The following is a 72,089-nucleotide window of genomic DNA, read 5'->3' on the forward strand; positions in this document are numbered from 1 at the left end:
AGATGCATCACTTTGTAAATAGGGCGCAACAGGGGGCATGTTTTATGCTACCGATGCATCACAAAAATTGATGCAATGGAAGCGCTAAACTGTCGCAATGCCTCATAAATGAGGCCCTAACGTTTTGCAATCAAAATCCTGGGGAGCGAAATATTTCTTATAAACAATAGGATTCTACACTTCAAAAATATTTTTTTTATTTTTTATTTCCTAGTGATTCTGACTCCAGCTATGACTCCGCCCATAAATACCCCTGTACAGCTCAGTGGAAGTGAATAAAATTAGTTTTTTTCCACTAGTCAGGGAATTTTTATACTTCACCCCATATCTTTCACTCACTCCCACACTACACATAGCCTATTTTCACCAAAAAGTGCTCCCACGTATTTGTAGGTTGCAGTGGGGGGACGAGAAGACCCCTATGATGAAGCATGACACTAAGGGATTCCTAGTGTGTAAGGGGTGTTTTAAAAACACCTAGTGCTTTCTCATGACATTTCATGGATCACTTTTACACCTTTTTTTCAGAATCACTAGAAAATAAAAATGTCTTTTTGAAGGGGAGAATCCTATTGTTTATAAGAAAGTTGAATAGGAGGTAGATTCTATATGTCCCCATGGATATGTTCCAAATTGTGAGGAACATCTCTGCACCTAAAAGTGTTTGGGAAAAAAAATAATACCCAAGAGCTTGCAGTTAAGACACTCAACTTATATGAAAATAAAATTTCAGTCATTTCAAATTCTCTTGCCTCTCTTCTGATTTTGCGCCCTGAGATAGGGACTAATCCAGCTGTTGCAGGGTTTTGGAGGAAAGGATGGATAAGAGGCTTTTAACGTAACAGGTATCCATTTCCATTTTTAAATCTTTATTCAGCATAAAAATGCCACTAAAGTACAATAAGACAATTTAAAAAATGCACAGTCATTAAGAAAACATACCGGATTCAGAAGTGTGACCAGGCAATAAATAAGATTTTTTTTCTCAAGTTTTAGGAAAGCAATCAATTAATCATAGTGAGTTAAGAGCAAATTTGTTTACATGTCTTGTCCCTTTTTCACCAACAATTGATCACATGTGATACCCAGCTTGCAGGATTCCATTATTTCGATAGCTTGTGGGATTGCAAACAAGTACAATATTGTAAAACCTCGCACTCATTAACTTAGAGCAAGCACCAGCACCCACACTCCGGTCCTGTATGTCATCATTAAAATCCTTAGAGAGAATACAACCAAAGTTAATAAGCATGGCTATAAGGCATTATTACAAAGTATAATTTTATCAGTTATGTTATTGGGCAAACCTCTTTAAAAATCCTTCTTTGGTTCAAACTAACTACCAATATTTTCTACCAATATATTCGATAGCCCAGGAGGAAGCCCCTCAGGCAGGTTAGCTACAGAAGTTAACAAAGCTTAATCATTATACAAAAACCTCTTTATGGGTTTGCTGTGTAAAAATTTAGAGTTTTACACCAGTGTAGAAAATTAGCGCGAGAAATACATATCGATAATGTAGGAAGCTGGCTCTGTGTTTACTATACATAAGCAAAGTATAGTGTGCCCAGAGTCCAGTGGATCCACAGTGGCATAAGAAGATTATACTGAAAGTTCTATTTGTGGTAGTGTGGTCGAGCAGTTAGGCTTATTAGAGGGCTGTGTTAAGCCTTTGCTGTACACACACAGGCAAAGAATGATTGCACACACTCAAAGACTGAATCCAATTGTTTTGAACAAAAACGTTATTATTTTATTATTTAGGAACCAAAAGGAACTCAGTTGCAGGTAAGTATCCATTTTAAGAGTAGTAATATGTTAGACCTGGCATCATTGGCCTGAGTCTCCCTTCCTTTTTTACTGATTGCCTCCTCTGTTTTTGATATGTTTTGCTGGTTATATGCTTTGGGCACTGTACCACTGCTATTCAGTGCCACAGTGCAAGTGCTCCCTATGTTAAATTGATGAACTGACTAGTGATTCCATGATTGGGTTATTTGATTTACGTGTCAGACCCTAGTTCAGTGCACCATGTGTGCCCTGGGCTTGTAAATCAAATGCTGCTGGTGGGCTTGCAGCACTGGTTGTGCCACCCACAAAAGCAGCTTGTAAAGTGTGTCTCAGGCCTGCCAATGCAGAGCCAGTGTGCAGTCTAGTACCACCATGTTGACTTGGCCAGTGCACTCACTTGCCAGTCCCTAAACCTTCCCTTTGCTTCATATCAGACACCCCTATGGCAGGCCCAAGGCTAGGGTGGATTGTAAGTATAAGGTAGGACATGCCCTGGTGTGTGCGGCATGGTCTAATAGTGAATAACAGCCATTTTCGTTTTTCACTATTGCAAGGCTACCTGTTCTCCATAGGCCAGAATGGGCAGTTAGATTATTACATCCTATAATCCCAACTGACTCAGGGAACATGGTAGAAATTCGAATTTATTATGCCTGAACTCAGAATGATAAAATACATCTTTTAGTAAAGTTGGTTTTAACATTCTGTGTTTGAAAATACCACTTTTAGAAAGTAGGTATTTTCTTGCCTAACTGTCGAGGCTTGCCTCTGCTAGGTTGTGTGTTCCTTGTCTGGAGTTGTGAGTGACAGGGCTGGGGGATTCCAGGAGAAAGGATGGGGCAGCCCTGTGGTGAATAGAGAGATCTGCAACTAGATGGGAGGGAGGAGTTGCACCTGGGACCTGAATAGGGCTGGGCCTTCCCTCTACAATGCTGGCTCCACCTCCTGTGGTGTGTCTGATGACTCTGCCCTGCACTGTGAAAGGAGAGAAGGAATCATGAAAGGAAGGAAGGAGTCCTGTTAACAAAGTGCTCAGGAACTGGTATGGACTAGGCAAAGGCCTCTCTGCCTTCGGAGAACAAAGGATGTTATGGTATAAATATTGGGACCCAGTCCCAAGAACTTTAGATCACTTCTGGAACAAGAAACCTTTTACCAAGGAGAAGAACCAAGGAATCTGCAGGAGTTTGAACTGCCCCTCTGCCAGTGTGCTGTTTGCTGGGTTGGCCTGCAGTGGTTGCTACATTGCCAAGGAAAGGAGAAGGAACTTTTTAAGGACTTTCATCATCTTACAGAATGTTCTCCAAGGGCTTGAACTTGTGCTTGCCTCCTGCTGAAGTCTCAGGGACAAACGACTTCACCTCCAGCTCCCCTCAGAGTTTCCTTGCTGGGAATTCTGGTTGCCAAAGCCTGCGTATCGCTGGGAGCTGGAAGCGCAACGCATCGAGAAGAAGCGTGAAGTCGCCGCAGCTGAAATCGTCGCATTGCCGGAGAAGCATACCGCCGCAGAATCTCCCAGGAAGCGTGTCGTCGTCAAAGCTGCCAGCTGTCGCATCACCAGAGAAGTGTGACACCATCGAGAGAGTCACCATCGCATCACCAGAGAAGCGTGTCGCAGGGCCTGTCGCGGCTTTAAAGTACAGAGTCGTCGCAAGCCTGCCAGGGCGTCTACGCATCGTTATCACCTCGTCGCATCAAGGACACCATCTTCTTGCATCGCACCAGGATCATCGCATCGTATCAAGGCGCCATCTTGCGCAACACAGCGGGACCGCAAACCGTGAACCTACGCATCATCCCCGTGTTGTAATTTGACAATGATTGGGTTAGCGTTAAGCTTTGCTACACGTATTTTCCCTCTATCTTGACTATAGTTGTCGGACGCCATTTTTTATGTATCGGCTGCCATTTTAGTGAATGCGTTGCCTCGTGGTCAGCATGCCCTTTTGTCCTTCCTCTGTACCACTGACCACTCGAGTTTGCCCAGCAACAGGCTATTTTTAGTATTGGTCAAGCTCACACATGCGCAGGTTAGATTGATCAGTCATCACTTAGGAATGTTCTTCAAACTGACCACTGGTGTTGTAGCCCCTCCCATGAGTTGGCTGTGTTCCAAAAATGACCATATATGTGCCTGAAACTCTGTAATAGTGTACCGCCTATGTTTTTATTGCTGTAAAACTGTATAAAAGAAGTATTTGCACCGATGTTCGGTGTGATACTTCTTGCATTACCGAAGGGTGCTGTAGGAATGTACCACCACCCCATGGGTTCTTAATAAACTTGTCTTTTGCATTTTCTAGTTTCCGTGCCAACATCTTTTATGGTGTAGAGGGTATTCTGCGGAGTATGTAGGCCTGGAGAACCCAATACCACAAATTGGCGACCACGAAGGGACTCATCGGAGACTCGGATGCCCGAAGGAGAGGTCGTGACGAAGGATTGGAAACCCGCCATGGACACGTACGCTGCCACTGAGTGACCCGAGTCTTGGCACCCACGGTGTTTCTTCCGTTCCTTCTGATCTGACCTTCCAGGTGGCGCCGGTCCTCGACTGAGATCCTGCTCGTTTGAGTTGTCGTACAGTGCCGATTTGGCTGATTTGATCCAAGACCTTGGCAGGTGGAACCTGGATATCTGAGATTTTGGTAAGCTTGTGATTGGTAAGGTAGTCTGCGGACGCTTACTGTGGTTCTATGAATATGTTTTGAGTTAGCTAACATTTGATCCTATGATTTGAACTATATGTGCAGTGCACTTCACATAGGCAGGCATGTAGAGATATTTCTCTGAATTTGTTTGTGTTTGAACGGCACATTTGTGTGAAGTATATTAAGTGCCATTTTTGTGGTATCACGTTTATCGTGATACTTTTTTAACATGCCTGTTTTAAGCACACTCCGAGGTATGTGCTGTCTTGGAAATGGTACCACTTATAGATTAAATGAATGTCAGCCGGCTCCCCCAGAGGGGACTCCCAATCGGGAGATGTATGTAAAATTTGGCCTTTCCCCTATATTATATAGTAAATTATGGAATAAATACACAAGATCTGATCCCGAGTTGCAATGGCCACTACATGGGTCGTTTGATTTATGAAAGGTTCAGTTTGTGGAGCAATGTTTGTTTCAGCGCAGGTCTAGACAAGATATGTTTGATTGTGTACGAATGTGGGAGAAAGCAGTGCGTGAACGAATGAAGCGTGAAATAGCCTTGGCGGAAAAAGAGCAGCGTAAGGCTGCTCGAGATAAGGCTTTACAGCTGGAGGAGAAGGAGTTACAGGAGAAGAAAGAGAGGGAGGCATAGGAATGTAATTTGCAAACGAATGGTCAATTTCCTATTCGGCGTCCACTTTATCCTGTCCTTACTAATGAAGTTGATGATTTTTCATTATTAGATCGGTGCCCGCCTCCGTATGTTTCGCCTACGGCCCCGGACGAGGATTCGGACATTGAGGAGTACGGGAGTAAGAGTATGAGGTTAAGTGCTAGTGTAGCTGCAGAGTTGCGCAGTTTCGCTCGCAAACTTAATTTGAATAAAATAACTATGTCAGAGATTAAAAGTGAAATGAATAAATGGTCAGAGCGAGAACAGTTGTATTTTTTAAGCGCTCTCGGAGGTGAAGTTGTGGAACGATTTAGGAAATATTCGACCGATTTAGAGCCTAAGGATATATCAGTTCATCGTGAGAATATGAGTAAAGGTTTATTTGTTATTGCAGATGCGGATGAATTTTTCCGACGGTTGGTCCACCTACGGGATGAGGCGTCCAGATTACGGGAAGCACAAAAAGTAGCAGACGTGCCTATGCCGGGGTCGACAGAGCAATCCGAACAGTGTTCTATGTTTGGAACAGATAAGCGTTCTACTGTTCATGTTATGCCTATGCGTGAAGCCGCACCCTTGTATGTTCCCCCTAAAGGGCAAGGTACAAGTGATGATAAATCATCGGGGGATGCAAAGGGGTATTTCATATATAATTGGGTATATACGCCTTGGAATAGAGCAGATGTTATGGCATTGAAAACTGCTTTACCTGATCCCCGTAAAAATCCGGCAGCTTTCTATGAAGGAGTGGAGGGGGCTATTTCTTCATGTGTTATGACGCTAGTTGATATCGATCTTTTCTTTGGGTTAATACTGCCCCCTGATATGTGGAGAGCGATTCGTAAGTTTGATGACCAATTGATTTTGGGAGCGGATTGGAAAGTTATAGCCCAAGCTGATTTAGATAGGGAGCCTGCATGTAAGCCTTGCCAATTAATTTTAAATCTCCCGGCAGCTATTTTGAATAAATTAAAAACGCTTGTTCCCCCTAAAAAGATTGATTGGACTATGTTAGCTTCCTGCAAACAGAAACTGGATGAGTCGGTGTCTGACTTCTTTTCGCGTTTTGAAGAAGCGTTTCATGATTACAGTGGGCAATTATTAACGGATGATACGGGTAGGCATTTGTTCGTCGATAAGTATGTGGCTAATCTCCTGCCGGAGATTGCAAAACGTTTGAAAACTAGTGAAAGTTCCTGGACCACGGCGACCCCTGCGTCCTTGTTAACTATGGCTCAGTATTATGAGGGACAGGAATTAGAGGCTAAAGAAAGTACTGATAAGAAAGCGAAGGAGTTAAAGACGAAGGTGATGTTGGCTCAGGTTCGTGCTACGCAGCCGAGAGGGAACGATAGAGGCAGGCGAGGAGGGTATGGTACGTCTTATGGTCGTACCGACATTGCTGAGGATCAATGTGCATACTGTATAGAGTTTGGGCATTGGGCTTCAGATTGTCCGGTGATTCATGAACAACGAAATCAGCGTGGTCGGGGAGGTGGAAGGACATGGAATAGTTATTCAGGAGCGAGAGGTGGAGCAAGTGATCGTGGTAGGTTTGAAGCGAGGGGTCGTGGTCAGGATGATCACAATACTTTCGATCGACGGAATCAGTACCAGATATTGGAGGGTGAGCACGTGGAGTCTCAGGACTATGTGCATGCATAGGATTGCGTAGGATGGGGTGTGGAATCGGTTGAAGTGCCAGTAGATCAAAGAGGTCCATATGTATCAGCGGGCGTTTTGGGTTCTACTGATCAGTTTTTGGTTGATACAGGAGCTACTCGCAGTGCCCTGTCTAAAAACTTGGTTCCAAGGGCTCCCCTGTCTGGCGAAACGATTACATCCATAGGGTTTGATGGAACACCCTCTCTTAGCCCATTGTCACGACCTCTTACGTTTTACATTGACAGATTCTTTGGCCCGTGCCCATTCTTATTGTCGCCCAATACCCAGGACAATATTATGGGCATAGATTTGCTTAAATATTTTCGAGCAACAATACGCTGCGCTCCTGAAGGAGTGCGGGTTATTTTGAATGACAATTACCCGGATGTAGGAAGACTATGTACTATGCAAGAAATTGAAGCATTAGCCTCTCTCCCACACACGTTATGGGCTACATCGGACACGGATGTGGGACAGATGCTCATTCCGCCTATTCGAATAACTGTTAAGGAGGGAGTGTCTTTGCCACGTGTTCCCCAGTATAAAATATCTAGGGAAGGTGAAATTGCCCTGATGCATATTGTTCAGGATTTGATTATTGCAGGAGTAATGGAGGAAGTTCCTTACAATGTCTGCAACAGCCCGATTCTTCTGATCCTAAAAAAAGACACAGATGACAAAGTCTATCGATTTATTATTGATTTGAGGGAAATTAACAAAATTGTAGTGCCCCAGTACCCGGTGGTGTCTGATATCACCACCTTACTTACTTTGGTTCCACCCACTGCTACCACGTTCTCTGTAATTGATCTTAAAAACGCTTTCTTTTCCATTCCCATCCATCCCGACAGCAGATATTTATTTGGTTTCACGTTAAATAAAAGATCGTATAGATTTTGTCGAGTTCCTCAAGGTTATACAGAAAGTCCTAGCATCTATAGCCAGGCGTTAAAAAGACAGCTCGATTCCTTTGATTTACAGTCTGGAGTAGCTCTCATCCAGTATGTTGACAATATTTTGCTAGCTGCAGACACATATGCACAGTGTGAGGAGAGTACTCTTGCTTTGCTCTCTTTTCTTGCTCAGAATAATCACAAAGTGTCTAGGAAAAAGTTACAATATTGTAGACCAAAGGTGACCTACCTCGGTCATCTTTTGTCTAAGGAGGGACGTGCATTAACATCTGATCGAATTCAAGCAATTTTAGATATGCCAGTCCCCCGTACTCAGAGAGATGTGCGTGCCTTCATAGGTTTAACGTCCTTTTGTAGACAGTGGATAATGGGGTTTTCGCACATTATAAAACCTTTGTTAGCATTACTGTCCAAAACTACACCAATGCCCCTTGAATGGACAGATGAATGTCAGACTGCTTTTGAACAATTGAGACAAGCCCTTTGTTCTGCACCAGTGTTAGGTACACCAGATTACACGAAAATGTTCACGTTGTATGTACATGAGAAAGATGGGTGTGCAATGTCAGTGTTAGTGCAGACACACGAGGATAAGCAGAGGCCCTGCGCATACTTTTCGGCAATACTTGACCCTGTAGCACGAGCATTACCTGGGTGTTTTCGAGCAGTCGCAGCAACAGCAGTGGCTATACGGCAGAGTGAGGGAATAGTTTTGTCACACAAATTGTTAGTGTTAGTTCCCCACACGGTAGATGCCCTGTTAAACCAAACAAAGACCCAGTATCTTACGAGTGCACGCTTAACAGGATATGAGCTCACACTGTTGGCACTACATATCACATTAAAGAGATGTGCTACCCTGAACCCTGCCACTTTATTGCCGTATCCGGTTGCTGAGGGCCAAGAGGAAGAACACCATGATTGTGTTTTCCTGACCGAAGAACAAACAAAGGGTCGTGTCGACTTACAGGATATGCCCCTTCCAGATGTGGATGGGGAACTGTGGGTTGAAGGATCGTGTTTAAGGCTGCCAGATGGCACAACTTCTGCAGCATATGCGATCACGACACTTAAGACAGTGGTAGAAGCAGCACGAATACCACAGAAATCGGCCCAAGCAGCGGAGTTAATAGTTCTGACAAGAGCCTGCGAATTGAGTGCTGGCTTATGTGTGAATATCTACACAGACAGCAGGTACGCCTTCGGAGTAGCGCATGATTTTGGCTTACTCTGGAGAGAGCGTGGGTTTTTGACTTCGCATGGAGTACACATCATGCACGGAGAACTAGTGCGTGATCTTTTGAATGCGTTACTTTGTCCAAAGAGAGTGGCGATAATCAAATGCAGTGCACATAAAAAGGTCACTTACAAAGTGGGACAAGGTAACGCTTTTGCTGATAGCATAGCAAGAGAAACGGCTATGTTACGAACTGCCTCGCCAATGTATATAGTGAAATCACAGGCTGAGCGATGGCACGATGCTAGAGAGGAGATACTAGATATCCAGAAATCAGCGTCTGAAGCAGAACTCGCATCCTGGGCAGCAGAGGGAGTGCTGGATGACGAGGGTTGTTGGCGAAGCAAAGATATGGAAAGATGGAAATTGCCTGCAGCTTACTTGCAAGCGATGGTTCAAATGACACATGGATTGGCACATGTTGGGGCTCTTGCAATTATTCGATTGCTGACGCGAGTTTGGGAGCATCCTGAGATTGCCAATACGGCCAAAAGAGTAGTGCAGACCTGTCTGATATGTTTACAGCACAATCCTGCAAAAGGGACGCATACTCCGAAAGGAGGATTTGTTCCACCTACTTCACCGTTTGAAGTACTGCAAATGGATTACATCCAGCTTGAGCGTTGTAATAACCTTAAGTATGTTTTAGTGGTGGTGTGTGCTTTCAGTAAATGGATTGAGGCCTTCCCCATGAAGGATAATACAGCGCTGACAACAGCTAAGGTTTTGCTCAAAGAGTACTTCCCTCGATACGGCGTTTGTAAATTTTTGTGGAGCAATAATGGTCCTCATTTTGTTGGGAAGATTGTGGAACATGTGATGAAGGGATTGGGAATTCAGCAGAAGTTTCATGCTGTGTTCCATCCTCAGTCAGCAGGTCTTGTTGAACGGTATAATGCTACTCTGAAATTAAAGCTAGCAAAGATCGTGGCATCCACGTCTTTGAAATGGCCGGATGCCCTGCCATTGGCATTACTATCTATCAGATCAGTGCCCCATTCCCGAACTGGCCTCACACCTTATGAAGTGGTGTTTGGAAGGCCTATGAATATATGGGGAGTTCCTAAGCCTCGATTGTTACATGATGTGCCTTGTATAATGATGAACGATTATTTGGCACGATTAACAAATGATTTACTTTCTATTCATCAACAGGTTCGAGAAGCGCTCCCCGACAATTCCATTGGAGAGGCTCACAATCTTCGTCCTGGGGACCATGTCATGATCCGATCCTTTGAGAGAACAAGCAGCTTGGAGCCGAGGTGGCGTGGCCCCGAGCAGGTGTTGCTTGCAACTCGAACGGCTGTGCGAGTCACCAACAGGAAGCGGTGGGTGCACTCCACTTACTGCCGCCGTGTCTCTCCGGATCTGGTGAGCCCAACCGTACTGTCGGATTATCGAGACATCTTGGACGAGGAGAAGAGCCCAGCTGTAACGTCTGTTGAATCGGAGGGAGCCTTTCCGGACCACACTTTCTGGGAAAGAGAGATACAACCTACGACCACGATAAGCAGTTTTTTTTGTGCGAGACTGGTTGAGTTACCGCTCTGGGGTTTGTGAAACGGAAGCCGGGAATATCAAGGGGGGGGGATCTGTTCTGCCAAGTGTAGCGACACCCGTCTTGAATCTCGGAGAAGAAACCAACGGCTACCTCGGAGCTCAGCACTCATATTTTTATTTTTTAGTTGTTTTTTGAGACATTTTTGGACTTTGAAGTATGGCATCCTCTGCAGTGCGAGACAAGAGAATTCTTGGTGCAGTATTATTTGTTTTGACAATTGTTGTGATAGCTGTGATAGCTTGGGTAGTAGAACTTGTGGTGCCAGTACGAGAACATTTACTGCCAACTACCCCGATTCCATCTGAACATTTCTATTTTACTCTGCCCTATCATGAAGAATTCAGACACTCTGTTCATCACCACCCCCTTTTGTAAATCGATTTTGGCCACTATAGGTGTGGCAGGGTATACTCAGACATGAGTCCCTTTCTCACTGCTCCATCAGGATTCAAGCAAGCCGGGCCGAAGAGGCTGAAATGCCAGAAACCGGTTCCCGGTAGCTTGTCTCCTTTCTGGTAAAGAATTGGCTTGGTAGTTTAGTCTGCCCTGTTCCCATGATGCACTGGGCCAGGGAAAGACTGATTTGCATATAGCCAGGTTCTGAGCTGGGATGGGGCAGTGAGATAAATAACGGTGATGGATCAAGCCCTGATCTTTGGACTGGGTAAGAGTGGTCTGCTCAATTCAGACACTCTGTTCATCACCACCCCCTTTTGTAAATCTATCATGAAGAACGGCACCGACAGACTTATTTGAACAACAGTTTTATTCAGATTTTGCATCACACCCACAATATGACTAACACTTCGAATTGCTGGGTATGTGGGATGTTGCCTGGACGGTGTGTATCACTTACAACGCAACTTTTACGTCGTAATGCTGTTACAACGCAGCTATTACAACGCAGGATCCATTACATCGGATGCCATTACAACGCATGGCATTACAAAGCATACTATTACATCGTAAGTATTGGTAAGTATATAATTTTTTTAAATTTTATTTAATATTATATAATTGATTTAATTATTATTAATTATAAATAAAAATAAATAAAAATATATTTTTTTTTTAAATATTATAAATTAAATATATTAATTTAAGTAATTTTTAAAATAAGTATGAGTATAGGAGTATAGGTATTGGGTTTTGGGGTACAGGGGTGTTTTTAGGTTTTAGGGCAGGGTTTGGGTTTGGGGGTACAGGGGGGTTTTTAGGTTTTAGGGCAGGGTTTGGGTTTTGGGGTACAGGGGTGTTTTTAGGTTTTAGGGCAGGGTTTGGGTTTTGCGGTGCAGGGGTGTTTTTAGGTTTTAGGGCAAGGTTTGGGTTTTGGGGTACAGGGGTGTTTTTAGGTTTTAGGGGTAGGTTTGTGTTTTGGGTTAATTAAATTATATTTACCTTTTTTAAATTAATTAAAATATATTTAATAAATAAAATTAATTTTATTACATTAATTACATTTTTAAATTAAATTAATTAAATTAAATAATTTATTTCATTTAATTTAATGTCATTTCAATTATAAAAATATGTACATTAAGTTAATTTTATTATTTTAATTAAAAAAAATTATTTCCATTTTTTATTAAAATTACATTTATTAAATAGATATTATTTTATTAAATTAAATTAATGGCTATTTTAAAATGTATTTTAATTAAATTATTTATATTAAATTAATTAAATTAACTTAATAACATTTTTTAAAAAAAGGTATACTTACCTATATTTACGATGTAATGCCATGCGTTGTAATACCATCTGCTATGTAATGCCATGCGTTGTAATGGCATCCGATGTAATGGATCCTGCGTTGTAAAAATTCCGTTGTAACGGAATACGTTGTAAAAATCCGCGTTGTACTGACACCAATCCTGCCTGGACATCAAAAGAAAGGGGGCACACCACTTATTCCACTCCCGTTTTCCCATAATTGCTCTTGCAAGGCCTGGTACACACTCCTATTCACTTTGCGATGGCCAACGAAAGGTGGGCTGCTTTTTCGACTCAACAAAATATGCTTCAATGATCGAGATGGTTATCCGCAAGCTGAAGGAACTAAGTTTGAATGGGAGGAGTACCGCCCCGACAACGTGTCAGCACCACGAGTTTATAGTAATCAACGGAATGTAAATATGTCCAGTTCACATGTGATTACTGTTATTGATACAAAAGCTGATCTTTGTGTTCGTAATAAAGGTACAATCCCAGTAGGCAAAAGTGAATGTAATACCACTCTTGCCTTTGACACTCCAAATGGCATTTCATTTGTGGCATCCCGAAATACGTATTTTATATGTGGAAATAAAGGCTATCATCGTCTCCCTATAGGATGGTTAGGAACATGTTATATATCCTTTGTATTACCCCCAGTGTTTATTGCCCCACCTATTTATCATAATAATTATATTCTTTACCATGATTTCATATTGAATAGGGTGAAGAGAGCATTAGTCCTTGAAGACATTGATCAGACTGATACTGCATTGCAGCAATATGTTGATTTTAATTTAGGCCTATTTTCATTTGTTGGAGCTGCTTTAAACAGTCGAAAGATAAGACGGTTAACTCGTATTGTAGAAGCTGTTGCTAATGAGACATCTTTTGCTTTAGGCAACTTAACGGAGGAACTCCAGATTACCAGAATTGTAACGCTCCAAAACAGAATGGTATTAGACGTTGTATTAGCTGATCTTGGAGGAGCATGCCGCATCATCGGAAGTAGTTGTTGTGTATACGTGCCAGATAATTCACCTTCTGTGTATGATGCAATATCCAAATTACATAAAATTGCAGCTGAGATACATCCTGATAATGGTACATGGACATTTTCGGGGTGGTTTTGGTCGATACTCAGTACTTGGGGTTGGAAGTTGCTGATGATTCTGTGTGTAATAATTGGGATATTATTCTTTTTATGCCTTTGTATCCAGTGTTGCCCTGTATTATGTTCCATGTGCCTTTCTGCTTGTATTCCATCCAAACGAGCATTTGCTAAACATGAACAGATGATTCCTAAAGAAGTAGCACAAATTATGTCTATTGATATCGAAGATGAGTACCCTGATTATGTCCACTATGGGGTAGCTTCAGCTAAACGCTAAAAGGGTCGTCTGTTGTAATTTGACAATGATCGGGTTAGCGTTAAGCTTTGCTACATATATTTTCCCTCTATCTTGACTATAGTTGTCGGACGCCATTTTGTATGTATTGGCGGCCATTTTAGTGAATGCGTTGCCTCGTGGTCAGCATGCCCTTTTGTCCTTCCTCTGTACCACTGACCACTCGAGTTTGCCCAGCAACAGGCTATTTTTAGTATTGGTCAAGCTCACACATGCGCAGGTTAGATTGATCAGTCATCACTTAGGAATCTTCTTCAAACTGACCACTGGTGTTGTAGCCCCTCCCATGAGTTGGCTGTGTTCCAAAAATTACCATATATGTACCTGAAACTCTGTAATAGTGTACCGCCTATGTTTTTATTGCTGTAAAACTGTATAAAAGAAGGATTTGCACCGATGTTCGGTGTGATACTTCTTGCATTACCGAAGGGTGCTGTAGGAATGTACCACCACCCCATGGGGTCTTAATAAACTTGTCTTTTGCATTTTCTAGTTTCCGTGCCAACATCTTTTATGGTGTAGAGGGTATTCTGCGGAGTATGTAGGCCTGGAGAACCCAATACCACACCCGCAACGCTAAGGATCATAATGCATCCCCTACTCTGCGCAAGCATTGAGGCACGACGCATCATTTCCCCCGAATCACGGAACCAACTCATCTCCCCTTTTGCAAGGCTTTACTTCACTTTGCGTTACGCAAACAGGTACTTTGTGGAGAGCTTTGTTGCATTTATCATCAACTTGAACTAAGCAACTTTAATCATCTTTAAGTCAACTTTAAGTATAGTATTGTGGATGTTTGTCGTTTGTGGTCTTGTGTTAAGTCTATATAAAGAAAACTTATTTTTATAAAACCTGTGTTGTGACCGTCTGTAGTGTTTCCACTGTATTACTGTGTATATTCACAAATGCTTAACACACTGCCTCTGAGATAAGCCTATCTGCTCTTGCCAAGCTACCAAGGGGGTTAGCAGGGGTTATTTGGGAGTGTAATCCCCTTATCCTGACTTAGAAGTAAGGGTCCCTATTTGGACAAAGGTGAATACCATTGCCCACTAGAGACTCCCAGATCTAACATAATACTTTCAAAATACCGTGGGAATTGTTTTGCAAAGGCAAAAGAAATGCTTTACAGTGATGCTGAAAATACAATGAAGGTAGGTACTGCACCACCAAAAGCACAGGGGTGGCTGGGTGCAGAGGTCACTGGGTTCAATGTTAGTTAATGGGGACTGGGGGCAAGCACAAGAGTTGTGGTTTGCAGGTAAGTTCCCATGGTTTCAGGGCACAGGTCCCGGGGCTTAAAGCAAGCATGGGGGCCCAAGGCAGCACCAACCATATACCATAGTGGCACAGGGGTGGCCGAGTGCAGGGTGCAAATCCGCATCAGGCACCCAATGCAAACAAATGGGGAATCTCAGTCACACGAAGAGTCTACTGGCTCGGACAAAAAGGCTTTAACATGAAAGTACGAGGGCTCCCACTTCAGGGGGTCAGAAACATGTCTGAGTTGGCAGGCTGGTGCAGGCCAGTCAGATGCACACCAGATACTTGGTTGTTTTTCAGTGGACATCTTTAAAATGCGCTCTGAGTGCATTTTGTAATAAATCCAGCACAGACATCAGTTTGGATTTATTATGCTGAGAAGTTTGATACCAAACTTAACATTCTTGGCATTCAGTGAATACATCATGGAGCTGTGGAGTCCGTAATGACAAACTCACAGCCTATGCACTCAATATGGCTTCTCTGCACTTACAATGTCTGAGAATGGACTATGGACTCAGACACTGTTGGGGAATATTGCTTTTGCAGCTATGCCATCACCTGTGGTGTGGTGCACCCTGCCTTAGGGCCGCAAGGGGTATCTTACCAATGCTACAGGCAGTGGCTTGTGTGCATGGCACACAGGGAGCCATGTTTACTCTTTAGTTTCAGCTGCACCAGAACACAGAGTCTGCAATGCCAATGTGTTTGGTGAGGGCTCTCCGATGGTAGCACAATACATGTTACAGCCCTAATAGACCCTCTCTGGTCACAAGGCCCATGGTACAACTAGTACCGTTTATAAGGGTCTTACGTTTGGGCCAGCGCACATTCAGTCAAAGTTGCATCAGAGTCAGGCAAAACGTGTAGGGGTACTGCAATAGAAACCCACTTTCCAACAGATAATTTTAATTCCTTCCTTCCTTAAGGAAAGAACATAATGGGTTAAGTTCTAAATTTGAAGATGGACCATCAAGGCATTTCTATTCCACAGCCATCCCAGAAATGTAGCTACTGCACACGCCTAGAGTGGCCTAGGTAAGTTCTTAGTATTCTTAGGGCTACATCTGGGTGCATACTGGTTTGATCCAAGTGTGCCTAGGTAAAGTGTAGGCTGCAAAGACAAACAGGATGTGAGCTAGAGACTCAGTGAAGGAATTACAAACAGGGTATAAATGGGATAGAGTCATTAAAGTATACCACTTACCTTTGAAAGTCTTAGGTGGCAAAGATCTATATCTAAATTGGATATATTGTTTTCTGTCTAGCTGGCCAATAAGTAGGTCGTGATATTTTTCAAAGGTACAGTTGAACTTAAATTCAGAAAATCCTGTTTACAGATTACCCCCACTTGTAGTCAGAGAGTCATTCTGTACTACCTAAATCCAGTATAATTCTTTAAATCTCTGTTTATATAGTAGGCTCCCAGTGGGAGAGATTTCCCAAAAATCCTGCAGACCCAGAAAGCTCTATAGTTTTTAAATCGTGTTGAGTCAGTCTATTTCTTGGAAAGCTTCTGCTAGGGAGCTTATTTGGGTGAAGCTCTCAGCCTCCCCCATTACAGGAGTGGTCTAAGTCTTTCTTTCTCAGTATTCCGTTTCCTCCCAATTTCAAGTTTTAATTGATATAATGGGTTGCTAGGGGGGACTGCAACCAAATATTTTAGAGTTCTATCTCACGTTTGGCCATGTCTATATTCTTTTGAAAGCCCCAGACCTCCGCACCATAGAGGGCAGCACCCTTGAGTCATAGATCGATAAAACTGGTGAAATGGCTTGCTCTGTGTATCACTATGTTCTTCGAGTGAGGCACCCACAACGTGTATACGCTTTAGGGAGCTTTTGTCAACGCGCATATTTCATGTCATTTTGGATTATTGCTTGATAAAAAGATAATCAAAGGAGTCTACTTTTTCTATGGCTACCTCCCCATCCTCATCTTCCCTTAATACGTTTTATGTTGATTGATTATAACAAAGTTGGTTTTAGCTCTATTAACTACTAACAAATGCATGGTATGACATTTCTCAAATCAATTTAGTAGACATTGCAATTCACAGGTAATTTGAGACACGAATAGGGGGACATCTGTGAAAAGTAAAGTAGAGTAGGGATTTTATCAAGGACTGCACATCATTAACATGGAGAGATAGAAAGAGGACTACATTATTCAAGTACCAGGAGAACAGTCAATACCATCTCCCAATGCAAGATCCTAACCTGAAGACCTGATCTATTGTGCTGGTTTGCTCGTAAATCCAGATTGGAGAGTACATTATTGTCTTCAATCTACTTGTGTATCTTTCTCAGGACCTCAAATCAGAAGACTTTTTGTAGTGTGTCAATCAGGCTTATGGTCCTCTAGTTTGTAGGCAAACTCCTGTCTCCCTTTTTGTTGCCTGGTACAACCAACCCCAGGTCCTTTTCTGGACCTGAGAATGGGGGCTTCCCTCCAAAGTCAACCAATGGGGAGGCCCCTACATTTTTAATGTACCCTTTTTTTGTAGACCACCATCCTATTCAAATCCGAAGCCCTGATGAGAGCCCCTGGAGTTGACAAGGGTCTCAAAACGCATTGGCACATTGGAAATATATTGAAGATGAGCTATATGGTGGTTATTCTCAGGTAGAGGGAATTATAAAGTTGAATTAACCCTGGCTGTTTTCATTCTTGTTCCCAATTTTGGGCATCCTCCTTCTATGTAAAAAGGAATGTAATTTGAAGGGTTTGCTCCCTTTTCGTGAATTAAGATTTATGTAAATGGAATGTACCTGTGTATACATGTTGTTGTTTGTATTTGTTTTGTATACTTACTCTTGAATGAATACGTTTTTGTCTTGTATCAGACTATTTGAAAAAAAATATATATATATAAAATGAGATATTAGAAGGTTAAATGAATAACCAGATCGTGTTGGACTGGCTCCAGTGATAATTCCTTTAACTGGCAATCAGTTAGATTAAGAAGTACCCGGGTATACTGTTATACACCTCTTTTAGAACAATGCCATTGTCATGTCCTGAGTCCTTTGTGCCTGCAGCCTCTCTTGGGTCACATGACTGGGTGTAGCTGACAGTTAGAGATTGTGAATTTCTCCCTAATAGCCAGACAATAGAGGGATTAGGTGTGCCTGAATGGAATACCACTGGCAGGATGGGGGCAGAGCTGAGCACAGCCCCACTTACACCACAATAGCCTATGCTCTGCCTACCCGGAAAGAGACATTTTCACTGCAGCCAGCTTGGAGCCAAGGCAGGGGAGTCAGGAAATTTCAAGGAACCTTTTCCAGAAACTATTTGAAACAAAGGGCCCCAGGGTGTAAAAATAGGAACGTCAGACCCCATTTTCCCTGCAGTATTGGACCAGTGGAAGGACTCTCAGAGGACTGCCTGCTGATGTGACCTGCTGTGCACTCTGCCAGACTTCTGCTATACTTGGAAGAACTGCTGTGCTGTCTTTGCTGTCTAGAGCCGGCCTTGAGCTCTCAGAGGCCAGCTCTGCAGGGAGGACCTGGCCTGGTTGTTCGGGCTGGACTGTTCCCATGAGGAACTAGGCCAAGACTGATTTGCATCTGGCTGGGTTCAAACTGGGGTGGCGAAGTGAGCAAAAGCACAATGGAATAAACCCAGATGTGTGACTGGTGGTGACTGGTTGAAAAGTTTCAGCAGTCTGCCCATTCATTGTTGTGTTTGCAGTGAACACTAATTTTCATAAAATGTGTTGAAATGTTATGTGCGGTTTTAGTTTTAGAGGAATCTGTTGCCTTAGTTTGAGCTGAGAAGACTCTTGTTCTTGTCTCTGTGGATTTCCTTTGCCTGAATGATAAGGCTTCACATTCTTATTCTCTCATTTGAGGCCTATATTTGGTCCTCTAAAGTTGACGGTTTTCTTTTGTTTTCCATCTGCAAATCCTATTATGATTTACCTCTGCATATTCGATTTTAGGTGATCCCTTTATGGAATGCGTTTGTTGCAAACCATACTTAATCAAAGTGCCTGTTATGTTCTAGTTATTTTGTACTTTCAGTTGACTGAGCATTTGAATCTGAAAAGATGATACTTGGGATTGGCGTATTAATTAACCTAACTTGACTAAATTAGTTCAATAAAACTTTAAACCATCCTTGTCCTTCATGTGTTACCTAAATGGCCTTCCCTGTTTATGCTAATGCATGCAGATGTTTGCTCCTGTTCAACTCTAAACTAAAAGAGCTTCTTACGACCAAAGGCTGGGCTTGTTATGTTATGTTATGTTATGTTATTTTTATTTGTACAGCGCACAGCTGCCCCAGCGAAGGGGCGTCCTGGCGCTCTGAGAAGGTAGACACAACACAACACTGATAAAAAGGAGAAAGGAAGAAGCCTACAATTAAACAAACAGAAAAGTTTTAATGGCACGCCTAAACTGAAGTAGATCAACAATTGCCCGAATCTGAGCAGGAAGGAAGTTGCACCACTTTGCGGCTAACACTCGGAAGGAGCGGCCGCCAGTTCTACTCAGCTTGTATGATGATGACACTGAGCGTTGGAGATTCAGGGACCCTTGCTTCCCCGTTAGAATTGCCATAGCATGCCACACTGTTGTGACACGTTGATGCCAGTGAAAGGGGACGTAGGGCTTGCTGTGACGGAATACCCTAAAGGCCAGATTCCTAAGCCTTGCATTGCTCTTGTACCTCACAAGGTGGCGCAAGGCAAAGCAAGGGATAATGGAGATGTAGTAAGCTACGCAAAGGCACCTTGCGTAGCTCTGCATGGCTTAGAAAATCCAAAGTACCGCAAGGAAGCCCAAAACCCTACCTTGCGTCAGTCTGCACTGGGAAGGAATTCCATAGGTAGAGCATGATGTTCCAATGCACCCAGCCATGGATTTTGACGCAATCTCAAATGTTCTAAGGTTAGTAACCCTAGGGTTCCATCACAATGGTACGCTTTCCAAACAGAACCATAATGAGTAGAAATATCTTTTTTTCTCTTCGCTGTTTCCTCTTTCTCATATCCTTCATTCTGCAGCACACGTAGGAAGAGGAAAAACCATCCTGCCTGTAACGCAGGCGCCCTTGCACCATGGCAGAGAGCAGAGATGAGCCATATCTCAGTAGGTATGTTCATTTCTGCTGTCTCTCTGTCGCACAGCAGGCAAGTTGTGTTGAATGACTGTGAGAAGCCTGGCCCGAAGAGCCTGTGAGAAATGGAAATGGATTTATGTATTTATTTATTGTTAAGACATGAAAATGTGTGGCATATAAAGGAAAACAATCATTGTCATAACTTTGGGAGTACTCTGTAGCCTCTAGTTGCCTAATACTATTCGCCACTATAAACCCTAGTTGAACAGATGACTTATTTGCACATTTTAATTTTATTTTTTTCATTTCACTCACGTGGAGGGGAATTCTTCAGAAATAACTCACTAGCAGTGTGTGAGGGGCTTGTGGCGTGATTAGTCATGCCACAGCACATTGGAAATCCGTGCCTTGCTGCAACATGTAAGAGGGGGGTCATAGTTTGCATTCAAAGAACACCCATCATTTGTAGAAGTGTTTGGGAGAAACATGAATCTGTGTGGGGGGATCTCCCCAGTGGAAAAGAGCAACGGGTATGTATTTTTAAGATTTTAATAACATTTGTGAGTGTGTGGCATATAAAAGGTAAGAATCATGATGGTAGAAGAAGGACTACTGTACTTTCCTTAGCTTAAAAAAACTTGTAGCCACGCCATAAATGATCAAATCAGTTAGTCTGGTGGTGAATACTGATTAGGACTAGGGTTCAACCCCCATTTACAGATATTTGTTTTTAAATTTTTTATTTTTACCAAATGAGAGTAACCTTGTGAATTGTGCACCAGTTATTTCTGTACTTTGGCGTAAATGTAAATGTAAATGTAAATGTATAGGCATTTATATAGCGCACTACTTACCCGTAGGGTCCCAAGGCGCTTCGACCGCTGCAAAACCCTTCCTGGCTTCCCTGAGAGATGGTCCCTTAATGGGTATCTCCAGGGTGAGACCAGGCATCCCCGGCGGTCTGGTGGGGCCGTTAGTGAAGATGAGGCAAGCTAATGCCCAGAGTTGCCGAGTGTGATCGCTGATCAGAGTGCGCACCGAGGCGAGAGAATTATCGAGTCCGCTGACCCTGGTCCAGAAACCTGCCGCGCCGGGAATCGAACCCTGGTCCCGGGCCGTCCTCTGCTCTCGGGTCTGCCGCCTCTAACCAGTGAGCCACACTACTTCACGTGAAACAGTATGCAGGAATGTGTGACATGGGGTGGCACGAGTCCGAGCTGTGACATACGGCAGATGCCAGGGTGACCTGTGTACCTGCCAGAAGTGGCTCTCAGCCTCCACTCTTACATGGGGTCACCCTGCGAGGGGGGGTGGAGGGGGTTAAGGGGGTTCTAGAAGGAGTGGGGGTTATCCCAGTCTGCAGGGGCTGCAGTGTGTTGTGGCACACCCCTTACCGAAGTGGAATACTACATTTAGTGATTAACCTGTCTTTTTATAGCATTTGAAGACTAATTTATGACAATTTTAGTATTCAGTAGTATTATTTTTGGGAAGGCTAGTGTAATATCCTAGTTAAAATGCCTTACTTGCTTTTCACTACGGTGCACGTTGTTACCTTACTTAAGGTGTCTAGTTGGGTTGAATGTTTTATTTTGACTGTGCACGACAGTTGATTTTCTCTTGTTAACACCCAGTACTTTTTATCTTTATTCATTACTCAAATGTTTAAAATGTATGGAGAAGGAGTTTTACATTGTATTTCTCTTTCTCTGTCGCCTTCTTTTCTCCTGATGTGGATTGCTCACTCGCATGCTTTCCTGGCCAGTTGGTGTGCAGTGAGTAATCATTGATGGTTTCTTCCTTATTTCTTTTTCTTCGCCTTGTTTCTTTCTCATAATTATCAGAAAAGAGGATATGTCTATCTGTTTCTTTCTGTTTTTCTTTGTTGCCTTCTTTGTCTCTTCTTTTGCTTTGTTTCTTTCTAGCACTCTTTTCTCTTCTAGCTAATACACCTGAATGCATTTTGTCTTTTCTTTTGTTTTCATTTGGAAGAGAAGAGGATATGTAATATCCTAGTTAAAATGCCTTACTTGCTTTTCACCCTCCACTGTAGAATTCTATAATATTGATGTCACTTAGAATGTTGGGGCATGGAGCAGACAGTTGGAGAAGGGCTGAGAGCCTTGCTGGCTGCTCCTGGTGGGGCTAATTACATCTATACTTCAAAGCTGTAACTATCTTGAATAAATCCTCTTGAAACATCACAACAGCGTGGACCTAATTACTACAGCTAGTGCATGAAGACTACTGATATGTGAGTGGTACTTCTTGAATACTAATAGAATACTAAGCACATACTTATTAAAAAACACTAACAGAATACTACTAAGCGTCAAATACTATTCTTCTAGAATACTACTAGTCTTCTTTTAGCAATCAATTGAAGTGTTCATTATGTATTTGAAGGGTAGTTGAGTAGAACTAGTATTCCCTCATTAGCATATTTCGGCTTGTGGGCATACTACTTAGACTTCATGCTTACTAAATGAATACTATATTTTAATAGTAAATGAATACCACTGTAACCAATGGAATCACACTAAGTGAAGATCTTCCATTTTGGTGAGGGACCCCTGCTTTATACACCATACATGTGCGAAATCAATGCTGCGGCAGCGCCGGCCAGAAAGCCAACGCCTTGCCCAATCACTTTCCCAGCAGCTTGTCCCACCAGACCCGCAAAGGACCCGGCTGCAGCTCCTATCATCCCGCCCACGATTCCCCAGTCCCGAGTTTCTTCTCCAAATACTTCAAAAAAACTTTTACCAACTCGATCTAACAAGGCCCTCTCCACCTCCACGGAAATGTTTTCTAGTTTTTTTATAAACTCATTCTGAATGTTTACCGAGATCCTTGTCGCGTTTTGAACAATTAATTTCATTTTGTTCGTTTTATTCTCCCGCTCCATGGCTTTGTTTTTCTCCTCCAGTATACGTGCTTCTCCTTGTCTGAGCTCTTCTTGGAGCTTTGCCTTGATCTCTGCGTGTTTTTTCTTGAAGGCCTTCTCGGCCTTTTCGTACATGGGATGCTGGTACCACTGCCCTCCGTTCTCTTCCACCATCCTGTCAATCATGTCGATCAGCTCTTTTCGCTGCTCCTCCTTTTCTCCTCCTGATGCAGTCTCAGAGTTGTTGAAAGCGCAGTAGCGGCCTCCACAGGCGTCAATCAACTCGGCCAGTTTACCCTCTGCCTCTCCAACAAAGGATTCAATTGTCTGGTTCTTTAACCCGTCTCCCCGGGTGAACAGCAGCACCATGTACCGTTCCGCTCCTCGCCCGAATACATCTCGAATTATTCCCACCGCCTTCCCCTCTTCCTCCGTGAACCGCCCCGCCTGCAGCACCAGCACTATGGCGTGCGGCCCCGGGGCGCTGAGCACCGCGCACCGGACAATCTCTTTAATGATTTTCAGATTACTGAGGGTGGTGTCGAAGAATCCGGGGGTGTCCACCACCGCCAGGCGTCGCCCCTGGAGGTCACCCATCTCTTTCTGACACCCCTTGGTCACTGACACTGGTGAGGGTCTGGCCTCAAACGCTTCTCTCCCCAGGATGCTGTTACCGACGGCGCTCTTCCCAGCTCCAGTTTTACCCACGAGAATTATCCTCAAAACATCTTTCTTGGAATTTTCAGTCGAGCTGGAAGCACCTGTAACTTAAACAAAAACAAGAGTTTCAAAAGCAAAGCACTTACAAATCATAGCTCTAGTTACTTTTAGCAAAACAATACTGAATGAATATTTCACAACTGATCCTCCTTGTGATAACAGCCTATAGAACGACATCATCGGAGGTCAATATTGTGTCATAAATATAGTTTATGAAAATGCTGTGCTGGTGGTTATACATTATCTATTGTTTCTGCGTAACCGCTTCCTAAACGGACTCCTCCCACTCAGCATAATTCCAATACCCTCAAGACCGCATCAATACCATCCACATAATTCCACGACACACCACGTCACAATATTCTAGACATAAATCCTCTGCACACCACCCAATTCCCCTCCACACAATTACACAACTAACTAATCCAATCCAACCCACATCATTCCACAACACATGCATTCACTCCATAACACATAGGTAACAAGCATTGGCATAGCTAATAGGTCTAGCTTTTGGGACCATATAAGTATTTAGTTATGCAGCACATTATCCTTGGTTCAACAACATCAGCTGTTGCATGGCTAAGCATCTATAAGGTCCCAAAGGCGAGACCTATTGGCTATGCAAATGCTTGTATATTTTTGTTGTATATTCTTGCTATATGAAATGTTTTAAACAAACAAAGTATCTCCGCATCTTGTCAAGCTTAGACCTGTTGACTTTACCATTGCTTCTTTAAAGATCTTGTAGAGTTCCTTTCTTTGGTGGGATCTGCATTTTATTGGCAGTTATATGTGAAAGGGATGTGGTGAGCATCGGTTTAAAGCTAGTACCTTTATGCGAATACTGTTCCTTTGCAACATTTTCTGTTAAATGTGTTGACTTTGCCTGCAGCCATTCTTAGAACACTTCTTCCTGTGCATGCGATTCTAAGAACAGAGCAGTTTCATAATGTTCTATTTTCATAGCCTGAATGAATGACACTCCGCTGGGGAAACACATCTAAGGTGCCTTTAGCTGTGAGAGGGGATGGAGCGTTTGTATTCTGGCCCTTTGGCTGCAGCACAGATGGTCGGGTGGGATGGGGAGCACATCTGGTCTGCAGTCACGTAAGGCAGGGCTCATTTTCCGTGGCTTGCTCATTGTGGTTAAAGAACAGCTACAGTTTTGTGCAGCTGTGAGCAATTAAACAAGGTCTGTAGGTGAGCAACCCAATATACCCTTGCGGGCTCGGGCAATACTTGTTATAAGAAAAGGACCTGCAAGGGATTTTGTTATCTTTCTATTTATCAGCACTAATAGAATCTGTTATAAATAATCAGAATCCCTGATACTGTTTTCAATCAGTGGCTGTGCTATGTTATTGGCTTTAAATATATGAGTCCCAAAGGATCAATACAACGAGTGTTACCACACTAACACAGTACAAAATAGAAACTAATGAATAAATGCAAAAAAACAGGATTTTGTATTGTCTGAAGATTATTATTTGTTTTCAAGACAAAGAAATATATATTTTTGTACAACAGAGATAAACATTCAAAATAGGGTGCATACATAGATATTATTTAGATATTCAAGGTATCAATTGTTTCTTCCTTTGGTATATCTAAATCATAAGTCCAGACTGCTCATAAATAATAATACAGTGATTTCAACTCCAAATCAGAGGAAAATCAAAGATGACAAATTAAATCAGAATGCAGAGTTGGACTAAATAGTCGACGTTTCGGTCTCTTTGGGAGTTTTTCACAAGACCATCATCAGGACAAAATAATCTTATATACAGTAGATGACCCTCTGTAAAAAGAACAACATTATGTTACAATATGTACATGTGTAATCAAAAAAACCTGGTTACAAATCTATACAATCTTTAATTGAAACAATCTATATTTATTTACATTTTTACAGACCTATGTTTCTTAAAAAGTCGGTGTGGCGACTAAAGAACATAGGCAAAATAGATTTTAATCTAGCGTAAAATGTTAAAAGTCCAGAAAATTCACTAAATGATATTATGGACTCACTTTTTCTTAATTAGAGACACGTCACATATATAGTCAAGGCGGCAGCAGCACTTTGAATGTGGCGTTGATGCGAAGCAAAGAGATAAATCTTTGTGCCAAAGTTTACTGTAAAAGATGGGGCCAAACGATAAGTTATTGTCCCACCCTAATTCCAAGCAGTACATTTGCTTTAGATTTTAGGTGGAAAAGTATTATTGATTTACCTCGTATTTTATACAGGAGTGTTGTCAAAGGTTACTGGTAGGATATACAATTTTGATCATTTCCAGAACGCTCGTATATTTCTAGTTGGGTACAAGATATATATGCAGTTTAGATTCACAGCATATTTTTTATCCCACAGAAATGTAAATTGTTATTGTCAATTATAAAGGGATATGCGTTGTGTCAGTTGTAGTTGGAAAGAGCCATTAATTGTTATCGAAAAGCCAGAACAACCAAAGCATAATAGGCTGGTGATTGTCAGTCGTATTGAATGTAAAAACCAGTTGGTCAGTTAACAGTACTGGTTCACATGGGGTATTAGACCTAATATATGCCATTGAATGAAACGTTTATTGCCATAAACATTCACAAAGGCATTAGACATGATCGTGGCAACCAGTTCGAGTGTTAATTAAAATTAGGCATGTGGCGTTTTTAGTAATCGACATCCTTAATATTGAATCATTTAAATTAGTCCTGGGAGACACAGAAGAAAAATTATATCCCTTAACATTTCTAGACGGTATTCTATTCAAGAGGCCAAGGCTTACTAACTATAGAAATGCATCGGCGAAGCATTCCATGTCTCGATAGTTAAAACACGTGCAGGGCGCTTTGACAATAGTCCCGGTGAAAGTCCTTTCCTAAATTCACTTACTTCAAATTTTGATCGTAAGCCCGCCACAGTCCAGATGAATCAAGTCACGGCTTGCAACAATGTATACGTATTGTTGCTTGTTTATAAAGCGATACAGATCTCGAGGTGTTGCGTGATCTCGCGATACTATGCGATAAGGACATATGCTGTGTCTTTGGGTGTAGCTTTGGCGGCCATTATAGCCTATGTAATTAGTATATTACAGATCCTTATTATATCTTAGTTCTGGTTGTTCGAAGAGCAATTTGATTGAATTGTAGTTTTAAGGATTTGAATCAAAAACACTTTAACAATGTTGCATAACTGGGTAAAAAGGTTTTGGGCGACGTTGAATTGCTGCTTGTTTATAAGACGTCAAAGATCTCGGGTATAGCGTGATTACGTGATAACACGCAAGGAAAACATTCACTATGTCTTTAGGTGTAACCATGGCGGCCATTTTAGCCTATGCAGTTTATATATTGCAAATCAGTGTTATATCTAGGTTTTAATTATTCGGTGGACATTTTAAACGAATATTAGTTTCTAGGATTTGAATCAAATACAATTTGCAATGTTACATAACTGGTTTAAAAAGTTTAGAGAAAAACTTAAAAGAATTACAGTCTGTCAATGGCTAATGTTTGGACATGTTTATATCAACGGCATAAGTCCTGTCGCTAAAAAAGCGCTCACAGTCTCTAAATTTTACATCATAGAATAAGGACTCACAGTCTACATAGTTGTTGTAAATATTTAACTAGATCACAGTATAACTAACTGGTTGTTCTTAGGCTTAGTCTGGAGCAAAGTTTCACGGTCATTGTACCATGCGCGTTTCATGGAATTCTTGAGGAGCTTATTGGGGTACCCTCTCTCGTGTAGTTTAGTTTTCAGAATTTTTGCCTCATGAAAATAGTCAGACCGTTTGTAACAATTTCTACGTAACCGTAGAAATTGTCCGAAGGGTAACCCATCACGTAAGGATTTCGGATGGTGACTATTATATTTCAATAGGGTGTTACGTGTGGTTGGTTTCGTATACAGAGTTGTATAGATGGTATTCTCCTCACTGACTTTGATGGTTAAGTCGAGAAAATTCATTTCGTGCGCATGGACCTCTAAAGAGAACTGCAGGTGTGGATTCCTTTTGTTTAACCACTCATGGAATTGTTTCAATAGTTCCTGGTTTCCTTTCCATATAAGGAAGACATCATCTATATATCTTAGCCAGCATGATATGTTGGCCAAGAACGGATTTAGGTTGTCATAGATGAATTCTTTTTCAAAGTTATTCACATAGATGTTGGCTATGTTTGGGGCATAAACTGCCCCCATTGCCACGCCTTTCAGTTGTTGGTAGAACTTTTTCTCAAAGAGGAAAAAGTTTTGGCACATAGAAATCTTGATACATTCCACTATGAATTTGCTGGGAACAGTATGTGGTCTTTCCCGGCTGTCTAAAAGATCTTAAATGAGTGTGAGAACCTCTTCTTGGGGAATGTTTGTATATAGACTAGTGATGTCCATAGTCACTAGGTATTCCTGTTCTGGGTTATAATCATGGTTTTCAAGTTTTGTTATCACAGTGGTCGTATCTCTGATATATGTGTCTGCCTGAGTTACAAATGGTCTAATGAAAAAGTCTGAATATTGGGCAAGTGGCTTAAGAGTGGTTGTCTAGTGTTATGGGACCGTGAAGCATACAGACAAGAAATGCTGAAACAACTATCTGTAGTAGCACCATGTACCGTTCCGCTCCTCGCCCGAATACATCTCGAATTATTCCCACCGCCTTCCCCTCTTCCTCCGTGAACCGCCCCGCCTGCAGCACCAGCACTATGGCGTGCGGCCCCGGGGCGCTGAGCACCGCGCACCGGACAATCTCTTTAATGATTTTCAGATTACTGAGGGTGGTGTCGAAGAATCCGGGGGTGTCCACCACCGCCAGGCGTCGCCCCTGGAGGTCACCCATCTCTTTCTGACACCCCTTGGTCACTGACACTGGTGAGGGTCTGGCCTCAAACGCTTCTCTCCCCAGGATGCTGTTACCGACGGCGCTCTTCCCAGCTCCAGTTTTACCCACGAGAATTATCCTCAAAACATCTTTCTTGGAATTTTCAGTCGAGCTGGAAGCACCTGTAACTTAAACAAAAACAAGAGTTTCAAAAGCAAAGCACTTACAAATCATAGCTCTAGTTACTTTTAGCAAAACAATACTGAATGAATATTTCACAACTGATCCTCCTTGTGATAACAGCCTATAGAACGACATCATCGGAGGTCAATATTGTGTCATAAATATAGTTTATGAAAATGCTGTGCTGGTGGTTATACATTATCTATTGTTTCTGCGTAACCGCTTCCTAAACGGACTCCTCCCACTCAGCATAATTCCAATACCCTCAAGACCGCATCAATACCATCCACATAATTCCACGACACACCACGTCACAATATTCTAGACATAAATCCTCTGCACACCACCCAATTCCCCTCCACACAATTACACAACTAACTAATCCAATCCAACCCACATCATTCCACAACACATGCATTCACTCCATAACACATAGGTAACAAGCATTGGCATAGCTAATAGGTCTAGCTTTTGGGACCATATAAGTATTTAGTTATGCAGCACATTATCCTTGGTTCAACAACATCAGCTGTTGCATGGCTAAGCATCTATAAGGTCCCAAAGGCGAGACCTATTGGCTATGCAAATGCTTGTATATTTTTGTTGTATATTCTTGCTATATGAAATGTTTTAAACAAACAAAGTATCTCCGCATCTTGTCAAGCTTAGACCTGTTGACTTTACCATTGCTTCTTTAAAGATCTTGTAGAGTTCCTTTCTTTGGTGGGATCTGCATTTTATTGGCAGTTATATGTGAAAGGGATGTGGTGAGCATCGGTTTAAAGCTAGTACCTTTATGCGAATACTGTTCCTTTGCAACATTTTCTGTTAAATGTGTTGACTTTGCCTGCAGCCATTCTTAGAACACTTCTTCCTGTGCATGCGATTCTAAGAACAGAGCAGTTTCATAATGTTCTATTTTCATAGCCTGAATGAATGACACTCCGCTGGGGAAACACATCTAAGGTGCCTTTAGCTGTGAGAGGGGATGGAGCGTTTGTATTCTGGCCCTTTGGCTGCAGCACAGATGGTCGGGTGGGATGGGGAGCACATCTGGTCTGCAGTCACGTAAGGCAGGGCTCATTTTCCGTGGCTTGCTCATTGTGGTTAAAGAACAGCTACAGTTTTGTGCAGCTGTGAGCAATTAAACAAGGTCTGTAGGTGAGCAACCCAATATACCCTTGCGGGCTCGGGCAATACTTGTTATAAGAAAAGGACCTGCAAGGGATTTTGTTATCTTTCTATTTATCAGCACTAATAGAATCTGTTATAAATAATCAGAATCCCTGATACTGTTTTCAATCAGTGGCTGTGCTATGTTATTGGCTTTAAATATATGAGTCCCAAAGGATCAATACAACGAGTGTTACCACACTAACACAGTACAAAATAGAAACTAATGAATAAATGCAAAAAAACAGGATTTTGTATTGTCTGAAGATTATTATTTGTTTTCAAGACAAAGAAATATATATTTTTGTACAACAGAGATAAACATTCAAAATAGGGTGCATACATAGATATTATTTAGATATTCAAGGTATCAATTGTTTCTTCCTTTGGTATATCTAAATCATAAGTCCAGACTGCTCATAAATAATAATACAGTGATTTCAACTCCAAATCAGAGGAAAATCAAAGATGACAAATTAAATCAGAATGCAGAGTTGGACTAAATAGTCGACGTTTCGGTCTCTTTGGGAGTTTTTCACAAGACCATCATCAGGACAAAATAATCTTATATACAGTAGATGACCCTCTGTAAAAAGAACAACATTATGTTACAATATGTACATGTGTAATCAAAAAAACCTGGTTACAAATCTATACAATCTTTAATTGAAACAATCTATATTTATTTACATTTTTACAGACCTATGTTTCTTAAAAAGTCGGTGTGGCGACTAAAGAACATAGGCAAAATAGATTTTAATCTAGCGTAAAATGTTAAAAGTCCAGAAAATTCACTAAATGATATTATGGACTCACTTTTTCTTAATTAGAGACACGTCACATATATAGTCAAGGCGGCAGCAGCACTTTGAATGTGGCGTTGATGCGAAGCAAAGAGATAAATCTTTGTGCCAAAGTTTACTGTAAAAGATGGGGCCAAACGATAAGTTATTGTCCCACCCTAATTCCAAGCAGTACATTTGCTTTAGATTTTAGGTGGAAAAGTATTATTGATTTACCTCGTATTTTATACAGGAGTGTTGTCAAAGGTTACTGGTAGGATATACAATTTTGATCATTTCCAGAACGCTCGTATATTTCTAGTTGGGTACAAGATATATATGCAGTTTAGATTCACAGCATATTTTTTATCCCACAGAAATGTAAATTGTTATTGTCAATTATAAAGGGATATGCGTTGTGTCAGTTGTAGTTGGAAAGAGCCATTAATTGTTATCGAAAAGCCAGAACAACCAAAGCATAATAGGCTGGTGATTGTCAGTCGTATTGAATGTAAAAACCAGTTGGTCAGTTAACAGTACTGGTTCACATGGGGTATTAGACCTAATATATGCCATTGAATGAAACGTTTATTGCCATAAACATTCACAAAGGCATTAGACATGATCGTGGCAACCAGTTCGAGTGTTAATTAAAATTAGGCATGTGGCGTTTTTAGTAATCGACATCCTTAATATTGAATCATTTAAATTAGTCCTGGGAGACACAGAAGAAAAATTATATCCCTTAACATTTCTAGACGGTATTCTATTCAAGAGGCCAAGGCTTACTAACTATAGAAATGCATCGGCGAAGCATTCCATGTCTCGATAGTTAAAACACGTGCAGGGCGCTTTGACAATAGTCCCGGTGAAAGTCCTTTCCTAAATTCACTTACTTCAAATTTTGATCGTAAGCCCGCCACAGTCCAGATGAATCAAGTCACGGCTTGCAACAATGTATACGTATTGTTGCTTGTTTATAAAGCGATACAGATCTCGAGGTGTTGCGTGATCTCGCGATACTATGCGATAAGGACATATGCTGTGTCTTTGGGTGTAGCTTTGGCGGCCATTATAGCCTATGTAATTAGTATATTACAGATCCTTATTATATCTTAGTTCTGGTTGTTCGAAGAGCAATTTGATTGAATTGTAGTTTTAAGGATTTGAATCAAAAACACTTTAACAATGTTGCATAACTGGGTAAAAAGGTTTTGGGCGACGTTGAATTGCTGCTTGTTTATAAGACGTCAAAGATCTCGGGTATAGCGTGATTACGTGATAACACGCAAGGAAAACATTCACTATGTCTTTAGGTGTAACCATGGCGGCCATTTTAGCCTATGCAGTTTATATATTGCAAATCAGTGTTATATCTAGGTTTTAATTATTCGGTGGACATTTTAAACGAATATTAGTTTCTAGGATTTGAATCAAATACAATTTGCAATGTTACATAACTGGTTTAAAAAGTTTAGAGAAAAACTTAAAAGAATTACAGTCTGTCAATGGCTAATGTTTGGACATGTTTATATCAACGGCATAAGTCCTGTCGCTAAAAAAGCGCTCACAGTCTCTAAATTTTACATCATAGAATAAGGACTCACAGTCTACATAGTTGTTGTAAATATTTAACTAGATCACAGTATAACTAACTGGTTGTTCTTAGGCTTAGTCTGGAGCAAAGTTTCACGGTCATTGTACCATGCGCGTTTCATGGAATTCTTGAGGAGCTTATTGGGGTACCCTCTCTCGTGTAGTTTAGTTTTCAGAATTTTTGCCTCATGAAAATAGTCAGACCGTTTGTAACAATTTCTACGTAACCGTAGAAATTGTCCGAAGGGTAACCCATCACGTAAGGATTTCGGATGGTGACTATTATATTTCAATAGGGTGTTACGTGTGGTTGGTTTCGTATACAGAGTTGTATAGATGGTATTCTCCTCACTGACTTTGATGGTTAAGTCGAGAAAATTCATTTCGTGCGCATGGACCTCTAAAGAGAACTGCAGGTGTGGATTCCTTTTGTTTAACCACTCATGGAATTGTTTCAATAGTTCCTGGTTTCCTTTCCATATAAGGAAGACATCATCTATATATCTTAGCCAGCATGATATGTTGGCCAAGAACGGATTTAGGTTGTCATAGATGAATTCTTTTTCAAAGTTATTCACATAGATGTTGGCTATGTTTGGGGCATAAACTGCCCCCATTGCCACGCCTTTCAGTTGTTGGTAGAACTTTTTCTCAAAGAGGAAAAAGTTTTGGCACATAGAAATCTTGATACATTCCACTATGAATTTGCTGGGAACAGTATGTGGTCTTTCCCGGCTGTCTAAAAGATCTTAAATGAGTGTGAGAACCTCTTCTTGGGGAATGTTTGTATATAGACTAGTGATGTCCATAGTCACTAGGTATTCCTGTTCTGGGTTATAATCATGGTTTTCAAGTTTTGTTATCACAGTGGTCGTATCTCTGATATATGTGTCTGCCTGAGTTACAAATGGTCTAATGAAAAAGTCTGAATATTGGGCAAGTGGCTTAAGAGTGGTTGTCTAGTGTTATGGGACCGTGAAGCATACAGACAAGAAATGCTGAAACAACTATCTGTAGCAGACAACTATAAACTACTAAGATCAGATCCCTCCCCCCTACTAGAAAAACAAATAAAAACTTTAAGTGATCAAGGACTTGAGGGAGGGTGGCTAAGTACTAAAGAAGCTGCCTTTCTCATAAACAAATCACCAACTGTGCCAGCCATTTACATCCTCCCTAAAATCCATAAGCATGCCACGGAACCACCAGGGAGACCAATTGTTGCTGGTTGCAATTCAATTCTTAAGCCACTTGCCCAATATTCAGACTTTTTCATTAGACCATTTGTAACTCAGGCAGACACATATATCAGAGATACGACCACTGTGATAACAAAACTTGAAAACCATGATTATAACCCAGAACAGGAATACCTAGTGACTATGGACATCACTAGTCTATATACAAACATTCCCCAAAAAGAGGTTCTCACACTCATTAAAGATCTTTTAGACAGCCGGGAAAGACCACATACTGTTCCCAGCGAATTCATAGTGGTCTGAATCAAGATTTCTATGTGCCAAAACTTTTTCCTCTTTGAGAAAAAGTTCTACCAACAACTGAAAGGCGTGGCAATGGGGGCAGTTTATGCCCCAAACATAGCCAACATCTATGTGAATAACTTTGAAAAAGAATTCATCTATGACAACCTAAATCCGTTCTTAGCCAACATATCATGCTGGCTGTTAGACCTGGCACCTTGGCGTGAGTTTCCCTTCCACTTTTTGCTGGTGTGCCTCCGATGTTTTGCTGGTTTTCCGATACTCAGGGCACTGCGCCACGGCCGACCCGTGCCGCAGTGCAAGTGCTCCCTACTGTAAATTGTACATGTGATTGCTGTCCATAATTGGTTCATTGGATTTACTGTTAGTCCCTAGTAAAGTGCACTAGGAGTGCCAGGGCTTGTGAATGCCAATACTGCTAGTGGGCCTGCAGCGCTGGTTGCGCCACCCACAGAAGCAGCCGTAAGATGTGTCTGGGGACTGCCACCGCAGAACCCGCGTGCAGTCTCGTACTGTCATGCCGGCTGGGCAAGTGCACCCACTTGCCAGCCCCTGAACCTTCCCTTGACTGCATATTAGTCACCCCTATGGTAGGCCTGCGGGCAGGGTGCATTGTAGGTGTAAGGTAGGACAAGCCCTGATGTGTGTGGCATGTCCTAGTAGTGAATTACAACTAAATTCGTATTTCACTATTGAAGGCTACCTGCTCCCGTTAGGCCAGAATGGGCTGCTGGAATTATTACACCCTATAATCCCAGCAGGCTCAGGGAGCATGGTAGAGAGTCGTGTTTAGTATGCCTGAACTCAGGATGATAAAATATTTCTTTTAGTAAAGTTTATTTTAGTATCCTGTGTTTGCAAATGCTACTTTTAGAAAGTTAGCATTTGCTTGCCTAACCATTTCAGCCCGCCTCTGCTGGTATGTGTATCTGACTGTCTGGGATGTGTGAGTGACAGGGCTGGGGGATGACAGGTGGTGAATGCGCAGATTACACCTTAGTGAGAGGTAGGAGTGGCTCTTGACTCTGAATCTTGCTGTGCTCTGCCGCCACAATGCTGGCTCCACCCTCCTGGGGAGCGACGGATGACTCAGCCGTCACCTGGCCCAGGAAGGGCGAAGCCCCATCAGCAAGGTACTCTGGCTGCCCCTGTCCGCACAATGCTGGCTCCACCTCCTGTGGGGCGTCTGATGCGCCTGCCCCTCACACTGAAAGCAGAAGCCGGATTACACCCACCAGAGTACTCAAGGACTGAAAGTGGCTATGCAAAGGCCCCCCTGGCCTGCGAGAACAAAAGAAATGCAGTATAAAAGAAGGAGCCTTGCTCCTTGTAAATTAGATCCTGTTTGTGCTACAGAAGGAACTCTGCCCGACGAGAAGGACCTGGAAGGACAAGGAAGGGTGCTGACTCTTGCCTGTGTCTGGTGCCTTGCTGCAGAAGGAGAGGAAAAGGAAAGACTACAAGAAGACTTTTGCTTTGAGAAACTTTGTGCCAAACTCTGCTGAAAGATCTCCAAGGGCTTGCTGTTGAACTTGCCCCCTGACCAGCGCCCCAGGACCAGTGGGCGCTACATCCTGAAGAAAGCGACTGTGGGTGCTGCTTATCGCTGCAGTACTGACAGAGGGGTCTGGTAGCCCTGGGCAAGCCTGCCACGCTCCCCGTAACCAAGGCATTGACATCCCCCCGAGCACCGTGACCGGGGCCCAAAGCAACAGCGAGAGCCACGTGAGGTCCAGCCGCCGCTGGCCCGAGCACCGTGACCGCAACTGCACCGGGAGCCCGAGAGCAAAGTGAAGGAGGACCCGTCCGGTCCAAGCTCCCGAATTGACTACGCTTCGAGCCGTCAATCCACCTGCGAAGACGGACAGCCGCCCTGTGATAACCCCCTCTGGTCGGTAGCCTGCCCGACAGCTCAGCTGTGAGCGCACAGCTGCAACCGGCACTTTGGCTGGGTACGTCCTGCACTTGGGGACCGTACTGCCACTTGCCGCCACCACACAGCCGCCGCCTCCAGGGTCGGAGCGAACGACGAAGGAAGGGCCCTGCCGCCACAGAGCACCGCCGCCCCGGATGACCCGTGACCTGCCCGGCTGAGAGCCGCAGCGAACAGCAACCCCGGAAAAGCAACGCGACGTGGGACAGCTCCCCTGGAAGCCGCCCACTCCACAAGAATTTGAAAGGTACTGTGTTGTATCCTCACGGTGCGAGCATCCTGCAACTCGAGCTCGCACCGCGCTATCTGCTCCCAACGCGAGCCGCCTCTGAAACCGAGGCTCGCACAGCTCCTGGCCCTCGAGGCCCACACAGAGAGCGCATTGAGGTGCTACGATACACTGAACCTTGTTGAACCTGGGCAGAAGGCCCGAAAGATTGCTTATTGCTAAGAGAGAACTGTGGCAACCTGAACTTAAGTAAACTGGAACCGCTATTGAAAGTTTGACAACTGTATTTACAAGCCTGCTTGAAATTTATATAAAGAATATATATTTTTACAAATACAGTTTGGTGTCATTGTGTGGTGGGTTGGTTGTGATGGTGTGATATTGCAAATGTTTAACCCTATGTGCCCCAAAGATTAGCCTAAGACTGCTTAAGCCACACTACCTAGAGGGTAAGCAGAGGTTGTCTGGAAGGTAACCCTCAGCCCTGACGAGGAAGAGAGAGTCCCTGCTTGTCGCTAGTGTTACACTGCGCCAACTAGAGCCTCCCCCTTCCTACATTGGACGCAACGGTGAGGATTTTCGAATTTACATTTGCAGTGTCTATACCTTAACTTCTGACCATTGCACAGTGATTTCAGTCCAGTTACTTGGCCACAGGTTGTGTTGTAATTTTGCCAAGAGAAGATCCCTAGCGAAGAAACCATGCCGGGCACGAAGAGCCTGGATGGAGCGGAGTCCACGACCTCTGAGATGTTGGAGGTGGAGTGGGACGCCGCAAAGCTGGACAAATACTCAAAGAATGAACTGAAGTTTTTCTGCAAGAAACTCAAGGTTCCGCACGCCGGTTGCAAGAACAAGCCAGAGCTCTACAAGGCCCTGAAAGCCTGGATAGAGTCCAGAAAGGCCCCGGAGGATCAAGATGCCCTCGTGGAGCAGGATGCAACTGAGGAGCAGAATGCACCTGTGGATCTGGGGGATCTCGAAAGGCAAAACAGCGTGCACAGCTTTGGTAAAGGCCTGTCGCCAGAGGAGCTGGCAGACAGGAAGGAAACAAGGGATCATGAAAGAAAGCTGGCAGAATTAAAAATCCGACTGGAGCTTGAAACCAAAAGAATGGCGCTGGAAGAGCGAAAGCACCAAATGGATTATGAATTGAAAATGAGGGAGATGAGTCTAAAGGAGAAAAACTTGGATCATCCTCCCTCTGGTGGCAGCACAACGCCGGTGCAGGTAGAGTCAAGAGTGCACATCCCCAAGGATGTAGTTAAAGAGTTCTTTAAAGGGGATGACATAGGACAGTGGTTTAGGGCATACGAGGTAGCCATGTCCTCCCACCGGTACGGGCGTACCCCTGAAATGTATAGACAGAAGTTTAGGGGATGTACTAAGCGGCGTGGGAATACGTATGTGGAGTATGTGACTTATTTTTGCAGAGCACTGGATGGTTGGGTGAAGGGTAGCAAAGTGAATGATTTTCAAGGTCTCTTTGATTTAATTGCATGGGAGCACTTGTCTGATCACTGTTTTCCTGAGTTACGCCAACACCTGATCGATAGCAAGCTGTCCAACCCGAGGAAGCTTGCTGAGGAGGCGGACCGCTGGCTCAGCACCAGGGTCCACAAGGGTCCAGTGGGAGACTCCGCCAAGAGTGGGCAGGGTCCCCAGCAGAAGAGTGGGGGGGACAAGGGAAAACAAAGGGTTCCAAAAAGGCCCCCAAAGTAATCCCCAAGGGGACCAGCAGAAAGGTTCTCAGCCTCCCCCACCCCCAAAGCAGAATGGGGCCCGACAGGTAAACCTGTTCCAAAGGGGCCCTTCAATTGTTTCAAATGTGGTGAGCCGGGGCACATATCCAGTGACCCCAAGTGTCGCCTGTTTGGAAAACCCGCACCCACTGGTGCTCCGCCCCGTCAAGTGACTAGTGTTCACTTAGGAGAAGAAGTGATGGTCCCGGGGGGTGGAGATCCCGTTCACATGACCCTAGTCTTGCTAGGAGACAGTGAGATGATCCCTACAAACTACCTGCCCTCTAACACTAAGAAATATGGGCAGGTGGTGATCATCAATGGTAAGGAAGCTGAGGCTCTTAGAGATACAGGAGCCAGTGTGACTGCAGTGAGGCAGCACATGGTGTCTCAAGAGCAGGTTGTGTCCCATGCCTACTGTAGGGTTATCAACGCTGATAATTCAGAGAGTCAGTGTCCGATGGCTCAAGTTCCCTTCGAGTGGGGGGGTCTCTGGTACTCTGCAGGTCTGTGTGAGGAAAACCATGCCTGTTGACTGTTTGCTAGGGAATGACTTGGAGCACTCCCCTTGGGAAAAGGTGGAGAAGACGACTCACCTGCGGATGGTGGGTCTGCCTGACTGGGCGTGCGTGACCACCCGGTCCATGGCAGCCAGTAGGGGTGATCAAGAGGTCCTGGGGCCTGAGGGAGAGGCCCAGGAACCGGCCTTAGGGAGAAGGCGCAGGGGGCGCGGGAAACCGGCCCCTGAAGTTCCCACGGTCCAGGAGGAAGCAGACCTTGAGGGGGAAGCCCTGGAGCCTACAGGGGAACAGATTGCCGAACTGGGGGACCTGCCTGAGCTGACCCATTGGCAGCAAGAAGGAGGACCCTCCAGGGAGGAATTCTGCAGGGAGCAGAAAGAATGCCCTTCTCTCGTGGGTATGCGGCAGCAGGCTGCAGACCAGGCCAATGGTGTTCAGGCCAAAACACATTATGTGTACTGGGAGAACGACCTCCTGTATTCAGAGCCTAAGGCTGCTGAACCTGGGTCAGCCCGTGTGCTGGTGGTACCCCAGAAGTTCAGAGCTTTCCTACTGGGGCTGGCTCACGATGTGCCTTTAGCAGGACATTTGGGGACGGACAAGACCTATGACAGGCTTGTCACCCACTTTTACTGGCCCCAAATGCACAAGAGCTCAGACGCTCATTGTAGAACCTGTCCGACTTGCCAGGCAAGTGGGAAGAGCGGAGGAAGGAACAAGGCTCCCCTCCAACCCTTCCCTGTGGTCGGTACGCCATTCCAGCGAGTGGGTATTGACATTGTTGGGCCTCTGGACCCCAAGACAGCCATGGGCAACAGGTTCATCCTGGTCTTGGTGGATCATGCCACCCGGTACCCTGAAGCCATCCCTCTGAGGACAGTGACGGCCCCCGTGGTGGGACGTGCACTGATGGGAATTTTCTCACGAGTAGGATTCCCTCTAGAGGTGGTGAGCGACAGGGGGACCAACTTCATATCCAAGTATATGAAGTCCCTTTTGCAAGAGTGTGGTGTAACCTACAAGTTCACCACGCCTTACCATCCCCAAGGAAACGGGTTGGTTGAAAGGTTCAACCGAACCCTGAAAGGCATGATCATGGGCCTGGAAGGTCCAATGAGGCGTAAGTGGGACGTCCTCTTACCATGCCTGCTCTTTGCATATCGCGAGGTACCACAGAAGTCCCTAGGGTTCAGCCCCTTTGAACTGCTGTACGGTCACCCCGTGAGAGGACCACTGAGTTTGGTAACGGAAGGCTGGGAGCAATCTCCCAGGAAACCTCCCCAGAATGTATATAGCTACATGCTGGCCTTCAGAAACCAAACCAGGCGCTTCAGACAACTTGCCGAGGCAAATCTGGAAGCAAGCCAGGAGGAGATGAAGCGGTGGTACGACCAGAATGCCACTCTGGTCGAGCTTCAGCCTGGACAAGAGGTGTATGTCCTGGCCCCAGTGGAACCCTGTGCCCTTCAGGATAAGTGGACAGGTCCATTTGAGGTTGTGGAGCGCAAGAGCCCAGTGACATACTTGGTGGACATGAAGACGCCCAGGAACCCTTTGAGGGTCCTCCATGTCAACCGCCTCAAGTCCCACTTAAGAAGGTCCGAAGTGGGCATGTTGTTGGCAACTGATGATGGAATGGAGGAGGAGTCGGAGCCTCTTCCTGACCTCTTAGTGGCCTGTGAGAAAGACGGGTCAGTGGATGGAGTTAACCTCTCACCCACCCTGACCCCCGAACAACAAGAAGACTGCCGCCAGTTGCTGGGGCAGTTTCCAGATCTGTTCTCCCTGGTTCCCAGTGTCACAGATTGGTGCGTCCATGATGTGGACACTGGAGACAGCTTACCTGTGAAGCATAAGGCTTACAGAGTGACTGACAGGGTCCGGGCCTGCATCAAGGAGGAGGTCTCCAAGATGCTTGCCCTTGGGGTGGTTGAGTCTTCCAGCAGTCCTTGGTCCAGCCCCGTGGTCTTGGTTCCAAAGGCTGCTGCGCCGGGAGCCACACCCAAACTCCGGTTCTGTGTGGACTACAGAGGACTCAATTCAGTCACGAAGACTGACGCGCACCCCATCCCCAGAGCTGATGAGCTCATTGATCGGCTAGGGGCTGCCCGGTTCCTCAGTACGTTTGATTTAACGTCTGGGTACTGGCAGATCGCCTTGACCGATGGGGCAAAGGAGAGGTCAGCATTCTCTACACCAGATGGGCATTTCCAGTTCCGGGTTATGCCATTTGGAATGAAGAATGCCCCTGCCACCTTTCAGAGATTGGTCAACCAGGTGCTGGGTGGGCTGGATGAGTTCAGTGCCGCCCACCTGGATGACATCGCGGTGTTCAGTGGCACCTGGCCAGAACACCTGCGACACCTCTGGGAAGTGTTGATGGCCTTGCGCAGAGCAGGCCTCACAATCAAGGCAAGCAAGTGCCAGATTGGGCAGGGTTCCGTGGTGTACTTGGGACACCAAGTGGGGAGTGGCAAGGTAGCACCCTTGCAACCCAAAATCGAGACCATCCTGGCTTGGGAACCCCCCAAGACCCAGACTGCGGTGAGAGCCTTCCTGGGGCTCACTGGGTATTACAGGAGGTTTGTCAAGGGCTATGGCACGATTGTGACCCCCTTGACAGAGCTGACTTCTAAGAAGCAGCCCAGGAATGTGATTTGGACTGACACCTGTCAGAAGGCTTTTGACACCCTGAAGACTGCCATGTGCACGGCACCCGTGCTCCTGGCTCCTGATTTCTCCAAGGAATTCATAGTACAAACAGATGCTTCAGAGCATGGTGTAGGGGCTGTTCTTTCACAGATGACTGAGGAGAGCTTTGACCAACCCGTAGCCTTCATAAGTAGGAGGTTACTTCCACAGGAAAGTAGGTGGAGTGCAATAGAGCGTGAAGCATTTGCTGTGGTCTGGGCGCTGAAGAAGCTAAGACCCTGCTTGTTTGGGTCTCACTTCCGAGTTCAGACGGACCACAGGCCCCTCAGATGGTTGATGCAAATGAGGGGTGAGAACCCGAAACTATTGAGGTGGTCCATTTCTCTACAGAGTATGGACTTTACGGTGGAACACCGCCCTGGCACAGATCACGCCAACGCTGACGGTCTGTCCAGATTTTTCTGCCTTAGTGATGTGGAACTCCCTGGGGAAGGGTAGTTCCCCCCACATTTCAGCTGGAGGGGACACATGTTAGACCTGGCACCTTGGCGTGAGTTTCCCTTCCACTTTTTGCTGGTGTGCCTCCGATGTTTTGCTGGTTTTCCGATACTCAGGGCACTGCGCCACGGCCGACCCGTGCCGCAGTGCAAGTGCTCCCTACTGTAAATTGTACATGTGATTGATGTCCATAATTGGTTCATTGGATTTACTGTTAGTCCCTAGTAAAGTGCACTAGGAGTGCCAGGGCTTGTGAATGTCAATACTGCTAGTGGGCCTGCAGCGCTGGTTGCGCCACCCACAGAAGCAGCCATAAGATGTGTCTGGGGACTGCCACCGCAGAACCCGCGTGCAGTCTCGTACTGTCATGCCGGCTGGGCAAGTGCACCCACTTGCCAGCCCCTGAACCTTCCCTTGACTGCATATTAGTCACCCCTATGGTAGGCCTGCGGGCAGGGTGCATTGTAGGTGTACGGTAGGACAAGCCCTGATGTGTGTGGCATGTCCTAGTAGTGAATTACAACTAAATTCGTATTTCACTATTGAAGGCTACCTGCTCCCGTTAGGCCAGAATGGGCTGCTGGAATTATTACACCCTATAATCCCAGCAGGCTCAGGGAGCATGGTAGAGAGTCGTGTTTAGTATGCCTGAACTCAGGATGATAAAATATTTCTTTTAGTAAAGTTTATTTTAGTATCCTGTGTTTGCAAATGCTACTTTTAGAAAGTTAGCATTTGCTTGCCTAACCATTTCAGCCCGCCTCTGCTGGTATGTGTATCTGACTGTCTGGGATGTGTGAGTGACAGGGCTGGGGGATGACAGGTGGTGAATGCGCAGATTACACCTTAGTGGGAGGTAGGAGTGGCTCTTGACTCTGAATCTTGCTGTGCTCTGCCGCCACAATGCTGGCTCCACCCTCCTGGGGAGCGACGGATGACTCAGCCGTCACCTGGCCCAGGAAGGGCGAAGCCCCATCAGCAAGGTACTCTGGCTGCCCCTGTCCGCACAATGCTGGCTCCACCTCCTGTGGGGGTCTGATGCGCCTGCCCCTCACACTGAAAGCAGAAGCCGGATTACACCCACCAGAGTACTCAAGGACTGAAAGTGGCTATGCAAAGGCCCCCCTGGCCTGCGAGAACAAAAGAAATGCAGTATAAAAGAAGGAGCCTTGCTCCTTGTAAATTAGATCCTGTTTGTGCTACAGAAGGAACTCTGCCCGACGAGAAGGACCTGGAAGGACAAGGAAGGGTGCTGACTCTTGCCTGTGTCTGGTGCCTTGCTGCAGAAGGAGAGGAAAAGGAAAGACTACAAGAAGACTTTTGCTTTGAGAAACTTTGTGCCAAACTCTGCTGAAAGATCTCCAAGGGCTTGCTGTTGAACTTGCCCCCTGACCAGCGCCCCAGGACCAGTGGGCGCTACATCCTGAAGAAAGCGACTGTGGGTGCTGCTTATCACTGCAGTACTGACAGAGGGGTCTGGGAGCCCTGGGCAAGCCTGCCACGCTCCCCGTAACCAAGGCATCGACATCCCCCCGAGCACCGTGACCGGGGCCCAAAGCAACAGCGAGAGCAACGTGAGGTCCAGCCGCCGCTGGCCCGAGCACCGTGACCGCAACTGCACCGGGAGCCCGAGAGCAAAGTGAAGGAGGACCCGTTCGGTCCAAGCTCCCGAATTGACTACGCTTCGAGCCGTCAATCCACCTGCGAAGACGGACAGCCGCCCTGTGATAACCCCCTCTGGTCGGTAGCCTGCCCGACAGCTCAGCTGTGAGCGCACAGCTGCAACCGGCACTTTGGCTGGTTACGTCCTGCACTTGGGGACCGTACTGCCACTTGCCGCCACCACACAGCCGCCGCCTCCAGGGTCGGAGCGAACGACGAAGGAAGGACCCTGCCGCCACAGAGCACCGCCGCCCCGGATGACCCATGACCTGCCCGGCTGAGAGCCGCAGCGAACAGCGACCCCGGAAAAGCAACGCGACGTGGGACAGCTCCCCTGGAAGCCGCCCGCTCCACAAGAATTTGAAAGGTACTGTGTTGTATCCTCACGGTGCGAGCGTCCTGCAACTCGAGCTCGCACCGCGCTATCTGCTCCCAACGCGAGCCGCCTCTGAAACCGAGGCTCACACAGCTCCTGGCCCTCGAGGCCCACGCAGAGAGCGCATTGAGGCGCTACGAGACACTGAACCTTGTTGAACCTGGGCAGAAGGCCCGAAAGATTGCTTATTGCTAAGAGAGAACTGTGGCAACCTGAACTTAAGTAAACTGGAACCGCTATTGAAAGTTTGACAACTGTATTTACAAGCCTGCTTGAAATTTATATAAAGAATATATATTTTTACAAATACAGTTTGGTGTCATTGTGTGGTGGGTTGGTTGTGATGGTGTGATATTGCAAATGTTTAACCCTATGTGCCCCAAAGATTAGCCTAAGACTGCTTAAGCCACACTACCTAGAGGGTAAGCAGAGGTTGTCTGGAAGGTAACCCTCAGCCCTGACAAGGAAGAGAGAGTCCCTGCTTGTCACTAGTGTTACACTGCGCCAACTAGAGCCTCCCCCTTCCTACACTGGCTAAGATATATAGATGATGTCTTCCTTATATGGAAAGGAAACCAGGAACTATTGAAACAATTCCATGAGTGGTTAAACAAAAGGAATCCACACCTGCAGTTCACTTTAGAGTATCATGCGCATGAAATTAATTTTCTCGACTTAACCATCAAAGTCAGTGAGGAGAATACCATCTATACAACTCTGTATACGAAACCAACCACACGTAACACCCTATTGAAATATAATAGTCACCATCCGAAATCCTTACGTGATGGGTTACCCTTCGGACAATTTCTACGGTTGCGTAGAAATTGTTACAAACGGTCTGACTATTTTCACGAGGCAAAAATTCTGAAAACTAAACTACACGAAAGAGGGTACCCCAATAAACTCCTCAAGAATTCCATGAAACGCGCATGGTACAATGACCGAGAAACTTTGCTCCAGACTAAGCCTAAGAATAACCAGGCAGCACTTGTATGTGTGACGACTTTTGGCACATACAGCCAACAGCTCAAAAAAATTGTAACAAAAAACTGGCCTCTGTTAAAAGATTTACCTGAATTGAGAGAAAAACCAATGTTCTCATTTAAACGCGGGCCCAATTTAAGAGACCGCTTAGTACATGCATACGAACTACAGGATGTAAACACTGTTGACAATATGAAACAGCTATCCCCAGTACAAGGCCATTATAAATGTAATAACTGTATGGCCTGCAAAACCACCAACAACATCAAAACCTTTGATATTAATGAACGTAAATTCACCATTAAACACTTTTCCAACTGCAGGACTAGTAGTGTAATCTACTGCATACAGTGCCCATGTGGTCAACTGTATAACTGTAAAACCACCCAGATGATAAAGCAGAGAATTCTGCAACATCAATCACGGATACGCTGCAAAGTTGAGAATGCTCCATTAGTAGAACATTATTCTTCTGCTAAACATTCCGAAAAAGAAATGACCTGGTGGGTGATTGATGTGGTGAAACCATCCATCAGACAAAAAAACTGTGAGAAAACCCTGACTATCAAAGAAAACCGCTGGATTGAAATTGCCAATAGTGTAAAAAATGGACTAAATTCCTGTACTGAGTGGCATACCCTTGCATGCTTGACCTGAACTCTTCTAAGAAGCATGGTTAAATCTGGGTTAAGTTTGAAATCAGTCATCACACAACATATTTTATAAAAGATATGTGTAGATCATAATGTTGTGTTAACTATACTGTGATCTAGTTAAATATGTACAACAACTATGTAGACTGTGAGTCCTTATTCTATGATGTAAAATTTAGAGACTGTGAGCTCTTTTTTAGTGACAGGACTTATGCAGTTGATATAAACATGTCCAAATATTAGCCATTGACAGACTGTAATTCTTTTAAGTTTTTCTCTAAACTTTTTAAACCAGTTATGTAACATTGCAAATTGTATTTGATTCAAATCCTAGAAACTAATATTCGTTTAAAATTTCCACCGAATAATTAAAACCTAGATATAACACTGATTTGCAATATATAAACTGCATAAGCTAAAATGGCCGCCATGGTTACACCTAAAGACATAGTGAATGTTTTCCTTGCGTGTTATCACGTAATCACGCTATACCCCGAGATCTTTGACGTCTTATGAACAAGCAGCAATTCAACGTCGCCCAAAACCTTTTTACCCAGTTATGCAACATTGTTAAAGTGTATTTGATTCAAATTCTTAAAACTACAATTCAATCAAATTGCTCTTCAAACAACCAGAACTAAGATATAATAAGGATCGGTAATATACTAATTACATAGGCTATAATGGCCGCCATAGCTACACCCAAAAACACAGCATATGTCCTTATCGCATAGTATCGCGAGATCACGCAACACCTCGAGATCTGTATCGCTTTATAAACAAGCAACAATACGTATACATTGTTGCAAGCCGTGACTTGATTCGTCTGGACTGTGGCGGGCTTACGATCGAAATTTGAAGTAAGTGAATTTAGGAAAGGACTTCCACCGGGACTATTGTCAAAGCGCCCTGCACGTGTTTTAACTATCGAGACATGGAATGCTTCGCCGATGCATTTCTATAGTTAGTAAGCCTTGGCCTCTTGAATAGAATACCCGTCTAGAAATGTAAGGGATATCATTTTTGTTCTGTGTCTCCCAGGACTCATTTAAATGATTCAATAATAAGGATGTCGATTACTAAAAACGCCACATGACTAATTTTAATTAACACTCGAACTGGTTGCCACGATCATGTCTAATGCCTTTGTGAATGTTTATGGCAATAAACGTTTCATTCAATTGCATATATTAGGTCTAATACCCCATGTGAACCAGTACTGTTAACTGACCAACTGGTTTTTACATTCAATACGATTGACAATCACCAGCCTATTATGCTTTGGTTGTTCTGGCTTTTCGATAACAATTAATGGCTCTTTCCAACTACAACTGACACAACGCATATCCCTTTATAATTGACAATAACAATTTAAATTTCTGTGGGTTAAAAAATATGCTGTGAATCTAAACTGCATATATATCTTGTACCCAACTAGAAATATACGAGCGTTCTGGAAATTATCAAAATTGGATATCCTACCAGTAACCTTTGACAACACTCCTGTATATAATATGAGGTAAATCAATAATACTTTTTCACCTAAAATCTAAAGCAAATGTACTGCTTGGAATTAGGGTTAGACAATAACTTATCGTTTGGCCCCATCTTTTACAGTAAACTTTGGCACAAAGATTTATCTCTTTTCTTCGCATCAACGCCACATTCAAAGTGCTGCTGCCGCCTTGACTGTATAAGTGACGTGTCTCTAATTAAGAAAAAGTGAGTCCATAATATCATTTAGTGAATTTTCTGGACTTTTAACATTTTACGCTAGATTAAAATCTATTTTTTCTATGTTCTTTAGTCGCCACACCGACTTTTTAAGAAACCTAGTAATAGGTCTGTAAAAATGTAAATAAATATAGATTGTTTCAATTAAAGATTGTATAGATTTGTAACCAGGTTTTTTTGATTACACATGTACATATTGTAACATAATGTTGTTCTTTTTACAGAGGGTCATCTACTGTATATAAGATTATTTTGTCCTGATGATGGTCTTGTGAAAAACTCCCAAAGAGACCGAAACGTCGACTATTTAGTCCAACTCTGCATTCTGATTTAATTTGTCATCTTTGATTTTCTTCTGATTTGGAGTTGAAATCACTGTATTATTATTATTTATGAGCAGTCTGGACTTATGATTTAGATATACCAAAGGAAGAAACAATCAATACCTTGAATATCTAAATAATATCTATGCATGCACCCTATTTTGAATGTTTATCTCTGTTGTACAAAAATATATATTTCTTTGTCTTGAAAACAAATAATAATCTTCAGACAATACAAAATCCTGTTTTTTTGCATTTATTCATTAGTTTCTATTTTGTACTGTGTTAGTGTGGTAACACTCGTTGTATTGATCCTTTGGGACTCATATATTTAAAGCCAATAACATAGCACAGCCACTGATTGAAAACAGTATCAGGGATTCTGATTATTTATAACAGATTCTATTAGTGCTGTGAGCAATTGGCAAATCAGGAAGGGAAGCAGAAGACACAGGAGTGCGGAGGTGGGGGCACTCGATGAAGACAAGCTGCAGAAATCCTGGATGCCAACGAACAAGAAGCAGCCGACGCTGGCGTGAAGGGGCGCGATGGACCAGAAGATACGGGTGAGCGGAAACTAGAACGGTAAGCGTCTTCGCGAGCAGGGGGCTGGCATTTCAACTTGCCTGACTTCCCCCTGCACATGCGCATCTGTGAGCGGCGGCGGCCATCTTTGTAGTTCCTTCTCTCTCCCCGCTGATGCGGCAGTCCTGACAGTACACCCCTCCCACAGCCCCCCTACTGGCTTGGGTTTCTCAGAATGTCTTCTGTGGAATGTTCGTAACAGGCGAGGGGCGTGTACTTGGCTAGCTGGTTTTCAGGTACGTTCCTCAACACCATAACCTTTCCAGTGTATGAGATACTGAAGTCTACCTCTCACTCTACGTGAATCAATGATTGCCTCAACCTCATATTCAGCTTCATCCTCAACCATTGCTTAGTCAGGGGTTTTAGGTAGTAGTGTGCCAAGCATTATAGGTTTTAGAAGGGAAACATTAAATACTGGATGAATTTTAAGGGAGGACGGCAAGTATAGTTTCATCGCTACAGGGTTCACTACCTTACTAATCTCATAGGGGCCTATGTATTTAGGTTTGAATTTACAAGATCCCTTCAATGATAAATATCTGGTGGACAACCATACCTTGTCTCCCTGTTTGTAATCAGGTTCAGTGCGTCTATGAGCCTCAGCCCTTTCTTTGTATTATTTCTTGGTCTTGTCTAAATGCATTGTTGTGTTCTTGTGTATTCTTTGTATGTCTTGTACCAATTCCACTACTGCTGGCACAGAACAGAATGAGAAGTGTGCAATTGGCAAGGCCCTTGGGTGATAACCGTAGGTGCAATAAAAAGGTGTATGATCAGTGGATGAATGAAGACTATTGTTATATCTCAGCTATCGAGACTAGCTCATACCAGTCCTTTTGTGAGTGTAAAACCTGGCATCTGATGTATTGTTCAAAATTATGATTCACCCTCCTCTGTCTGCCCATCTGTCTGTGGGTGGTGACTGGAAGATAGGCAGACATCTATGTGCAATAAGGCACATAATGCTTTCCAAAATCTGGAAAATAAATTGAGCACCTCAATCAGATACCAACACTGATGGGAGTCCGTGTAAACATACTATTTGTTGAAGGAATACAGAGGCAAATACTCGTGAAGTAGGGAGACTGGTCAAGGGAATAAAATGAGTCAGTTTAGTGAACATATCCACCTCTACCAAAAGGGTGGTCTTTCCTTTTGCGGTACGAGGCAACTCTACTATAAAGTCCAAGGATACCGTATGCCAGGCACAAGGAGGCGTGGGGAAAGGATGTAACAGTTCTGCAGGTCTTTGATGAGACTCCTTCCCTTGGGCGTACATGTGACATGTTTGAACAAAGTGTTTTGTATCCATTCCCATAGTGGCCACCAAAAATATCTCCAGAGGGATGCCAAGGTTTTCTGGTATCCTGGATGCCCAGCAAGAGGATAGGTATGACATCTTTCAAAAGCCTGTAATCTCAACTCTTGAGTGGGGAGCACTAAACCACCCTGTACATACTGTAAGTCATGTTCTATGATACACTCTTGGGAACCCACTGTTTCTTTCATAACTTGTGATTCCTGAGCTTGTTTGGTCTTTCTTAGGAAGTCTTCATTGAACACAAAACTCCGATTATCCTGTCTCTGGCTATGATAGGAGGCAGATTCTCTAAAACTTCCATAGGTTCATAACCAAAGTGAGACAAAGTGTCCGCTTTCCCGTTCTTTTTTCCTGCCTGAAACTGAATAAACAAAGTCAAAGTCACTAAAACACTGTGTCCATCTTAATTGCTTCATGGAAAGAGCCCTTGTAGATTTCAGGAATTGGAGGTTGAGATGGTCAGTTCGAACTGTCACTGTATGATTAGCTCCCAATAGATACTGCCTCCACTCCTCAAAAACTCTATTTATTGCTAGTCATTCCTTGTCCCCTATTGGGTAATTTACCTCAGCTGGCATCAATTTCTTGGAGTAATAAGCCACTGGGTGTAGTATTCCCGTGTTGCGGTCTACTTGGGAAAGGACACCCCCAACTGCCACTTGGGATGCATCCACCTCAACCACGAAAGGACAAGAAGGATCAGGCTGTCGTAGTATCGAGGCTTATGTGAAGGCATTTTTTAACTTGTTAAAGGCGTCATCTGCCTCAAGTGTCCATACGAATGGCATTCTCTTTCTCAATAGTCTTGTGATTGGAGAGGCAAGGTCGGAAAATCAGCAGATAAAGCCTCCTTAGAAAATTGGCAAAGCAAAGAAAACTCTGTGTTTCCTTCACTGATTGTGGCGCTTGCCAACAATGGATGGCTTCCACCTTTTGTGGATCCATGCTGAGTCCCTGTGGAGAAATCACAAATCCTAGGAAACTAACTTATTGAGCGTGAAATTGGCATTTCTCCAATTTAGAAAACAAATGATTCTCCTGTAACCTTTCTAGCACTTTGTGTACATGAGTTTTGTGTTCTTGTAAGTTCTGGGAGTAAATCAAAAGATCATCTATGTACACTATGACACATTTGTCCAGCATATCTTCCAGGATCTCATTAATGAAACATTGAAAAGCCGCAGGGGCATTACAAATCCCAAAAGGCATTACAAGATATTCATATAGGCCACATTTAGTGCAAGAAGCCACTCATCTCCCTCCCTGATTTTCACAAGATGCGATAATCAAGTTTAGTAAATACTCGTGCACCTTTGATCTGATCGAGAAGGGAGGAGATGAGTGGAAGAGGATACCTGTTCTTTATGGTAATTGTATTCAATGCCCTATAATCAATTTTACACATCGCTCTACAAAACAACTATTTCTTTTACCGTGACACATATTACCTACAAGTGAAGGGGGTCTCCATGGGTGCATGTTTCGCTCCAAACTTTGCCATCCTGTTTGTACACAACATGGAAAAAACACTCATTCTCACCCCAATCAACCCCTACATCTCAAACATTAACCTCTGGCGTCGGTACATTGACGACCCCCTCCTAATCTGGAATGGCACTATTGAAACACTGAACCCCTTTATCGACTAGCTTAACCGATCACAAGATCATCTTAAATTTACAAGTGACCTACCATTCCTAGACGTCACTATCCATGTCGAAGACGGAAAGCTAGGAACCTCGCGTTACTGCAAACCCACGGAAAGAAACACTCTATTACAATATTCCAGCTACCACCCACGTGGCCTGCGTGATGGCTTCCCATTCGGACAGTTCTTGCACATCAGACGTAATTGCAAATGGCGCAAAGATTATTTCTGTGAAGCTGAAATCTTGACTAACAAATTGATTCACAGAGGCTACCCTCGACGTCTGGTCACCAGAGCAAGAAAAAGGGTCTGGTATTGCCACCGCGACCACCTCCTTACTCCCCAAGCAAAGAAGTCATGTCGAGGATACCATTTGTATCTAAATTCAGCCCTGACAGCAACAACATATGCAAAATCATAAAGAAGAATTGGCCACTGCTATGCTCACACAAACAATTCCAAGACCAGTCTCTTTTTTCCTATCAACGTGGGAATAATCTAGCTAGCCATCTGGTTCATGCCATCACCTGGCCCGAACAACCAGCTGACAGACATACCATCACTGCAGCTTGGGGTTTGGATCCCATCGTGGGCCATTACAGATGCCAGAATTGCAGTGTGTGCGATCTCACGTCCAATACCAAAGACTTTATCTACAATGGCCGAACACACAAATTGAAGAATCACACCAACTGTAGATCACAGAACGTGATCTATGCGATCCGATGCCCCTGTGACCTCACCTACATCGGGCAAACTACCTAGATGATAAAACAATGCATCATTCAACATAAGAGCAGAATCAACTGTAAGGTACTCACAGCTCCACTGGTCGCACACACCTCCTTGAACATAAACACCAAGACACAGACATCAGGTGGCAAGTGATCGAGAAACCCACTTTACCTACCAGAGGTGGCGACATCAAAAGCCTTCTGAACAGGGCAGAATGCAAATGGATGACCCTATGCAACTCCGTCACTCAGGGTCTGAACACTATTGTTGAGTTGAACAGTACTGTGACAGTATAAAATAGAGCTCCTTCCTTCGCACCCTTACTTCCTTGCTGCACGTCCTGTTACCCTCAGCTCCCTCTCTGAATTCCTTTCCGGTGTTGATACTTGTACATGTAACATTCTATGACTGTTTATTATATATGTCTGCCGCCATGATTCTATGTTTTAAAGCATATGCATATATACATTGTCTTGCACCGAACTTGTTGTAAATTATTATCTATATCTAGTGTCCCCGTGGTTAAACAACCAGTTGTCACATCTCCGAGGGACACAGGGCAGAGCAAGCACATACCGGAGGCCGTGAGGGAAACGGCCACGCTGCAGACACCAGCGGCGCTCTTCCTGCAGCGAGGGGAACGGCCATGCTGTAGACATCACTGACTACACCTCCCAGCTGCCCCACTGCACCTCTGACGCTACTGATGTACCCGGAGGCGCCATAAGAACGCAGTGCCCCGAGTGCACTTTGAGGGACACAGGGCAGAGCAAGCACATACCGGAGGCCGTGAGGGAAACGGCAGCGCTGCAGACACCAGCGGCGCTCTTCCTGCCGTGAGGGGAACGGCCACGCTGCAGACATCACCGGACTACACCTCCCAGCTGCCCCACTGCACCTCTGACGCTACTGCTGCGCCCGGAGGCGCCATAAGAACGCAGTACCCCTCCCGCCACCTGGGACGCGCGTGGGCGGGCGCCGGGCTAAGCCCGGGCAAAGGGTGGGACAGTCTGTGGCAGTCCGGGGCAGGAGGAGGCAGGGCAGGGCCACACCACTGACATCTGCAGCTACAAATGGGTAAGCAAAAGAAAACACTGACTATGGAGGAGGGCGCAAAAAACGCTAAAGTACCAAGACATTCAAACTCTATAATGACTTATCTCTCTTCTGCTGTGGGGGCCCTAACCAAGGAGATTGCTAATGCCGAGCAAGAACTGGGGCTGTCATCTCTTTCCCCCTCTAACATTGTACCATCTCATCTCCAGGAGGCCGATGCCCTAGGCCAAACTAACTTACCCGCAGTACCCTTGGAACCAGTTGTGACTATAGCAAATCCCCCTCATCATTGTCCTATGAGCAAGGATATTACCCCTGCCCTGCCCACGAATCACATAAGACAGAACCCCCACACGGTACCTCAACCAGCTAGGCGGAAGAAGGGGAAAAGCATTAACACGACGACCACTTCTAGTGATCAATCTGATCTTCAAGGAGATAAACTGGAGGAACTCTTTGTGGCTAGGATCGAACCTCTACTTGTGGGAATTGCTAAAGACATTGTGGACACTTTAAACACCTGTTTGGAAGGCCTTTTAAAGAAATGCTCCCTAATAGACAGACTTGTAAATTCCATACCCCCTAACTTTGTCTCACTTAGCAAGGGATCGATTGTGGATGGTGTGGGGAGCTCGGAGATACCTGGTAATAGGCAAATTACGCAGCCCTCAAGTAGGGCTGTGCATGCGGGTGCTAGTTCACAGGTCACAAAATTAACTCCCCCTCTTACAATGGCCAGTGTTTCTTACATGGTGGATCAAATATCCCCTCTGCTTCAGATGAGCCCACCTGCCCATAGGAAAGTCACCCCAAGCACATATAAACTCAATCTACCTCCAGAGGCGTCCCCACTGGTAGCAGTGTTTATTGGGGTCCCACCACTGATGGAGGGGCAGAGGGAATCAACCCGGGACCTTATGGTTAAGGTGAATAGGTGGTGCTCAGAGAAATGTTTATTTATTTATTTATTTAATAGCTTATATCGCGCCAGAATCGACCTCAGAGGTATCTCCGCGCTTTGCTCGCAAAAGGTTCTGGAATATGTTGACTCTGTGGAACCACAGGAAAATTATGCTACCTGAAACAGCAAAGTTTTTAAGGCCTTCCTAAAACATAGATGGTTGTCGTTGTGTCTTAGGTCAGATGGAAGTTTGTTCCACATGGTTGGGCCTATGAATGATAGGGCACGTCCACCTTGTCTGGCTTTTTTTATTGTGGGGATTTCCAATAAACATTGGTTGCTGGACCGCAATAGACGTTCAGGTTTGTATGTCTGAAATTTTTGTGCCAAATATCTAGGGCCTTGCCCATAAAGGCATTTGTGCACTAGACAGCAGATTTTAAACGTGACACGTTGTCGTATGGGCAGCCAATGAAGGTGTGTTAACAGGGGTTTTGACAGGGTCCTTGCGGGAGCATTTAGAATTAGTCTGGCCGCCGTGTTTTGGACCACCTGCAAACGATTTAACGCCTCCTCATTGGCTGAAATGAGGAGGCCGTTGCAGTAGTCAAGGCGACTTATCACCAGGGCCTGTACAAGAGTCTTCCTGTGATTGTCAGGCAGCATAGGGAAAATTCGCCTTAACTGGCCAATTGTTCTAAAGCAGGCTCCTGTGACATGGTTAGCATGCTCCTTTAAGCTCAAGTTCTGATCCAATTTCACCCCCAAGTTTTTAACAGTTGGCTTTGGGCATGGGACGGGGCCAAGATCTAAAGGCCACCAGTCGGGGGACCAGAGCATGCTCGCTTTCCCAAATAGCATTACCTCTGTCTTCCCGACGTTACACTGGAGGCAGTTGGTAGCCATCCAGTTGGAAACTGCTCTCATGCCCTCGGCAAAATTGTTCTTCACGTCGGGCGTAAGGGAGTTAAAAGGAAAAAGCAGCTGAGTGTCATCAGCATATGACACTGGTGTGAACCCAAACTTTCTCACAATCTCTGCAAGGGGGGCCACATACACATTAAATAATGTGGGGCTTAGGCATGAGCCCTGTGGCACCCCCTTAGTGAGTACCCTCGAGGTGGAGCGATAGGGTCCCATGCTGACAGATTGTGAGCGGCCTGAGAGAAAACTCTCCAGCCAGGACAGTGCCAATCCTCCAATACCCACTCTCTGTAATCGGCCGAGAAGAATCTCATGAGACACAGTATCAAAGGCTGCCGACAGGTGTTGTGGGGAAAACATTGCAGACATGATTATCCATGCAAGAAGGGTGGGGTGGATCGGTAAACAACCAAAAACCACGCAAGGGGACTGTGTGGTAATAAACTTTTGTAGGGCCGACTTGGCTGATAGGCTATTCTGGGACGGCTCGGCGATCTCTGTAAGGGATCATCTGAGACCCGTTCCCTTGGGCTTTTCTATCAAACCCCAGTCCATACTAAACAAATAAACCACAACCAAGCAAGATGGCAGGGCCTGAGGATTTCACAGAGGAGGAGCAAAGTTCAAGACACTACAAATACACAATTCTTAAGGGGACCTAGTGCCCCGCCGATACCTCGCCCCCAGGCCCACCAGGATCAAGTAGAGGGCGGAGGGCTGGTCACAAGCAATCATTTTGCCCCCCTGTCTGGCTCAGACGACACAGACTGACTATCAAATGAAGTTTTAATACCGGTTGAGGGGGGTAGTAAGTCAAATGGGGTTGCAGCATGTAAAATCCTCAGTTGGAATGTTGCAGGAATTAGATCTAAAATTGGCGACAACGAATGGTCTAGATTTGGTTATGAGCACAACGTTATTGCTCTAAAGGAAACTTGGGATACCTCATCCAGCTTTTGGCTGGATGGGTTCACGAGTTTCGCTGTAGCCGCAACCCCCAGTAACGCTGGCAGAGCCAGGGGAGGCCTTTTGACTCTATTTTCACTAGACCTTATAGGGGCTTTAAGGCAGATTAAATTTGATTCTCCCAACTTTTTAATTGTGGAAAGGGAAATTAGTCCCACAAAGAGTATTCTGTTCATACATTTTTAAAATTCCAGAAACAGGGATTGTTGTGGTAATATTATTGCTGTCCTAGATTCCTTCTTAAATTCAGTCAGTCACAATACTCATACCAATTTTGAATATGTGCTTATGGGCGATTTTAATATCCACCCTTGTAAACTTATGTGTGGCTTAACCGACCCTATGGGGGTTGCGGGATCGGTGGGACCCCACTTTCTATTTCTATTTTCTATTTAGGGGGTTTTGTAAAGCGCTTGGTGACGCACAACGGCGTGTCCCCGCGCTAAGGAGCAACTCTTACTGGAACCTATAGAGGCGGCATACCTTACTGGGCAAATAGTGCAGTTTTAAGTTTGGCTCTGAAAATTGATTCAGATGGCTCTAATCTCAGTGCCATGGGAAGTTTGTTCCATCTTGAGGCTGCGAGGTACCTAAAAGATCTTCCGCCCATTCGAGCTCTAGACACCTTGGGAACGACCAGGAGTCCATTGAGTCCTTTGAGCATACTAAATCAGGCGAAGAGCTGGAACAACTTTTGGCTAATTTTAATCATTCAGAACCCACGAATACAGAAGGGGAGTTTTGAACACCTACTTTTTAAGGGGATTGTTCCTGGCACAATAATCGATTATACATTTGTGACCCCAGCTATCTCTAACAGGGCTATCTCCTACTGCACAGTTCCCTCTCTCCTCAGTGATCACAACCCTGTTCTCCTGGACAACAGAAGTAACATGGGGAAGAAGGGAGACAAAACAAGGGAAAAAGGAAGAAATACTTTCTTGTATTCAGCACTCAGAGGACTTCAAGATAACGTAAAGGCTGTCATCAGGGACAAAACTTAAAGCAATAGGAAAAATGGGACATGATTTAGAAAACAACCAACCCTACTAGAATCCCAATGTCTATGTAAAACCTTCTGTACATTAAATCTCCCATTTTCTGCTACGAGGATTAGGAAATATTGATTGAGGCCATATATATTGTAGGGCTGAAAGGTAAAGGAAAAATTATTAGAACACAAGTGTGATTGGGAATGTCCTGTTTGAAATAAGGATATAGTTCTTGCCCATCTATACAATTCTTGAGATATATATATATATATATATATATATATATATATATATATATATATGTATATATATATATATATATGTATATATATGTATATATATATATATACATATATATATATATATATATATAACTCTGTGAAGAGGCGGGAAAACAAATGTAACTTAATTCTTCTTCTTTCTTAATTCTCTATTGAATCTCCTTTGTAGGTAATCCTCGAAATGCTGCGGCAAGACCCCAAGTACCTTATCTTACTCAGGTAAGTAAAAAACAAATAATGGAAAAACATAAAAATGCAGCGCAGGAGCGCTAGTACCGTGACCACGGTTTACTAAACAAGAAAAATAATAACAGAAGGCCGTGCGAGTGCGCTGTTACCAGTTCCAGAGTCTGTATTCAATATGTGCCCTTTTATTCTCCCCGTGACAGGTAATCCAAAGGTGGTGACCAGCAGGACGTCAGGAAGGGAAGCAGAAGACACAGGAGTATGGAGGTGTGGGTACTTGACAAAGACGAGCTGCAGAAATCCAGAAAGCCAAGGAACAAGAAGCAGCCGACGCGGGAGTGAAGGGGCGCAACGGACCGGAAGATACGGTGAGCGGAAACCGGAACGTGAAGCGTCTTCGCGTGCAGGGGGCTGGAATTTCAATTTGCCTGACTTCCCCTGCACATGCGCATCTGTGAGTGGTGGCGACCATCTTTGTAGTTCCTTCTCTCTCCTCGACGATGCGGCAGTCCTGACATAGGACATGTGAAGAAAGAAGAAAAAATGAACGGAAAGAAAAAAAAAATGCAGAAAGAAGCAACAGAAGTCCTCAAAGACGAAGAAAAGTGTAGGAAGAAGCAAAATGTGCAGAAAGAACAAACAGAAGAGCAGAAAGAATCTTGTTCCAATGTTCTAGAACGAGAGCTATGTTAAAAGACACTTAGAATACATTAAAAACACCTACATACACTAGGGAACACTATGCGTTGGGGTCCCACTGTGATTAGAATGACCTCCTCTGTAAGCCCCTTGTATATAATAGGGCAGGGGGATTAAAACTACCTCATAAAACGTGCCACAGGGCGTGTTTGCGCACGTCACCTCAGGCCCCGTCCCCTCCCTTCACCACTGTGCAAACACGCTCTGTGGCCGTTTTAAGTTGGGATATTAAGTCCCCTTGAATCCTGAGGGTCCCTAGGGTCTAACAAGTGCACTAGGTACCTCAAGTAAGCGCCACAGAGCTGCCTTGCAGAGAGGTGTAAAAAGGGGCATGGCCTCAGAACACATCTCTGCAACACAGCCCCCTGGCACATACTGGAGGTTCTTTGTGGCCTAGTTGGGCTAGTTGGCCCCCAGGGGCCCCCAGGATTGACGGGAAATTGATTCCCCAACTTAAAATGCACCACAGGGCGTGTTTGCACAGGTCACCTCAGGCCACGTCCCCTCCCTTCCTCATTGTGTAAACACGTCCTGTGGTCATTTTAAGGTGGGAGATTAAGTCCCCTTGAATCCTGAGGGTCCCTTGGGGCAAATTAGCCCACTAGGTACATCCAGTAAGTGCCATTGCAGAGAGGTGTAGAAAGGGGCACAGCCTGCACCACCTGTTCGCAACTTAGCGCAGTGGTGCTTACAGGAAGCACCTGGTGGGCTAGTTGGCCTCCAGGGTCCATCCGGATTGAAGGAGAATTTTTTCCCCAACTTTAAACGTGCCACAGGGTGTGGCTGTTCTAATTTGAGAGATTAAGTCCCCTTGAATTCTAAGGGTCCCTAGGGTCAAAGTAGCCCACAAGGTACCTCCAGTAAGCACCACAGAGCTGCGTTGCAGAGAGGTGTAAAAAAGGGCGTGGCCTCTGAACATCTGTCTGAAACGCAGCTCCCTGGTGCATACTGGAGCTACCTGTTGGGCTAGTTGGCCCTCAGGGACCCTCAGTATTGAAAGAGAATTAATTTCCCCAACTTGCAACTCACCGCGGGGCACGTTTGCACAATGGTGAAGGAATAGGCGTGGCCTGAGGTGACATGTCCGCAAACACGCCCTGTGGTGCGTTTTAAGTTGGAGAGTTAATTCCTCCTCAATCCTGAGGGTCCCTGGGGGCCAACTAGCCCACCAGGTACCTCCATTATGCGCCAGAGAGCTGCGTTGCAGAGAGGTGTTTAGAGGCCATGACCCTTTTTACAATGCTCTGCAATGCTGCTCCATAGCGTTTACTGAAGGTAGCTGGTGGGCTTGTTGGCCCGAGGGATCCTCAGGATTAAAGTGAAAAAATTCCTCAACTTAAAAAACGTCACAGGGCGTGTTTGCACACATGTCACCTTAGGCCCCTCCCCTTCCTTCACCACTGTGTAAACGCACCCGGTGGCGCCTTTTTAAGTTGGGGGATTAACTCCCCTTGAATCCTGAGGGTTCCTGGGGCGCAACTAGCCCAACAGCTACCTCCATTAAGCGCAACAGAGCTGCCTTGCAGAGAGGTGTAAAAAGGGGCATGGCCTCAGAACACCTCTCTACAACGCAGCCCCCTGGCGCATACTGGAGGTTCCTGGTGGCCTAGTCGGCCCCTAGGGACCCCCAGTATTCAAGGGGAATTCCGTCCCCATCTGCAAACGCGCCGGGGGGGCTTTTGCAGAGTGCTGCAGGGAGGGGGCGTGGCCTCCGGCACGATGCCAGTCTTTTAATACATTTATTTTTTAGGAAGGAGGGCTGTGTGGCCCTGGGGACAACATCCCCCAGGGCCTGCCTCCTTTTTTTGTAAATAAAAGAAATTTGGAAGGGGGCCGTGTGGCCCCCCCTCCCGAGGCCTTAATCTTTTGCAAGGGGGCCTCGAGCCACGTACGGCCCCGGGGACCCCATCCCCCAGGTCCGGCCCTTTTTTAAAAAATGTATTTTTAATTTTGGGGAGGGAGGAGTGTGGCCACCCAGTGGGGCCACTAGTAGTCCTGGGGACCCCATTCCACGGGGCTGGCCCTCTCTGTTGGGGACCGTGGGGGGGTCCCCAATCCACCCACTGTCGTTCCGGCTCCCCGCGTCCCTTGGGAGCTGGCATTGCTTTTCCGCATGGGGAGCTGCTAAGATGCAGCTCCCCGTGTGGAAAAGCAATTTGGTTTGAATTTTGAAAGAGAGAGCAGGTTTCCCTGCACTCTCTTTCGAAATTCAAACCAAGTATGCTATGGCAGGGCGGGAGCCAAAAGGGTCCAGCCCTGCCATAGCAAACTGCAGTGTCCCTGGGGTGGGCACCACAGAACACTGCAGGAGCTAGCCCAGGGGGGTGGCAGTTCCCAGGGCCATGACAGGGCTCCAAGTTATGTGCAGAAATGAAGGAGTTCATCCACAAGCTAAAACTATGGGCTTTTTTCAAGGAGAAAGAAACAACAGAGGGAGGCAGCTCTGATACAGGACTACGACCAAAATCAACTTTTACCCCCCACAGAGTCAACACTACCATTGTAACTACTAGCCTTCGAGAAAGCTGTAATTGAGGAAATGGGGAACATGCCAACACATGAGAATACCACTTTCCAGAACACATTCAGGCATGAGAAGGAAGTGATACATCAGCTGTCCTCTAACAGTGACATTGTTATAAAGCCGGCAGATAAAGGTGGAGCGATAGTTATTCAGACAACAACCAACTATAATAACGAGTATAGAAAACTCTTGGAGGATCGCAGGAATTACGAAATAATACACAATGACCCAACTGAGACCATACAGTCTCGGATAGCTGGGATGGTAGAAGAAGCTACTGCACATGATTGGGTGTCCAAAAAGGAGGCTGACTTCCTGGTCCACAAATCTCCCAGAAGACCTAATTTCTACACCATACCCAAGATCCATAAAAACCTCGAACAACCACCAGGACGCCTGATCGTGTTGGGCATTGGCTCAATTCTGGGCCTCTGTCTAAACTTGCCGATGCCTTTCTCCTGCCCATGGTCCAAAAAACTGGGACCTACATAAAGGACACCAAAGCTGTGCTACAACTTCTCAAAAGGTATCATCTTTGATCCTGAACACCATCTCCTACTGGGGCTCAATGTGGAGAGTCTGTATACTAGTCTACCTCATGATAAGACGCTGAATATAATTGAGGAAATCCTCTTCATCACCACATGGGGATACCAGACACCACAACATGTGGTTATGTGCTAAGTTCTGGCCCTCACTAGGAAATGTTTCCCATATGAGGGCAATTTTTATCTACAGAAGCATGGGACCAACATGGGAGCACCTTTGCTCCCAGTCTAGCTGGTCACTACATGTACCAACTCGAGACCAACAAGATCTTGTGTAGTGTAGTTCCTATATTCCCAATAGGCTCTGCGCATTAATAGTGTATCCAGTAGTTTAGACGTAGGACTGAAGTCGACAAGGTCTCTACCGAATATACTAGACGTAATTGTGTGTGTGCCAGCTAGCTCAGAGGTCACTAGAAACTTTCTCGAATGAACAAGAAGGGATTCGTTTCTGACAACCGCTTAAAACATGACAACTTTGCTTTCCAAGAGTAAGAACTATATCTCTAGAGTCGTGGAAACAATAGATAGTTATTTTTACTCAGTCAATCGTGCATGCTTCGTTTTACCAGAGGTGCAGAGAAATAGAGAGACGGGCGTTTTCAATCAAAGGTTTTTATTGAACAGTCTTCTTTCTCAAGCATAAGAAATGAACTGCTGCAATCGTAATACTTGTGGTAAAGTACAAAGCGTACAGTACGAAGAGTATTATAAAATAATACTGTAAAAGCATTATATGGTTTCTAAGCCATAAAATACATAAAATACATACACTAATAAATAAAGACTAAAAGTACTCAAATGGTGCTTCTAAAATACGCCTACCCCGTGTACCTAACCTAGGCTTAGTACAAGGGAAGAAGTCAGTTAGGTGTAGCTTAGTTTAAGTATTATTTGCTAAGAATCTATTCCAGGAATTCTCTTAGGGTCTAATCAGCTCTGTACCTTGGTTTTAAAATGAAGGAGGTCTTGTATCTCTCTCTCAGGACTCGATTTCCCAGCAACCCACAAGGGTAGCCTGGAAACACTGGAGCTGGATTTCTCGGCAAGAAAAAGACAGCGTCTCTCTCAGTGCGTCAGCTGGATGGTCGGCTTCCTTCGGCACTTGCTGCAGCAGGGCGTCAGGCAAGTAGATAGTCGAACTGCTCCAAACCACTGTGTGTTTGTTTGGACAAGTGTGGGCATATTTATACCTTGAAGGTGCCGAGTTTGACGTATGATTGGACATAATATCATATTTAGAGACTTGATTATCTCAAAACTCCATGATTTCTTGGCTAAATTAATATTCATGCAGGGGGAAGTCCCTGACTGCTGACAATGGGTTTTCCCAAGAAATCGTTGTAGATTTTCGGAATTAGTGGAAGTAGCCAAGCCGTATTAGGATTACATGAGCTATGTCTTAATATGGTTATGATTTCAATGCCTATATTAGTTTACGATATTTTATACCTATATAAGGGCATGAATCGGGAAAATTACACTTGGGTCCTAAAACGCTATACAACACTTGCCCTCGGACAACCCATTCTTTCACAACATCATAACCTCCAAACGATATATTGAAAACTTCCTTGTGATATGGAAAGGGGATGTTCCATCCACTGAAGCCTTCATGGTCTGGCTCAACAAACTGAACGCCTTTCTCAAATTTACAAACATGACTTCAAATGACAATTTGGTCTTCCTGAATATAAACATATATCCAGATAGTGGTACTCAGAAGACCACTACACATTTGAAGTCAACTGCCAAGAACGGTTTGTTACTGTACGACTGTTTCCACCCCTGTCATCTCCAGGACAACCTCCCTTACAGAGAGTTTCTCCGACTCCGGGGAAACTGTACCGAGCTAAAAGATTTCAAGAAACAAGCCTCTGATTTAAAAACCAAATTAGAGAGACAATACTACTCACCAGTGATCATCACAAGGGCATGAAAAGGGCAAGGAACAATAACAGGGATGCACTTTTGGAAGACAAAATGCCAAGGGAAAAAGAGGAGAGACCAATTTGTGTCACTACTTTTAACACCCACTCAAACCAGGTATCCAAGATAGTGAACAAACACTGGAGAATTTAGAACTGTGGGAACCTCAACCTACCAAAACATATGTTTGCACATAAAATGGGACGAAATATAAAAGATATTCTCATCCACACAAGACCACGCACAGGACTACCTATGAATATCACAAAGCCTCTCCTCTCTCCAGTCCAGGGGCACCACCCATGTGGGAATTGCAGTACGTGTCACCTCACCAAGAGGAGTAGACACATTAGATTCAGAAACGGAACAGAGTGGGAACAAAGAAGGTTTACCAATTGTAATAGTAAAAATGTTGTGTACCTGATTACATGCCCATGTGGCTTGGAGTACATTGGTATGACATCCAGACCGGTATTGAAAAACCACTTTTTGCTTTCAAAAAGAGTAAAAATCTAAGGGACCATCTTGTAAGAGCGGCATTACCTTCCCCAGCCCAAAATCCCACCATTGACCTACTGTGGGGATTGCCCCCCATTATAGGACATGTCAAGTGTGGTAGTTGTAACGTCTGCGACTTCACGGTGGAGGGTAAAGATTTCACCCACAATAGTATCACGTATGAGAGGCGGTCATTGTCAAACTGTAATACGCAGAACGTGATTTACACCATTGAATGTCCTTGTCCTAAAATGTATGTAGGGCAGACCACACAGAAAGTGAAGACCCGCATCTGCCAACATCGGAGTAAAATCAGGTGCCACACCGTCAATGCACCACTTGTGGATCACTACAATGAAGCAGGGCACAATGAGAATGACGTCAAATGGACTGTGTTGAAAGTCGTCAAACCACCACCAAGAGGCGGCAACCTGACTCAGATGCTCAACAGAGAGGAGCTGAGGATTATGATTCAATTTAACACCATCCGCGATGGTCTAAATCGCGCTGAGGACTGGACAACATTATTGTGAATGGTCTAATTTGAAAATTCAGAAATCTCAATGGACTGGAGATTATGTATTTGTGATTGAGAAAATGAGTTTGCCCTACTGGCTACTAATTCTTTATAGATGAAAATTAATGAATTGTATTTGATGTAAGTAGCTCATGTTTAAACTTTTAATCACTCTATCACTGCGCCGATAACTATAGTCACTTTTGCACAATTTCACGCTCAAAACCCTCGCTGCAGCATATCCCAATGAACATTACCCCACTCCAAGATGGCGCCCATGTGCGTCTAGTCCTTTTTCCATTTTTTATGTTGCACGCTTATCTAGCGTCCTGACCGTCTGGCCCCAGTGACTGCGACTCGGCAGAGCACCCAGGGACCACAGACACTACGGAGGCATCGCCTCCCACTGGTAAGCAGATTGAGCGATTGGCGATTAACGCTATGCTGGCCCCCCACATTTTTATACTAAAACTGAGTTTTTATTGTAGACCCGTTTTGAGTATTACCGGACCTATCAGGTCGATCCCCTCCGTAAGGTAAGCTCGCCTTCTCCCCTTTTTTATAAAAACGGCTGTCTTGGTTGCAAATCCTTTGACTGATAGCAGCCCTTGTAAACATTTATCCCAATAGATAATTTTGCCCTAACGGAAATGAGGTGGACATAACGGTACGACTTGTACCAAACAGGTAATAGCCCTTACTGCTGCACGTGATCTTTGAATCTTATGCAAATGAACCCCCAGCGCTCATAAATGGCTTATAACTTGTCATCCCCCTCCATTCAGGCGAATATCAAAACGAGGACCCATTTATTAAAATCCCTGAAAACCCCCCGACCCATATGGGTAAGTGGTCACTCTAAGAGGTGTTGAATGTGTGAGCACGAATGTGCATGATACAAAAGCTGATATAAAAGCGGACAAGAGTGCACCCAAATGCTGAATACATGAGGACGCTGAGCGTAATTGGCTTAGTAATATTTATATATTTCTAAATAATTTTGTTAATCAAAGTGAAGTATTATCTCTCGCACGCACATGTCACGCACCTCACCACTTGTATGACTCAAGGCTATAGACACGGACTGCAACAATCACGTGTTCCAAGGCTAATGATACCACTTGCATGATTTAACGAACACGATAAGTCGGTTCCGATTATAGTACATTGTCAGTTCTTTCAGAGTACAATTAAGTGGGTTCATGCATATTTATTTCTTATTTTTTCTTCCTTCTTTTGTTTCCCAACCTTTCTCCTTATTCCTTGTTCTTATTAGGCGGTTGTGTGGTTAACTTTTTATACCAGGCAAGCAAATGTATGTATTGTTAGTCCTGATGATGGTCCCGCAACATTGAGCATATGGGATCGAAACGTCGACTTGTTTTAAGTGTTTTCACAGCCTTACTATTATGTGTGATTTATGCTGTGTCTAGCACTTTTATTGGCACTACTTTCAATGTCTACTGAATTATAAGTGGCCAATTATGCTCCTTCTTGCCTAAAAAACTCCCCTTGTTTGTTCCTGAAAACGGTACAGGATTGTGCCCTTTCACACCCCAGTATTTGTCTCATTGTAAAAAATAAACTACCCTGTCCGGCTGGACAGTGGCCAATATAGTTCCCATTGTGGACTATTGTTTATCTGATTTTGAATTTATATACTCTTGGGGACCACTGTTGAATCCAGACCGGTAAAGAAATGCATTGGAGAACATAAAAGCAATGTTTGCTGCAAGAAGAGCACCACCAAGATGGCTACACACTACCTGACCCCAGGACACAACGTGGAAGATTTACTATGGACTGTCATAGAGCAACTATTTGGTGAGAGTGGCCAGTTGGAGAAGGAACAACGATGGGTGTTCTATCTTGGCACCGACATAGTTGGTCTGAATGATGACATACCCTGAGGCCAGTTTTCCTGAGCCCTAGCAGGCAATGACAACTGAACCCCTAAAAAACATGGATACTAAATGCACTCTTCGAACAACTATTAGACAATTAGCCCAATCGCTCCACATACTGGCAAAATCAGACAAAATCTTTGATTTTGACCTCTCCCATCGATAACAATGCTCCAATACCCTGATGGGCACCGTGTATGCAATAATTATTAGGCAGGGAGCCTTTACTTTATTTTCTGACTCCCCATCAGCCTTTGAACATCTCTGTGATGATCGAACCATAGACTAACCCACCAATAACCGCGAAAGGTCCGGCACGTTTTTAGCCCATCGTATTATGACCCTCACATTTTCATATTTTATTTCTAGTTTTACTGCTTTTACATGGGATCTTTTAAAAACGATTTCACTGTGGTTAAATGCTCTGTAAAACACCTCACTGTTTACGAAGAGCTGTAGAGTATTTACAGGCAGCCGAACGTTTCACTTCATTTACACCAAACGTCACCTTTCACGTGACGTCACAAATCCAGAGGCTCTCATCAAAACTGATGAACCTGCTCTAAGCACCAGTTGGAGAATTGAGGTAGCGGTGAAGTTTATGGCTATTTGTGTCTTTAAAACAAATTTTTCTTCCTCAACGAATACAAAGAATAGATAGTTTTGAGGGACTTGATATACTTCCGATACACTTGTTTGGAAAATCCACCTACAGGTTAGCGTTCTACTATAAAGGTCCTAGCGCTAGCCCAGGAGCCCTCTCCAAAACAAACTACTTCCGGGGCACAAGCGGCAGTCAGCAAAGCTCTATTTGACCGTTTTTGGCATCAATTCAAGCAATTACCATCACAACATAAGAACCCCGGTCTGGGTCTCAGTGTTCAACAGAGCTGTGGGCAGGCGATACCTAGGAGAGGCAGTGTCCTGGAGTTAGTAAATCGGGCATAGCCGGTTGACATGAATGGATGTTGTCCAAAGGGTCTCTATTCTGGTATTCACTACCATTTTCTCCATCTACAGAATGTGACTGTAGGCACCCTTCCCACATGTTCTAAGGCTCATGGAGCATTGTCTCCAAAAAAACAAGTATGTATTCATGTTAATTACTTTTCCACAAACAGAGTTTGACGCCTGCAGGGTTCAGAGGCTAAATTGTATCCCTTGTACTACAACCCCTGGAAATCATAATATAGAGAGGGTGTTTTATGTTAAGTGTTTGTGTGTCATGTATTGTCATTTTTACCTGCAGGACATGGCACTAGTGTATTGCTATACGGTAAAGGCTAAAAAGAATACATATATATTTTTCACTATATATATCACTTTTCTTTCAGATCACCACAATTTTCGCTGGATGCAGCACATGTCTTGCTTTTTTAATATTGTGTTTTTCTTTCAGATTATCATATAACATACCTATGGGTATAGTATGTTGTGAATAATGATTTAGTGCCTTTTCACTTAGTAACCCCACTTGTTTATATCACTTTACATATTCACCTACTCTACCAACATTGTTTCGATAGCATAGTGAGAACAGAAGGGATCTGTTTTTGTCCTGAAGAAGAAGCCTGTGAGCTTCGAAACATGTTGACATACACAGGAGAGATCGCTCATTAAAGCAGGACACCTCCAACCCACTCTTTCAACATTACCAGCTCCAAGGAATATTAAAGTTGCTAGTCCATTTGGGCCAGTTACTTTTTAATACACTTCTTTTACTCACCCCTTACCCTTCCACTCAAAATTTCCGACACCACACATAGTACTGAAAATCAGTGCTACCACGTAGTCGTAGGTCGTAGCAAGCCCCATCCTGCAGCGGGGCAGGAAGACCCCCATAATGAAGCATGATACCTAGGGCCATATTGATGTGTGATGGGTATTTAAATAAACATTGTATGCTTCCAACCACTTTAGGAAACACACATGACCTGTGAATACATTCTTTATGAAATCTATCTATGGGTGATTCCCTATGTTTTTGAAACATTTCTAGAGGAGGACGTATCCTCCTTCAGTGCCCTTTTGGACACTACCTATTCACTTCCTCTTTTGTTTTTAGAGCTGTTTCATAATATTCATCCTTTCATCATGGGTATGGATGCATTCCTTTTTTAATTTTTAATTTATAATTTTGTAAAAGTTGTGCACACAATTTTTACAAATGCCAAGAAAAAAAATAAAGAATACAAAATTTATAATAAAAGGAGCTTACATTAGATAGTGCATTAAGCAATGCATAAACAAGAGACCATACAGGTCTTTAAAAGAAAACACATCATAGCAACATTCTGAATAAATCATAGAAATGCTATTTCAAAAACATCCTCTAGACATCCTCTATCGATTTGATGACATACAGTACTAATGTTCAAAGTAATTCCTTGGATGCATTCCTTACCTCTATTTCTAGTTATTGGCCAGGAACTGATTCATTAACCCCTTCAGTGCTCATGACAAGGTCAACTCGTCATGGGTTTTACCTGCCCTGTGCTTATGACGAGTTGACCTTGTCTTGAACAATGTGTATCAAGGATCTTCAGCACCCAGCGGGAAAACCCCATAGCAGCCAAGGTGTTGAATTATCTCTTCCGTTATAGGTTGGAACTGGCATTCGCCCTAAATATTGAGTCCACCTTATCTTGGTGTGACTAACGTCTTAGTACTACCTGAACTTACCCTGCCTTGGTTTTATTTCACCCACCTGAAGTGTACCTCGCTCTTTCAAATAAGTGAGTATCCAGGATCGGATAGTATTAGTGGCTTTTATACGGAATAAGTCTCTACATATTAGGGTGTCACTAAGTTACATTTTCTTTTATTTCACATAGTGTAAGTGGATGGGTTTACGACATCCCCTGCTACCTTGGTACGCCACGGACACATTGATGTTATATCTCATGAGTGCCTTATTTATGGTGGGCATAGTGAATATACTGGTATATTCCCCCTGGTTACGTCTCATTGATTTGTTAATTATGGACCGCTCAATAATGCCTCACTGGTGCACCTTTGTTCTGGGTCTTGTTACTCTCACCCCTTCCACATGAAGCATCTATGCCTTAATCTCTAATCATCTTTTTTCTATCTCCTCTCCCTTTCATGGTAGTCATGTTTTATATACCAAGATATATTATATAACTTGTTTGATCTTGTCTTTATTGTGAAATTCCTTCACAAGTTTCTCTTCCTTTCATTTCCATTCACTCCCCAATGTCATGTTTAATATTTTATTTGTAGTTTTTTTTCTTTGGCTAATATATGGATGTCAAGTGTTATGAGAAGGTTATTTATCATGAATGGTTCCTTCACATTGGAGAAGTGTGGCTCAGGGGTTAGAGGCGGCAGACCTGGAAGCTGAGATCGGTCCTGGACCAGGGTTCAATTCCCCGCCTCGGCGGGTCTTGGGCTAAAAATTCCACGGACTTGATAATTCTCGCTCCGGTGCCTTCTCGACTCACGGGTTCACACTCTGCGACTCTGGGCAATAGCTTGCTTAATCTCCACAACAGCCCCTCGCGGTGGGATGCCTGACTTTCACCTTGTGGATACCCGCTGGGGCTATCACACAGGGGAATATCAGGACGGGTTCCCTAAGCAAGCGCTGGGACACCCACTGCGGGTAGCTGTGTGCTATATAAGCTCAACAACAACAACATGCAAATCCTTAATGTGTGTTAAGTCATGGACATAGCAGTCCTGTCACAAACGTTATTCATTGTTTCAGTAACATTGTATTTATATATATATATATATATATATATATATATATATATATATATATATATATATATATATATATATATATATATATATATATATATATATATATATAATGTTATGTGTCTCATGTTTTGTAATGTCTTTTATATTATATTGATGCGTGTATATATATTTGTTAAATCAACAGCCCTGAAGAAGTCCATGTGTATGGATGAAATGCAGGTATATATGCGTGTATATATATTTGTTAAATCAACAGCCCTGAAGAAGTCCATGTGTATGGATGAAATGCAGGATTCCTTCAAAGTCACGTTGTGCAGGACAGTGTGCATGAGCAGGCTGGGTTATGACCTCCCGGGAAAACTGTAAGGTAGCTTTTAATGTCAGCAACAAGGTAGGTCCACGTAGAGGTTTCCTTTTGCATTTAGGACTGCAATTGTGAAGCATTGGGCTTGATTTCAATTGTTGGTGATTATAGGGAAGCATTAACAGAAGAAAAGGCTTTTGGAATCCTTTTCTGATTCACCTCCTTGTTCTTTACCCATGTTAAAAGGTGCAGGGAGATCGATGAGGTGCGGATAAAGTGCCTCATAAGAGAGATTTTGCTGGAGATGACCCCTGATGAAGCCCAGGGCTGGGACACAGCTGAGCTGGCATCAGCTCAGTCCTCTGAGTCAGATGGGGATGTTCTAAGCACAGAGGACCATAATGGGAATTATATTTGAAGAGACATATTGCCCAAATTATTCATGTATTTTAAGGCTAATGTGGGTTTTCCATAGAAAGATTTACCAGAAACAACTTCTGCCTCCCTTCTTTTGCAGTTTCAGACTATATCTCCCCCAGATGTTTAGAAGGACCTGGATAAGATCATTCTCCCACATCTCATGGCCATATTATATCCGCTTCAAGATATGACTCTTTTATGACTAGGTTGGTGGGCAGAACTTCTTTGCAGAGGATGAAACTACCCAACACTCTGTGCATAAGGACATTGATGCAGCATTAAAAAAGGTGTATACAAGTTTCCATTTGGCTCCGGGGCAGGCATCTATGGAACTGGTGCGACCCAGTCATCCATTTCGGACATTTAAGCTTTATTCTAGTCCATTGATGATGCTTTTAATTGTTTTGGAACAAATAGAGTGGCAAGTGAAATTTATGTTGGACATTTCTTTTGATGTTGTAATGACCACTGCTCTCTCCGTCTGAGGGAGCATGTGTGGCTGCTAGGAAAAAACTGGCGTGAAAGAAGTGTGCACGGACTCAGCACAGAAGGCTTCTGCTCCTAGACTTCCCTTTCAGGGTAATCAGTTTTTAAGGGCAGAATAATAGGAAAAGCTTTGCAAATTGTTTAAGGAGAAGAAGTATTCCTCTTCTCTGAAATATCTTTCTTCTGATAAGGAGCCGTTTAAAAACAAGTCCCCTTTTTGGCAGTCTTCCCGTAGGCAGCCGCAACAGTTTCAAGGGAGATTCCAGGCCAGGAGAGGAAGGGACAAGAAGATGAAGTTCCCCCAATCCGTGTGCCATACACTATATGATGGACGGCCAGGAGTTTGCGGTCGGAGGTAAGATCCCAAATTTTCTAGATGGGAAGGCTCCACTTCTGATGCATGAGTTCTGAGGAATGTGCGAGGTTAGAATTTGTCTCTGTACCAGTGGAGTTGGGAGTCAAGCTGCCTCCATGGCCCTCAAGGACAGAGAAAAGGCGGGCCCTTTCTCAAGGAGTGGAGTCTCTTCTTCAGAAGGCTGCAATCTTATAGGTGCCTCAAACAGAGAGGGGCAAGGGGCTTTACTCCGTTGTGTTTCTAGTGGAGGAGGACAACTACCTTCAGCTACATGCCGATAAGACAGAGATTATTTTTTTCAGTAATGCCAGGAGATTCTGGTCCACAGACTGGTGGCCTCGGACTTGGGGACTGCCGTCATCCATAAGATGGTGGTAAAAAACGTGGGTGATTACTTAGATCAGACACTGTCTATGCAGGACCAAATGGGGGTGACCTTGGGGAATTGCTTATATATCTTATGCTTGCTACACATTATCCCTCCTTCCACTGGCAGTACACAAAACTTTAGTCTAGGCACTAGTTATCAGTTGTCTGGACTATTGCAATTCGCTTTGGACGCTACCAACAAATCTTTACTAAACAGACTACAGGTCGTACAAAACATGACAGCGCTTTTGGTTTCTAATATGCTGCTAGAATGGCCTCACTTTCCCTCCTACAGCAACTCCACTGGCTGCCTATCCGCCAGAGAATTATATTCAAAGTATGCTGTACGGTCCATTAAGAGTTAAATGTCAATGGACCTAGCTATTTAGCTTAGAAACGTATTCCTTACCAGCCCAGCAGAGTATTACGCTCAAGTACGAACAATCCACTCACAATTCTTCGTCTGAAGTCATGTTCTGTGGCAAGATCTTTTCTCATAGGACTCCTTGGCTGTGGAACTCCTTACCCCTAACGCTGAGCAGCTGAAAGGACCACGTGCGCTTAAGGAAACCCCTGAAAACAATACTCTTTGTGGCTTAACTTTTTGTAGCCCTAGCGCTGCCTCTTTCGCAACCTGGAGAAACCTCAACAGGGCTGAGTCCTGCACTTTATAAGCTTCTAAATAAACAAAATAAAGGCGATGGAGGGCTTTCACTTAGTGTTGGATCTGAAGGTCCTCAATAAATGTATCCATGCACTCAGGATGGAGACAGGTTAGTGGATAATCTTGTTGGTGACCAAGGGCATCTGATGTGTGCCTTGGATCTGCAGGATGCCTTCTTTTGTGTACCGATTCACCCTCAGCACCCAAGGTTCCTCAGATTTTGCATTAAAATGAGAACCTCCCACTTCCAGTACTTTGGTCTGAAGTATGCACCTATATCCCTACTTGGATGGATGGCTACTGTACGTCCCAAAGAGGGAGCAGTTGCCTCAGGATCTGACTCTTGTGTGGTATTGGATTCAGGCCCATGGGTTTATCCTCAACAAGGGAAAGTGCCAGTTGACTTCATCAAGAGACCTGACTTTCATCGTGGCCCATTGTCGTATAGTGTATCTTCCAGAAGTCAGAGTTGAGATCACTGTCTCTTAGTGTGATGGCCTCTACTCTCTTCCTATTCAACAGCAGTTGAAACTCTTGGGGCACATGGCGGCAGTAGTCTTCATGGCCCCCTAGGCTTCGTTTTATCTTTGCCCCCTGTGGTATCATCTTC

General features: G+C 44.1%; 1 protein-coding gene across 1 annotated transcript; it reads right to left on the minus strand.

Moving 5' to 3' along the window:
* Window positions 1-22,531: 22,531 nt before the first annotated feature.
* Window positions 22,532-47,869, minus strand: LOC147725278 (GTPase IMAP family member 7-like). Its single transcript, XM_086918232.1, has 3 exons — window positions 47,809-47,869; window positions 28,140-28,577; window positions 22,532-23,607 (listed from the first exon to the last, which is right to left on the minus strand). The coding sequence occupies exons 1-3, from the start codon at window positions 47,867-47,869 to the stop codon at window positions 22,532-22,534; spliced, it is 1,575 nt and encodes a 524-aa protein (XP_086774358.1).
* Between the last annotated feature and the right edge of the window lie 24,220 nt (window positions 47,870-72,089).

The sequence above is a fragment of the Lissotriton vulgaris genome, chromosome 4_1 (genome assembly GCF_964263255.1).
Source record: "Lissotriton vulgaris chromosome 4_1, aLisVul1.2, whole genome shotgun sequence".
In the NCBI taxonomy this organism is placed as follows: Eukaryota; Metazoa; Chordata; class Amphibia; order Caudata; family Salamandridae; genus Lissotriton; species Lissotriton vulgaris.

Coding starts and splice junctions, on each gene's coding strand:
- LOC147725278 (XM_086918232.1), bottom strand. CDS start 47,869: ATGGTTGAGGATGAAGCTGAATATGAGGTTGAGGCAATCATTGATTCA. Junction 28,578..47,808: donor TGATTCACGTAGAGTGAGAG/GTAGACTTCAGT, acceptor TTTTTGTTTAAG/TTACAGGTGCTTCCAGCTCG. Junction 23,608..28,139: donor TGTTTCAGCATTTCTTGTCT/GTATGCTTCACG, acceptor TTTTTGTTTAAG/TTACAGGTGCTTCCAGCTCG.